At 25.9% G+C, this 65690-nt stretch overlaps 2 protein-coding genes across 3 annotated transcripts; one reads left to right on the top strand and one right to left on the bottom strand.

Moving 5' to 3' along the window:
* Positions 1-5634: 5634 nt before the first annotated feature.
* On the bottom strand, positions 5635-32893 carry LOC114130448 (protein 5NUC-like). 2 transcript variants are annotated; one of them, XM_050205721.1, is made up of 9 exons: positions 32233-32886; positions 24879-25082; positions 22795-22996; positions 15243-15437; positions 14974-15131; positions 13400-13514; positions 12070-12246; positions 9506-9709; positions 5635-5892 (listed from the first exon to the last, which is right to left on the bottom strand). In XM_050205721.1, the coding sequence occupies exons 1-9, from the start codon at positions 32560-32562 to the stop codon at positions 5798-5800; spliced, it is 1680 nt and encodes a 559-aa protein (XP_050061678.1). In that variant the 5' UTR covers positions 32563-32886; the 3' UTR covers positions 5635-5797. The 2 variants fall into 2 exon arrangements, 1 of the variants encoding a protein (XP_050061678.1); XR_007605629.1 differs by lacking the exon at positions 5635-5892 and adding an exon at positions 11877-11988 and having other exon boundaries at positions 9512-9709; positions 32233-32893.
* Positions 32894-40619: 7726 nt separating this feature from the next.
* LOC114130449 (zinc finger protein 239-like) lies at positions 40620-41385 on the top strand. The gene has a single exon (XM_027995421.2). The coding sequence runs from the start codon at positions 40620-40622 to the stop codon at positions 41247-41249; it is 630 nt and encodes a 209-aa protein (XP_027851222.2). The 3' UTR covers positions 41250-41385.
* Positions 41386-65690: the final 24305 nt, after the last annotated feature.

Genomic DNA, 65690 nt, shown 5'->3' with positions numbered 1-65690 from the left:
TGAAAATTGCGAGTGTCTCACGTTTAACGGATCGCTGGTATTCATTATTAAAGAAAATAATGATGACCGCGATATTGAACACAGCAGGTTATTATTGTCATTATTTTTCGATCTATCGTTACTCGTCGAATTATTTTTGTTACTACAATTTTATCAAATAATTATTAGGTATATAGTCAATTGGCGAGGACTACGTATTTCAAATAAAATAAATTAACATGTTTTATATGCCGCCGACATATACATGTTTTATTTCAATGGCGAGCAATTAATAAATGTCTAGACGGTTGATCGGACGAATTTATTTTCACATTTTGCCATTGTTTATCGACTGTAGGTACACAATATTCACACGCATAATGTACACCAGCTAATCTGTTTGGCTCAAACAACGAAAATAACAATAGTAATGAAAAGCGTGTGTGTGTTTATATAATTATACATTCTCTAAAAGTCACTGTATTGAAATTATTTTGAATTTTGTTTACCGAGTATAATACTGTGTATCTGAAATTTTCCGATGTTTACACTGTATTAATTTATAAATTAATGTTTATTTTAAACGTATTTTTTTTCATTCGAGAATTATTCAATTTTTAATAATGGAGGGGTAAACTTATTGTTATAATTATAAAGCATTTATAAATATTGGTTTATTTGCAGTTTATATAAATGTATTTATGATTTATTTTTTATGTCATCTATTTTTTTTTTTAAATATTTAGTTATAAAATATGTCAACAACTCTCAACAGAAGTATTTAATTTTTTATTTTGTATTATTATTTTTCAAAAATGAATCACAATAATATCTTGTATTATTTGTTCAGTCTCACGACAAAAAAACTCACATTTGTGCAGTAAATTTGCACGGAAAACACCGATGTTGGAACGTATAAAATAATAAATATATTTTTATAATGAAATATTATTTTTTTGAATTATGATTTGGTTCCTATTATTATAAACACGTAAAGAAAATGATAATATTTAAGAAAAAAGAATCCAATACGCATAGGATGAACCAATAGGAGTTCAACCGATATCGTTTAATGAGAAACGTGTAGGTATTTATGTAGTAAGTAGTTATAACAGTGTAATGATAATAACTTTAAGCTCTCAAAGTAGAAGTTTTAATATTATGATTAGATGTGCATTGGTTATTGAGAAACCATGCTATACCATATCCTGCAGTAACCGCGCCTTATATCAACCTGATGTAAGTTAAATACAAGCCTGAAGCAGATTAAGTTTCTTAGAAGACTGCGAATTTCTAAACACTGTATGTCTTTCGTACATGGGTATGATATAATATAAATTTATATGTATATAATACAAATCAGCTTATGTACAGTTACTTTCTTCTCGTGGCATAAAAAGTTTAACGAGCTATATTTGAAACGAATATTGGTTTTTGTTTGTTTTTTTTTTTGCTTACCACTATTTTATCAACTGATATATTGTATAATATGGTCTCCTTCAACTTTTTATCTTCGTAAAATAAGTCATAATAATTGCTCTTTGCAGGAATTATCCGTGTATGCAAGTACTAAACTGCAGTTGATAATAACTTGCATTAATTTTCCCTTTCCGTTACGTTTCGATCTAGTAGATGTATATTAATTTTTTTCCCGTTGAATTCTTTGACACGTTTTATTTATTTTATGTCCAATCGTAGGTCATTGTCTAGTCAATAAATAGTAAAATATGGTTATACATAAAATACACAAACGTTAAAACTAATTAATTTATTAGTTTTTTAAAGTTTTTTAACTCAGCTAGCTAATAATTAAATTTCTAACGAACTTAAGAACTTATCTATAATTTAATTTATGGTTGTAATAACTTACCTTTATTCAGTATATCCGTTATATTTTTTGGTTAAATAATATTATATACAGATAGTCACAAAATACTTTTCACGTGATCCATGTTGTTTATGATAATTAAAAATATAGATAATTTTTTTTTTTTGATTGAGACAAGTTATTATTACTTCCATATTAACTTCACAATTGATGAATTAAATTCTTTACTTGTCAACTAATTAATTTCTTAAATTAACTTAACTTGATTTGATTATTTTTATTAACTTGTCTTTGAATTAATAAATAAAAAATGTGTTATCATAGGTATTATTTTACGGTTATAAATGATTCATTTATCATATTATATTTAAATCAATTTTAAATTAGATAAACGTCCACATGCGGTAATTAAAAAAAAAATGTCTCTTTTATTTTAATATAATAATAACCTCAACTCGTTTTTTCTCTCACACAAAAAAATATTTTGCACCCGGTGACAAACATACTAACCTCGCTTACAGGGTGATTTATAATCATAAGCGCTCCTTTTCCCTTTAATATTTTGAATAGTTGGAATTTAGATTTTAAAAGCCAATTTAAAAATCATATTTTATAGTACTCAGGTTTCTGTTTGTATCATTTTAAGAATATCTTATGGCGTTATAAACTAATAATAATTAATAACTGTATATAATTACACCATTTTTTTTTCAAATAACCTTCCTTTTTATTGTAAGCCATTTTCAAGCAGATTATTTTTTGAATACTTTGATTAAATTAAAATTCTAATAAGTAATCCCTGAGTAATCAAACTATAATATAATAATAATTTATAATAATGGTTTTACATCAAATATAATATATAAAATAAAATGTGAAGTATTCAGTTTACTACTTATAACACTCAGAAAAGATTTTCTAAATACAATTTGATAATATATTAATACAATATTGATTATTGTATTTTTTAATTATCATAGCTTTTCACATACTATATTTTCTAGGATTAAATATTGATATAACCCTCGTACTTACTTACAGTTTAACAATAACTTAGAAATTATACTCGTTCAAATTTGGTTTTATATATGAAAACCCTAAAAAAAATAATTTACAACAAAAAAATTAATTAGTACCTATCGTCAAAAGAAACTCCTGACAATTTTATCCTTAAACCAAAGTATTTATAGATGTATGGTGCTCAAGTAAGCACAATAAAAAATGTTGAATTCGAATAGCCTTCGTCTATTCGTCGTCATATGGAAAAATGTGGATGAGCACAATCGTTGAATCACCCTGTACACAATATTGTAGACACGATTGCACCGTCGTCGTCGTCGTTGTCGTCATGCAGTACAATATGTAAACCAAGTCTTTTGTCCATCTACCCGACCGGGATATACTTGTATACACAAAGACACCTGTGCACGAATATCTCAAACCCGAGACACGTCGTCGTCCCTGACGAATGCGATCGCGGCATGATAAAATAATAATATAAATCCAATATACGTGTGCATATAGTAGTAAAAAACCTCTGTACAACAGCGATTATGATGAGATGTACATGTGCGCCATTGTCACAAAAAAGACCGAGTTACCCGATCCTGGCGTTGACGGGTTGACGAAAGATATGAAATAATTATGATAAAAAAAAAACACCTAGACATAACATATGATAAGGAATTTGTATTTCGATACACTTTTCATTGACTTCCAAATCCTGCAGTTACGAAATGCTTATTATATACAATATACGTTTACTGTGTTTTCGTATCAGAATAATTAGTGACAATTAGATATATATTCAGCATTTTTCGACAACATTCAATTTGAAGTTCAATTTTTAGAGCATTTAACACTAAAATTTGTCTATTATAAATTGTATTTTAATATTTTTACTTAAAAAATTAACTTTGAAAGTGCTAAGACAGTATTTACCAACTAGAATTTATTATCAATTATATTTATTTCAAATTTATCCGTACGACGTAAAAAATCAAGATTACGGTTAGTGATGAAAAATTAAATGAGAATAATGTAATTTTCAGATTAAAAGTATTCGTAGAAGACTTAAAATTGTGCAGTACTATAAAACCTTTTTTAAATTTAATAAAATATAGTTTTTGATTAAAATAAAAAATCAAGTTCAATTCATATAATATGCACTATTTCGATTTCTTAGAACGTTTTTGGGATTTTTTCTGATAAGTATTACATTCTCAGTCTTATACTTGTCTTATGCAGTATACGCCTACGCTTTGCGCTTTGTATTTTCCAAAATTCGTCATTGAGCCGTTCAACCAAATATGTGTGCATATTGGGGCTGCTACTAAAGTGGAATCCCTCTGTACAATTTTTAGTGAAAATATTTATTACTATTAGTAAGGGAATATTCTATATACATATCATTCGTGGAAATTTTGCATAATATTTTCAAAGAAATATCACAATATTATTTTAGACTCAGGGTGGAGCATTAAGTGACAATATTATATTATATTGATTTTATATTGAGTGTTTTTTTTTTAAATTATTTTTATACCTGAGAACATTATTCTTGTAGGTAGTATAAAAAATTATCCAATTACATAATACTAAGAAAGTTTCTAAAAGACTATAGGGATCTAGTTGTTACTTTTGGAAAGTCAAAATTTAAAATTGTCAGTCTTTTATATAATCGAGGTTTATAAAAAAAAAATATGCATACATTCGTTAAAATGTTCATATCTTTATATTAATATTAAAAAAGGTAAGTTATCGGTGTACTTTATAGCAGGAATCAAGTGTGCCCGATCGCAGTAAGAGTAGGTAGACAATGAATGTGTTAAATTTAAATTCAGTGATAAATCATATTATCATAGTTTACCTACGTTGAAAAAATGATTTTGAGGGAAAACGTTTTTGTTATCAAATAGATCCAATTTGTAGCCAGAAACTTCCTTTGAAGTTGAAGATTAGAGTATTATTAACGTACAACGAATTAATACGTGTCGTTGTTAAATTAATACATTCTTTGGGTACAAAAAAAAATCCTAAAAATATTTCCACTATCAAAATAATTATTAAATTATGTACCTACGCCAACAATCGTAGATTACGTCTTATCGATTTCTTTTCATATCGATAACGCCATGACCATCTGCAGCGACAAGTGTGTTTTAGAGAAAAAGATTATTCGGGTATTTCGTTTCGAGAAAAAGGACGAGAATAATGTTTTGCATTATAATAATGGGTGTACCTACAGATAAAGATAAAATAGGGATCGCCCATACACGTGATACGGATCGATCCAGCTTGATCTGCGTCGACGAAAATGTATATCATATTATTATTATATATTGTATTATTATAATAAACGTGAACGACAATACGATATTTCATATTGCATTGTACCTATAACGGCGTATGAAGGACTGCCTGCTGCAACCTGTATCAACCTACACATTTTGTACGACGAAGGACTATTGAAATCGAGTTCAGTGAAGTTTCATTCGCAAACTAATAAATATGTGCACAAGTGTCAAAGTAGACAGGTAGGTACGTCTTATTATGTGCTAAACCTAACCTAAAAAATCCTTCAGTACCTACTCCGATTTCCGTTGCCACGCTCTTGCTCGGTACTTTGATTTTCTGTACGCGTGTCCTTTTGCAATAATTGATAAAAAATAAGTCAACAACAAAAAAAAAAAGGTACTAAATTAAAATAACTTTTATGATATGTTTGCGATATTTTTTAAAGCGTTATGTATAGCTATTTTATTAATAGAAAAAAAATCGATTTAGGTAAATATAAAATTTATAAAAATAAATATATATAAATAATATAATATAATATATTATTTAATAATAATAAATTTATTATTATTTTTTTATTTATTTATAAAAATTATAATTGCATTTAGTAAAAAAAAAGAAACTCGACGAAGCATAATAAGTTGAAATGATTAATTGATTATATTATTATGATATTATATACGGCTCTCTTCATTAATGGTTCAATACTTTGATTCTATTATCTACACCTGCGTAAATTGGTTTATTTTCTTTAACATACGATAAAAAGGCGTCTGTTTCTGTAATATCTGAAAAAAAAAATTATAATTATAAGTAATAACAATCATAATATTATATTATCAATAAAACTGCGTAGAATTTTCTCGAAATAAGTAAAAGTTGTATGTTTTATAATATTATTTGCAGCCATATGTCTAATACATTGTTGGATCAAGCTTTTATTATTGTATATATAGTTTGTCAAAAAGTCATATAGATACCTAACAAGTCTTTAATACATTGTTCTTCCCATTTTTATAACCATAAACAATCTGAGATTAGCTGAACATATTATTATTTCCAAACATTTTTTCTTGATTTATAAATAAAATTGTCCATCCATAAAAGTAACATGTTTGTGAAAAAAAAAGTTATACAGTTGTTTTTATGCAATTTTTAATGTATTATGCTGTATATGAAAATTACATTAACTTACACCGTCCATAATAAATGAAAATATGTTCTCTAATTTTGTTTTCTATTACTATTCATATCGGAATAAATAATTTCGTCTTATGAGGTCTCGTAAATAAAGCTGAACACATAATTTTAGCTGGTTTTGAGTTTATAAGTCAATATTTTATTTTTTATTTTTAACACGACGTATCTACTGCAGTTCTTCTTATTTGATTCAATGTTCAAGACTTTGGGTAAATATATATGTATAACAAAGTTAAAGATAAATTTACTTAAAATCAATTAATATCTCCCACTAAATGTGTTTTACTCAGGTACATTTTGGGGGTAGAACACGATTCCGTACGGTCCTTATCAGCGTACGGAATCGTACACATTTTAAGACACACGATTCCGTACGTTTTGTACCCAAGAGTTTAATGCAATGTTACCAGATTTCCATAGGGAATTAGTCTATTTGACTTAGCTCGGGGCTACACATCCCTTTTTCCGCGGCGTTTTTCGTCGAATTGAAAGTTTATATCAGAGTAGCTAATAGTTATACACGACAGACGTAATCCACGGCGGAAAACGCAGTGTATTGCTCCGGCCTTAAATAGAACGTTTTACATACGTTTCGCTTATACTTAACTATAAATAAGGGTCCAAACACACGATTATATTTTTCCGGCCGGTCGCCTTGTTCCTCCAAGTATAGTATATCGGAGCGTCCGGCGTACTGGGTGAACTTATTGATTTCAGTGAAAAACAGAACTGTCAATTGACCACAATCTAACTCTTTTATAAAAAATCGGACTGTAAATCCGGTCGTCTGTATAGTAAAATTTATATACTTGACGTACAACAATGATATATACCTATCAGATAAGTTTTTATTGTATATCATAAGTATATAAGTATTTATCAAGTTTTATATATAATTATTTTTTAATATTTTAAACAAATTGACAATATATATTAAATGGCAGCATTGCACAAACAATCGTACGTAATCGTATTGTTTTTTGGGCGTTTTTGATAATCTATTGTTTGATCAAAATCGTACGGAATCGTGCTCCTAAAAAGGTAAAACGTACGGAATCGTGCTTTACCGCATTTCATTTTGGGCCATTCGTCCAAATTCATAACTCAATTTTATCAAGTATCGTTGTTTTCCCTAAATCTAAGGCCGTACCAGGGGGGTTGGGGGTTAACTACCCCCCCCCCCCCCCGAAATTTAGAAATTAATTTTATTCTATATTAAATCACATATAAAATATTATAATAAAATTAGAATACAATTTTTTTAGCTTAACCCCCGAAATTAATTTCCAGTTACGGCTTTCCCTAAATCGCAAGGGATATTATAGGTATTTATAATCCTATGATCTCATAATATAAAACTGTGGGTTTATTTCTTTTTAAGATAACAGTTGTTCCGAACAATAAGGAATATATTGTTTTATTATGCATATTACGTATACTATCAAACAGTGTCGTATTTAATTACTGTAAACACACTTTAGTCACGTACGCGCCTATATTTATATAAATGCAATTATATATTATGCACGCGTGGCAGGTATGAGAAATTAATGAATACTGTCGGATTAATGTGCATATAAAACTATAGCTTAAACGATCAAACTTCGGAAAAAAATCTCTGAGAAAAAAAATAAATGTACACTAAATAAATAAAAATTACGACATAAAAATCAGATGTTAATCTTATATAGTACCTACTCAGTCTACGTATAGTACAAAAATTACACGTAAATAAAAATACATTGTTACTGATATAATTGTCAATAAATGAATAATAATGTGTATTTACTTTATACATACATCAATCAGAGGAAATGGAAAAGTTATGAAATCTAAATTTAAATACTACGGAAAATAAAACTGATTATTTTAAAGTACTGAAAACTTGTTTTACGTGCTTCAATTTTTTTTCTCCAAATCGTATTGATACACATTAGCAACGTACTTTAGATCTCATTAAAACGTCTGAAACTTCATAAAATCAGTGAATGTACAATAATTATTCATATTAATTTCTAGTTTTTGCATTTATATCATCAAATCGAGTCTCACTATATAAATAAAACATTAGTAAGTTGACAGTTAACTGACTCATTCACCTAAAACGAACAAATCTAGATTTACGTACCTACACTAAAACTAAAGAATGGAGAAAAAATAATTTTTTGCTGCACCACTTAACGCGAACAATAAAAATATACAGATAATTGGATAAATAACAAAATAACAAAAATATAAAAATAGTTCTGATTTGAAGTAATTGTATCATTATTGGTTTTACTCTGATTGTGATGTATATATTATATATATATACGATTTAGGGTACATAGTAAATAACTAAATAATAACGAATAGTATATAACCTGATTCTTCTATTTCAATTGTATAATAATTGTTTTTAATTGTAAATTATAATATAACTATGCGTTAATTAGATACATATTTTTATTTTTATAAGTCATCCACGTTATCTAATAAAATGTTTTGGTCTCAAAGCAAGTTCAATAACCAGAGACTACAATTATACTTTATATATAATATACAAGTATAATATAAGTATACCATATAGAATTATTTTGCAATGAATAAATTATGAAAATATAAAATATTCTAAGTAGCGAAATAATAATCAAATAATATTATTTATTTCAATGTTTATTTACAAAATACCAATGCAACTTTAAATGGTTCCGAAATGTGTATTGTTTATCTCTAATTCTAACTCTTTATTGTCAGAGTAAACATTTTCCGGTTATTCAAATTTATTCATCATCCCACACTCATTCAAACTGAGATTGAAAAAAAGATCAAAATTCATATAAGGTATTTTATTTTTGTTATCTATCAATTAAAAAATGTTAAATTTTATCTTTTAAATAAGTTATTGTAATTGTAACTTAATAAAATAAATTTGGGAACTTTTAAGTTTTAACTTAACTAAATAAAAAAAAATAAATCGTTAACTTGTCCAATTTTGTATATTTGCATGCATAAATAATTATATTTTCGGTTAGTATTGAACAAAACTGAAATTCAAAAACTTTAAACAAAAATAAATAATACTGTTTAAAACAATATTAAAACAATTAAAAGGATTCTCTTTTTATTTGTATTGATGATTTGGGATAATTAGTATTTTTATTAATTATCGTTTAATTGTATTTAGCTTTAATTAACAAAATAGACACATTAGATACTCACTTAAACTTTTAATGCTGATTAGTTCATCCTTGATCATTTTGTACTGATCTCCGCCGAATGCCATGTACTTAGGAATCATTATAGTGTATTTTTTTTCCAGATCGATCGGCTCATAAGATGGTAACTTACATTCTGAACACCGAATTGTCACAGACCGTACCCGTGAACCCACGACATTTTTAATGTCATAAGTGACATGCATTCCTGAAAAAAGAACATGTATAAAATGTATTTTTTGTAGAATTTAATGATATACTGTATTATAGGCCGTAGCCATTTTCCTCCAAAAACGAGATACCGTTTTCTTTTACTGTCCATTTTCCTCTAAAAAAAAAAAAAAAATTGACTATTTTCCTCCACTTTCCATTTTTCTCCAATAAATAAAATAATAAAATTGTCATTTGTTATCAGAATGTTAAATTAAAAATAAAAGAACAAATCAAATATTTAAAGTATAATTATAATATAATAATACATTGTAAGCGTTGAACTTGGCAGGTGGCTAAAAAGAGAGTTAATATAATAAAAAAGTACTCACGTCGATAAAAATGCATCAATCAATGAATAAAATAATAAATTAGTTAATGTGATCATAGCCATACTCTATTTTTATAATACGGAACGTAACACTACAACACTGGTTGGAGGAAAATAGACATAATTTTAGTCAAGAATAATGTGGAGGAAAATGGAAACCAACCTTTTTTTTTTGGGAGGAGAATAGACAGTGGAGGAAAACGGTATTTCGTTTTTGGAGGAAAATGGTCCCGCCCGTATTCTATGATGTGGCTTGACTACATAAATATGATATTATATACAAAGCGATTAATTTCGAAAATTTCTGATTATTTTGAGATTAACTAAATAAAGGTACAATAACAAAAATATTTAAATCGAGTCCGTAAATATTTAGGATTTGGTTTTTTTTTTAATAGTGATTGTTAAACAAACTAATAGTCTAGTGAAAAATACTTTAAAAAATACATTTATAGGTACACAATACACTTATACACATATATAAATACACTCATTCAGAATGTATTTAAAATACATTTTGACGACTTTGAAAAAAAAGGATTTAATTACATATTATACAAAATATACTGCTTAGCATGTATTTAAATACTTTTTTAATTTTGCTTATTTATTTTATAAATGTAAGTAAAAACATGTTTTTTAGTTAGTAAGCACTTATTTATAATTATGATATTACAATTTAAGCGTTTAGAATCTTGAAATCTATTTTTCATGGAACTAATAATGAAATAATTTAATATTAATTAAATAATAAAAATAATAAATAGTAGTTAATGAAATATAAAAAATAAGTATTCAAATAAATGTTGAATAGTTTGATATTAATAATAAGTCAAATAATATAATGGTTATAGGGAAAATAAATAAATAATATAAGAATAATCTTAAGTACATCTCAATGTGTTTTTTTGAATTTTGAAAAGTTTTTACGTAAAAAAATTATAGTTTTACCCATCATATATTAATTTAAAATCCCACAATTATATCAATATTTAACAATAAGTTGGTGCCATAATCTCTTAAAAAGTTGAGTTAAATGATTAATAATTTATATAGGTAGTAAGACTCCATCAATGGATATTCTTCGTTAGTTATTTTTTTTTCTATCAATATAACTCTCTTGAAGAGTATTTTTAATTAAATTTTTTGTCTTTGTATACAATATTAAACTTTTATTAAATTTGCATGGATTGTAGATACTCTTTTTTTCTTAAAAAATAAAATAAAATAAAATATAACTACCTAATTTTTAACTAAGTTGAGTTACTATTTATTTATGATTAACTTGTAAAAGTTATAAAATAAAAAAAAAATAAAGCAATTTATAAAAAGGTAATATAACTATATAAGTAATAAACTAATTTTAAATTATATTTTAGACTTTGATTGAAACGATTAAAGTATTGATTTTATAATGATGTGTGTGTGTTTTTTTTTGTGTGTCTATCATCAACTTTTAGTGCAGTAAAAATGCTTCAATTGTAAACTTTGTGGGGTAGTTTCTGTTAGAGTAGTTGGTACTTTAGGGAGGAAGGTAATTAAGACATTTTTAGTATTTCTCAAAATAATTAAGAAAAATAAAATAATAATCGTAAATGCTTGAAACGTTCACTAAAATGTTAATGTTTGTGATAGAATTGATGGCATATTGAATAATTAATAATTATCTAAATATTTTAAAATACGTTTTTTTAGTTTCTTTCCTGTATATATATCGATGGAAAAGAAATGTTTTTTGTAATATCTAAATTAATCTTCTTTAATATTAATTATAAAATAAATTACATAAGTAGCAATATCAAAAAATATATTATAACATTATAATATACTTTACTTAATAATATGGGCTGACAGACCGTTTTTGCTCGGAACCGTTTTTCGTATGAAATGTTATATCATTGAGTTAAAATTCAACACATCCATTACAGTGGCGCACTCGAGACCTACTGTACAGCAGAGCAATAACTTGCTCACTTTTTTTCTAAATTATCTTAAACTTAATGAGATGAACAATTTTGATTACTTACCTGACATTTGCATGAAACCTCCGTATATATTATTTTCCGGAAGTGAACAGTTTTTATAATCATGCATGGATGCACTATGCTCAAGCGCTTTTAGCAGCGTCTTCCCAGTAATGGTCACTTTATACAGACGAGTTTTGTACGGCAAGACGCGCCGAATGTCAGATTCATATATAATACCTAATAAGAGGTATATACATCAATATAAATATATATACGTTATTCATGCAACAAATCGAAAACATCATTAAAAATAATATAACAGAACACTATTGTATTATAATATATGATTAATTAAGTATATCATACTACACATATTATCTAAATTGACATGCATAATGCATATAAATAGATGGCAAAAAATAATACTAAATTAATAACGATTGCAATATTTTGTCTATTTGTCACTACCTGTATAAATATTGTAAAATAAATTTTTAAAAAAAAAAAACTTCATAAAAATGTGTAGCTAACAAAATAATTGCATTCAATATAGGGAACTACTGGTGATCGATACAATTTTGAATTTTCTAACGTATTCACGGGTATTTTCTATTTTGAGTTTCTATAAATGAAATGCATAAAAATATCAAGTTCAAATATAATAAACCATGTAGTAAATGAATTAAAACTCTCCAAACAGCAAAGATCCCACAATGAGAAAATCCTTAACAAAAGCATTTAATCATCATATTTAATTTAAGTTCTGGAGCAGGGGCCATCAAGTAATTTTTATTGGAATCCGGATGATAAAAATAATAAATAAGGTTCAGATAAAATATATTTTTGTCAAATATTTATAACAAAGTAATTATACAATCTAATTGAGATATTTTGACGGTTCAGATTTCTATCTTTTGTGGTCTGAACTTGGACCGTGGTCCGCCAGTTGGCGATCGTTGTTCTATAGTTTATGTTCCGAAAAACATAATATAATTACGTTTCAATGATTTAAGTTGACTTACTAACGTACGAAAAATTATTGAAAAATTAAAAATAAAAATAAAATACATAATACATATACATAAAAAAATTCATCTGATTAATGATATAAAGATAAAACTTTAATTCTCATTTGGAAAAATTTAAATCGGTTACGATATTTAATGGCGAAATATGTGTTTGAAAAAAAAAAATTGTCCTCAAATAGTAAGATATACCTTAAAATTCTGAGTATCATAATTTGAATATATTTATAAGTCATTGCCTACAACTAAAGGAAAAAACTAGTGTGAAAATTATCACTGAACTACTTTTCTTATATAAAGAAATATAAAAATTTTTATTACTAAAGATTATTTTTATGATATTAAAAATATTAATCTTAAATTACCTTGTGTTTTTGAAGCATCTATTGAACTTTGAATACTACTACTTAAAGTAATCGCTACAGCAGCATCAGTCCATCCACTTAAGGTCACGTTGTCTTTTAATAAATTGTTCAAGTTCTGAAATATTTTAAAAAATAAAATAAAAATGAAATACAAGATAATATGTAAAACATATTGGTTAATTTATATTTTATTTAAATTTGATATATATATTTTACAAAATTAAAAACTTGCTTTAGATATTAAAAGATTAGATACAAAAAATAGTAACAAAGAATGACTATTGGTTTATCAATAATATATTTTTAGTATCAAATAACATTGAGGCCATACATTTTAAACTTGTCAACTTATATAAGAGGCAGATATTCAAACAACATAATTTTAACTTAAAATTAAAATTGTTTAATCTAAAACAATAACACATAAGTTAATAATAATTATTAATAATCTAATATTATTTTTAGTATTAGATGTTCTATGTTTAAATTTTTTTTTAGAATAAATTATCATCTAATACTCACGTTAAAGTTTTATTTATAATGACTAGACTATAATATTTGGTACATATTTTATAACGACAGTTATTCTCATTTTCCCTAAACACATCAAAACTTCTGAGGTTCAATAACATCTTGTTATATTCCAGAAATATTGTTTGTTCATACATTTTTTAAATTTAGATTATAGAAAACTGTGAAGTGAAGTGATATTGAGTAAGTAGCTAATACTCAAACAAAAATCTGTGGTCTTCTACCAGGTATTCGAAACTCGACTACAATACGTCATAAAACTGTTATTATTGTCAAAACTGTTATTTTTTTCACTATTACTCGTCATTTCGAAATCAACATACTTTTTTGTCTTTGAAAACTATAAAACTAAAAAAAAGGAATATCATTTATAATTTTAAAATCAATATCTTAGTGATATTGCCTTTAAATATATTATGATGTATGTCTTAGATTTAAAAAAAGTATATACCTATATACACGATATAAATTATAGTCTTATGAAGAAATTAATCAAATTTTTTGATAAATTCAATTTTTAAAACGTTTTAACATTTTAAAATATAATATTTTTAGGGAATTATTCAAGTTTTTAGAACATTTATATTATATACATTTTTAGAAGTTTAAAAAATATGCAAATCGATACTATATTATTAGGTAATAAGAAATAGAATATACAAGGTGAACGCACCTGTACAAGAAATCAATATGAAAAACAATATTATTTATAGAAAGCAAAATAGATAAATAAAATGATAATAAAATAACAATGAACCATTATGTATGAAATAAATAAACATACTAAAAAAATTAAAAAATTGTATTGAAGATGATTTTTTTACATCAAGCATTTGATTTATTGACGATAACTTTTTTTTTTTTTAATAAATATGTGATTATGATTTATGGCTTAGGTACATCACATTATATTAGTATAATTATAGTATGTGTAACTTCAAAGTGATTATTTGTTTCATGTCCCGGAAGCAATCTACTAAAAAAAGTACGTTTAATTGACTTTTTAGAGCACTAAAATTCCTACTTGAATCGTCATTACTCACTATGCGTATAAAAGAATCGGTAATCAAATCGGCCAAATTGGTCTCCGCACATTTACAGTTGCCGTCCAAAAATACTCGAGTGTTTCCGACGACTTGATCGACATTTTTTTCCGCCACTAATCGTTTGTAATACTCGACTTTTTCTAACATTTTTGGATCTGAAATTGATGAGCGTTATTTTTTTCCACAAACACAAACGCACGAAAGCAAAAACTTAATAAAAGCATTTTGTGACGTACCAATATATAATTTTTATTCATTGTACCTACCCTGAGGAACTGTTTGGTCTAGTAAAATTGGTCCACCGACGGCACTGATCAAACGCTTTTCACTGTCGAAAGTCAAAACCAATTTCCCCAAGTATTTGCAGAACGCATACGCTTGCACCACGGGCACAATTTGGTCACCTCTTTTTTCGATCACGGGGTATGGCCCCACCGGTATTTGGTCGTCTTGCTGTGGTCCTATATAAATAGAATAATGGGGTGTAGTATACCCCGTGGTAATAGTATATATCGTTTGCATTCTTTTCAACATTCAACCAGGTCAAACAACAACTGTTCACTACAAATTGTCAAACACATAACTTTTTTTAAAAAATTTAGCAGTTTTCTAGTTATTTACTTGTAAAAAGTCTTTAGAAACCTTTAAATTAAGGTTTTATAATAAATTAAAAATATTGGTTTTGCTGTTTTGTTTATAATTAAAAAATATATTATTACAAATTAGTAAAAATGTGTATAGTAAAAAGAATGTGCCTAGTATTAAAAATTCGGATTAAGATATTGGTAAAATTTTATAAGACAATTCCCGCACATAGTCTAACCGAGTAATTTTTTTGTTTTTTTGTTCCCTGAATTCTTAATGTGATATACATATCACACGTTAATTAATATAATTACCAACCGACTGGAAATCGGAATATACCTGGGCCGCAAATTACACAGTATATTACTATGACATTTTTTGCGGGACGCAATTTACCGACTCCGAAAATATAGGTCTGTTCTCTTCCACGGGCCACCAATGTTTTGGAATTTTTAAACAAAACAATGATAATCATTTTTTTATGAATGTAAAATGTTTGTTTGTTTTTAAAAAATATAAGTTAATATTATTACAGCTCATAGAAGAAAGTGTTTCCTTAATATTATTGAAAATTAACGGAGATAAGTATTTCTTGTATGATAATACCTGGGTTTTACCATATGGTTAGGTCATACTGCAATTATTACGCTAATTCTCATAATAGTGTATAGTACACGTATTTGTTATTTATAAATTAAAAATTTCAACGAAATTAAATTATTTCTAAAACAGACAGTTGATTAGAGTCGATCAAATTTTTATTTATTACTCATTCTGAACAGAGTGATGAATGTATTGATTTTACAATGATGTGTATTTTTGAACTATTTATAAACCACTAAAATTTTCGATTTTTTTAAGAATTTTTTTTTTTGAAGTGTCGATAAAAAATGTTGAATGACCAAAATAACTTGAAAATTTAATACAAGGTTCCTTATGAATTTTTTTTATTGTAGTTAAAAAAAATAAAAATCGTAAGACACAATTTCTTTTTCTAAACGTTAATAGTTCAAATTTTTACGAAATATGTCAAAATCGTAAACATTTGAGAGTAATTTTAAAGTTGAAAAATCATAAAATGTTTTGTGTTTATATCTAAGGTTAAAAAATTCAACACTAAGTTTTCAATAAGTTTTCTTTCAAGTAGCTGTAGAAAAAACTTGAAGCATCATTGTAGGAAAAATTTTAAGTGTGTTAAAATTTTAAATTTTTACTGAATAGCGTAGGTAACGACAACGATTTATCCTCATACGATTTTTAATATTTGTTTTTATTCAAAAAGTATAAGTTGTAGATACTTGAAAATTTCACCAGTTGTTTAGATTGGCCTTTCCTTTACATGATTTAATTTTCAAAATATTTTGAAGTGTCGATAAATTTTTTTTTATTAACATTTGAAATTCAAATATTGACAAAAATTCGTTAAAATCATGAATATTCGCAAATTATTTTGTAGGTATAATATTCATAAAAAAATTTGTATAAGTAGCTTAGAGTTCAAAATTTAATACAAGATTTTCCATAAGTATGGCTTATTGGTTTACAATAATTATAAAAACTTAAAATTTTTGGGCATTCAGGTGTTTAAAACATAAACCACCTTTTTCACTACTCACTGAAAAATATATTATCCTAGGCTGACAAATCATCTTCGTTTAGAATCGTTTTTCGTATACAATGATACCTATCATTGGATTAAAATTTAATACTCCTATAACATATTATAATAGTGATCCACACGGAACCTAATGTACAGCAGAGTAGTACCCACTTACCCGCTTATTTTATTTTATACTTAAATATTGATACATAATACATCACCATATTTGCTTCAAACACAACCCGCTCGCCCGCCAGAAACTCATCACCTGCCTAATATTTAAAACGTAGATACATAAAGAGTTTGTTTGAATCTTTGAATATACCCAAATGGGCAATGGCAATCAATAATTCGTTGACGTAAAATACACTAATCTAAAATACAAGTATAAGAATTTATTGACTTGTTATCTTTAATTAACCACCTCGAAAAATGCAAAAATGATAATATTGTTAGATTTTTGTTTATCAATTGGGTACAGTATAAGTATTTCATAAAAAAATCTATTTTACAATAATACAACGATCAACAAATATAAATATTTTCAAAAACCATATTTAAAAAAAATCTATTTTTGGATACAAACACCAATGCAACAGGCACGGCACTAGAATTTTTTTCAAGGGGAGGCAGAGTGGGGCAAATATTTTTTTTACGTGGGCTAAAATTTTTCAACAAATACTGAGGTTATTTTAATGAAATATAACTATTTTCGTATCATATAACATAATATAGCTATTATCTATATAGTACATACGTTTTGTATTGTATACTCTAAGAGTCTAAACAGATAATATATACAAACTTTTGAATAGTTAAAAATGTTTTAAGAATAATGTCAAATATTTTTTTTTGTACCTTATGTAATAAAATGTCTAATCACAGACCTTCAACAACTATATTCATAATGATGACATGATACACAAAAATGATAAGTTCTTTATGATTTTAATATTACATACCTTTGTGAATGAATAATTATGTTTCTTTTACTTACCTACATTTCATAAATATAAATTAAAGTAATTGTGTTTAGTAATGAACAATTGTTTCAATCATCTTTAATGCAATGATTTGGGATACGTTTATTTGTTCATTTTCATCTAGTAATTAGTACTCAATAAAGGTAATAAAAAATAAATAAAAGATTTTTTCTTGTTTTACAAATTTCAAAACACATTTTATTGAAATTGTAGTAAATTTTTTCCTTATTAGACAAATAATAAATTTAATTTATTCCTCAATTTGTTTAGTTGTGACAAATATATTATATAAGCTAAATATTGATATTTTACACAATATCTATCGTACATATTTTTTAGTGGGGGGGGGCTGGCGAAGGGGCTGATCTGTTTTCTGGGGGGGCTAGAGCCCCACCTTGCCCCCCCTTGGCGCCGTGCCTGCAATGCAAGTCTTTGGAGGCCGTCGACAACTACTAGACAATATTAGAGGTGTCATTGCTTTTATATGTATAATTACAATTTATAAAATATACGTAATATTTATGGTGAATTAATTATTAATTTTTTAGTGTTTAATAAAAGTGAAAATGGATTTGAAAAGAAATCGTTTGAATTATATACCTCACGGCTCACGAGTTTCTTTAAATTGAGTCACAAATAAATATCATCAACTATATATTTTCTTACAAAACTAAAAACACCCAAGACATCAATCTGAGACCTCTGAAACAATATTACAATTTTGAAGCCCCTGCAGTGCGACTTCTTACATTTATGCTAAATCCACACGACTACACTACATACACTGCGAAACGCACCGGAAATACGTCTTATATAATTGTAATATTAATTAGGCGTTTTATTTGTGGGCTTCTCTGTTTTAAATGATTCATCGATCATAACGAAAGTTCGTCTCTGAAAAGAAATTCTAAACTCGTTGACATTTCAAATCGCACCAATAAAAATATGAACAGAACTATTACTACGCATGTATCCAACATTAATAACATTAATTACCTACGTCCGATTACAAAATATAATGCATGCTGTAGGTAGTTGGGTATATTGTATACTATTAATATTCTACACACGATTATTCATAATCGAATTCAATGTTCCAAACTGATAGCTATAAATTATATCACATCACGCATTTGATGAACGATGATTTTTTTTCGTCTTTTTATTTATTTTTTTTTATATATATAACTCGCGAGAGAGATCTACCATGGGTGATGTTGAGAAACAGCTGTTGTATTATACAATATATATATAAATATATCGTATATACACGCAACAGGTGATCTACCGGAATGCGATTCACTCCTGCACAACGTGCCGGTCGGATAATAATAATAAGGGTTGTTAACCTTTTCTTATGATATTATTTTATTATGCGCCCGAGGTTTGGATAATTTCGTTGTTCTCCAGAGAAACAACTGCAAGGCTCTATATTCTATTATATTATAAAACTATATTATACACATATATGTATACTATATGGCTTACGGTCTTAACAAAATACAGCTTGACGTATCACTATATCCACAATATCGTTTGAAACTATACATTATAGGAAGATAATAGGTATGTAAAAACGTATAATAAATAATAATAATAACAGCAGCGTGTTAACAATCATTTAATAGAGAGGATGATGCTTGTATTATAATATGATGTTAACACTCTTGTATTACAACACTTTTAACACCAATAAAATTATAATATTTCTAAATTGATTATGAATAAAAAAAAAAAAAAATATTTTACTACATTTCAAAACAGCGAGCACACTCGTCACTTCAACTAACTATAAGGTTAGTTTGATATGGCTATCGATAGGACTGCTGTACATTATAATTTATACACGGTTATCCATTTAAGTGTCTACTTAAAGTGCCGTGCACTTATTATTTTTACATCATTTGTTATGTTTTACTTTTTTGTATAATGGCATGTGTTTTTTTAATTTCATATTCCATACAAGAATGTTTTAAAGGGTATATTTGTGTTTTATCACTGCAGTATGCCTAATTCATCTAAACTTGAAATGTTATTATAACTAATTAACTACTTTCTCGAACTTTAATTTATATGTATAACCTTTAGAAAAAATAAGTGGGTACAGCTCTACTGTACATTAGGTGCCGTGTGGATCACTATTATTTATATATTATAGGAATATTAAATTTGAATCCAATGATAGGTATCATTGTATACGAAAAATAATTCTAAATAAAGATGAATTGTTAGTCTAGGATATAATTTCCAGTAGTTAGTGAAAAATTTGGTTTATGTTTTAATGGCTTGAATACACCAAAATTTAAGTTTTTTTTATAATTATTGTAAGCTAAACTTATGAAAAATCTTTTATTCAATATTCAACCCTTAGCTACTTGTGCAACATTTTTCATGAATTTTAGTACCTACAAAATAATTTTCAAATATTCATGATTTTGACGAATTTTTGTCAGTATTTGAACTTCGAATGCTAATAAAAAATGAGCTATGGTATACCTATGTAGCTAGCTTATACCTATGTATTCTTATAATTTTTTAATCACTATAAGAATAACTTTGTATTTAATTTTCAAGTATTTTGATTGGGCAAAAAAAAAATTATCGACATTTCAAAAATTGAATATTTCAGTTGTCTATAAATAACTCAAAAAAAGTTAACATTTTTTAAAAATTTAGCCATGGATTAATGACAATAATATAAAAATGTGGTGAAAATTTCAATTATTTACAGTAATTAGTTTTTGAGTTACCACCATATAAAAAAATCGATTTGGTTAAAATTTCCGTTTTCCGTCATTTTTTTTTGTTTTTCTCGATTTTTTTGAAAACTGATGAAAAATGTTCAATTTTTATCTCTATAATGCACAAAAAATATTCATTTTACCAACGGAAACCACCCCCAAAGTTTGAAATTGAAGCATGATTTCGACTAGTTATGCTGTGCTGTACACAGACACAAAAAACAAAACACACATCATTGTAAAATCAATACATTTATCACTTCGTTCAGAATCTAAAAACGCATATCATTGTTAAATCAATATATTCATCACTTCGTTCAGAATCAAAAAAAATAATTTAGGAATACAAAATTAAAAATGTACTATAATCAATAAGTGATAAACTTTAAAATTGATAACCACAAGAAGTATAAAAAATAATAACTTTTTTCAACAATTTAATTTTGCAATAACATCAAATATGTAGAAACAAAAAAAAAAAAAATTTAAAAGAAAATAACTTCAAAATAATATATGTGGCTTAAATAATTACCTTGCATTAAATATATTATTAATTAAATATAAAATGCACCTAGTTGAACGCATGTAGACAGACAAACGAATTATTAATGATAGTACAATAATATTATAACAATAAATAACGTAGTCGCGGGTATAATTAATTATTGAAGATGATATTTTATAAGCTCGTTTGATTGAATACTATTACATTATTGTGTTTGTATTCGTTCTTATTTTGTGTGATATGTATATGAAATAATAATATACGACATCGGTAGGTACTACACATGCAGGGAGCAGTTTAGCTTATTTATGTATTTGAATTTTTCTAAATAAAATAAGATAAATAATAAATATATTATGGATATGTTAATAATTATACGTGTCTATAATATAATTTTATATTTGGATTGAATATCATTCAACGACCTACAATAATTACACAGAAACAGGTTAGTAATTTCAGATTAGAAATATATCTGTAAGTTCGCGAAACTCTCATAATTCCACTTTTTTCTTTTCTTGCGTTCAATAACAGCATCAGCCAAACTTTCGACACAGAATGAAAGATATTACGTCAACTTTAAAAACATTATGAAAATATGCTGAAGTGCTAATACTGGATGGTTCTTCCATACGTTGACAAGCCATTGTAAAGAAATAAAAACATCTCGTATTCTACTACATGTTTGTATAGAATATATCTGATTGCATTATTATCGAATTGAAAGTTAAACATAAGATTCCATAATAATTTTTAATTCATAAAATTTAAACCATGTAGATGTATTATACATCTAGTATAGTGTATCATATATAATAAGTGTAATATTGCTACATTTTTTTGTTTCAATATTATTTTTACATGAATATTTTATACTTGTTAATATTAGGTATACGTATATTATAGTGATTATACACAAGAAAAAATAAAAATAGTTTTTGAATTCGATTATTGTATTCATAGTATGCTAAAAATGCCTACTCCAAAACTCTCATCTGCCATATACGTGTCTAACCGAAAACAGCAAGTATATACACAGAACATATTAATATAATTATAAAACGTAGCTGACAAATACAAAATAATTTGTTTTGTAAGAACTTCATGGAAGTAATTTCGTAGTACGCTTTGAGGTACAACACGATCAAGTTTTAAATGTACGTAATATTATGTTGTATAGCACGCTCAATGTCTAAAACAAAATTGTAACACTGAAATTCACCAATCTCTCTCCAACCAAAGTAAACGGTATATTATATAACATTATTTTAAGGTCATAAAGTTAAAGGTATTTTTTGAGCATTTTATTACATTATATCCATCCCACTATATACTACCATATTACCAAATAAATGTATAGTAATTACCTATATTCTTCCGCCTCGCTTATTGCGATGAACTTACCACTGTTCAAATATGAATGCGAATGTCCTCCGACGACAGCGTCAACGCCGTCCACCTCTCTTGCCACCCGCTTGTCCATTTCAAGACCTGAATGTCCGAGAGCTATGATGAAATCCACCCCGGCTTTTTTTAACTTGACCACTTCAGTTTTGACACTCTGAAGTTCGTCGATTATCCGAATTCTGCCCGCTTTATTCGTAAACTGTAGAAATACAATTTAAGCACACGTCCAAATCGCTTATCCAACAGTATTTTACAAGCTGATTTACCGAGCATGCTCACACTCATTTTTCCCGTTCATGCGGATTCATTAAAATTGTCGGATGTTATGAAGGATACCGAAAGACCATATTTTCAAATGCTCTACAGATTTTATTATTATATTTATTTAATAGCCAACTTCTTTTTTCCAAATTATGCTACTTTTTTGAAAGTTTTGATAAATCTAAATCGAAATTCAAACGAGTAGTTTTTGTGTTATTCAAACTTTTGTACCAAGCATAATGTTGATGGGTTATGGAGACATACCTGCTCATATGATACGATGATTTAAACATCCTAAATAAGATGTCTAACAATCACGGATTAATTACGTTGAAACGAATTTCTAAAATTTTTACCGGTGAAAAATAAATCAATGAAGATCTTGTAGAACTGAAGGCAACTGATGGCTTGTATAATATGTGTATTTCTTTAAAAGTATGGTTTCTTTGTAGCTGTATGACGCCGTGCTGTTCTACTGATTGACGCTGCAGGGAAACCATACCTTTAGATAGCTTTTGTCAATATACTGAGAATGCTTGTTTTCGACATTCAGAATATTTATGGCAAACAATCATAGATATATTAAGCTTGACAACCTTGCCAAACATTCAAAACTCAATCCAATTGTTTGAGATATACGAGTAATATAAAATATTAATTGTATGAATAAATTTCTTATTATTATTTTTTTTTTTGTCCAGAAAGTTTAGAATAAGAAATAAAGCATGTTTTATTTATAAAATGACCAGTACAGTGATTGAAAATATTTTCAAAGTATTATTTTATTATTTATTCAATTTTCATTTTATTTTTTAGTATAATACAGTGTAAATATAATTTTTCATAATAAATGTTTGTAATAAAATAATAATAATTATTATATAATATATGAAACATTATAATAAAACATAAATTCAATTTTTGGCTCAGTTACATTTTCATTTAAAAAAAAGTCATTTGTTCATCAATTAGCAGTAAACACAACAGTGGTTTTAATTTGAAAAAAAAAACATTTTGTATCAATACAGAGCAGTGAGCATTTCTTAAATGGTATAAAAACTTTAGTTATTGAAAAAAGGTATTGTTCTTTTGGTCCTCAAGTTAAGTATAAGTACTACCTACTTGAAAATTTCAAAATCAAAATGGAGGTGAGCATGCTTAGTAAATTGTTATATATGATATTACTATAATAGCAGACTACTTAAAAATACAAGAAAAGATATCACTTCGCAGTTATTTCATCAATTAATTACCTATAGCCTTGTCTTTTTTTTCGAAAAATTTCAATATACCTAGGTACATATTATTTTTACAACACATTCCGTATTGTCATAATTTTCATAACATTCATTTTATTACTTATAATATATGAAACATATTTATTTTTTTTATTATTATTCTCAGTATGAATCTTTATTGTAAATAATTTTTTATAGTATAATACTAATAATTTTTACTTTACTGAAGCAAAATAAATTTCTTGTAGAATGTCAAGTGTCAATATGTAAAATTTCATTTTAAATAATTAAACATTTTTAATTTTAAAAAAAGATGTTATAATATATTAAGTAGATAAGTAAAATGATATAATATATAAAAAAAATGGAATATTTCAAATAAGATATAAATTTAATGGAAAAAATGTAGTGTATTTTTGCCTTTTTTTAATTGCGAACGACCAACATTATCGTAAAATCAAATACAATACGTGTAGTACCTAAGTATAACGAATATACATTTAAATACCCAATATTACTGAACGAAAACAATATAGTATAAATAAACACTTATTATAAACGAAATAATTGAGTGCTGCTTACTTTCGTGTCCGGTGTCAAGTAACCGACCACCCCTACGGTGTGCCCTCCGACTGTCAGTACCGTTGACGACTGAATGTTTGTTAAACTCGGTTCCTCTTCGGTGTTTATATTCGCTACGACTATCGGTATGGAACTTATGTTTTTGGATTTCAGGAATGGCGCCAGTCCTTCTGGGCCGTTTTCGAACTCGTGATTTCCCAAACACTGTATGAAAAAGTTTAAAATAGCTGTTATAGATCTATAATTTTATGTACTGCGATCATAAAATTTTATTTATAATAATTACATTATACAGTCAAACTGTCGTGATATATTTTATATTTTGATACATTTAATTATTTAAATATCACGCAAGCAATGATGAATGGCAGTTTCTTCTCGTTATTCTTTATAAATTATAAATTATAACATTTTTTAATAAATCGTTTACTCATTTTCAAATACTTACTTTTAAAAATATTTTTTAAAAACAAAAATAAATAGGGATTAACAAAAATTTACGCAAAATCTATTTTTTTTTTTTTTCATTAATTATAATATATTAATGACAAATACTATAATACTCCATATTTTTTATCAAATAACGTATTTTTTATACATGGTAAAAATTTCAAAATATTTTTAATATTTTTAAGATTTATAAAATGTTCAATTGTTATAGGTAAGACTTGAAAATATTAATACAAGTTTACTCATAAGTATTTTATACTGAAACCATAAAATATAAAAATCATCATTTGATCACTTTTTTTTTTGTCGTTTTAAATTCAAATTTAATGAATCTATTAATTAGTTATATGAAAAACAACGAATTTAGTTTTAAATCAAAAATGTTTTTTGTGTGGGCTTGAAACCTTTTGGTTATATTATTATGTTTTATGTACCTATATGATGACATTTTTCAAAACATTATTCATTTTATGCTATTCCCTGTTGCCGTCTATTTATATTGTTTTTGTGCTAATTGGTGAGGTCAGAATCGTTTTTTATTTGTTATTATTTATGATTGAATTCAAATTTAACACTTACATTACAATGACTCAATAATGACAAAATACACTTATTCATTTATAGCAGAACGGTTATCTATAATTTCCCCCTATTTATTTTTTGTTCTTAAAAATACTAAACATTTTAAGACAGCAATTATTATAAAATATGATAAGGAAAGCTCAACTAAGAACCGTGTTTCCGAACTTAATGATTTATCGTCGAGTAAAAATAGAAAACCCCCTGTATAATAATATATTATAAACATGACGTCAAGAGCGAATCGAGATTAAAAGCGAGCATCCGGTTATTACCGTGTTACAATATAACATGAAAATATTATTTCCGGTCCACTTTTTAATATACCTATTTCTTTCCTAGTACAACGTTAAGGGTTTTCAGCTCCTCACCGACCACGCAAAAATAAGATTAACTGACATAATTTTCGTCTATATAATATTTTCGATATAACAACAGTTAATACCTATAGTATTAAATTAAAACGTGTATTTTTATACAATAATTGTATATATTTTTATTTTACGTTTAGTAAATAGTGATACTTTCAAGATAAACACATCATTTTTTTTCTTCGTATTTTATTATTATTAATATTGTATATTTTGACAATAATGATCGATTTTTATTGCATATTATAATGAAGTGAAATTAAATTATAATTATACTGCTTTCAAAGCGTATTTAATTATAAATGTAAACAAATATTTCATCGAATTGAAAATTATAATTATACATTTTTTCGAAAACGTGCCTATCATTTTCTGTAAACTAATATAAATTTTATCGTTCTTTAATTTTTAATAGGTAGTGAACTTTTTTGTACGTAATATTATCAAGCATTATGTATGCAAATTACATTATGTATCTAATTTAAATATTATGTTAATTTAAAATTATTTTTATAACTAGTAAATTAATAATTATCAAATAAACCGATCTATCTACTAGCTGGTATATAATATTATTATTTATATAATTATCTATTTTTTTTTAAATTGTTTCGCACATTTGCAACATATTTTCTTGATTTTTATTATTATTTTTTAAGTATTTTGATATTTTTTAGCTCGTAAAAATCTATGCTCTAATTATATAAAGTAATTCAAGTGTTATTCAATCACTGTGTCTTGGAATAGGTTCAATTGTATCATGGCTCCATGCGGTAGGTACGACAAAAACATCATAACATTTATTAATATTGGATATAATTGCAAATAATTAGAATCTTTAGTTTTTTATGAACATCATTTATTGATGTTAAATTTAAAAAGTTATTCATTTATAGTCTACATTGTAGATAATTTCATTATTTATTTTATTTTATAATTTGGGCAATTATCCGTTTCTGCTAATATTTAATAAGTGCCCTGATAATGCTGACGAGGCTTGTTAACTTGTTAACGGCAATTAAAAATCAGATCAAATGTTAACTCCTACACGAGTAATCTATTTACCTGAAAATAAAATTGGTGTAATTAATTTCCTAGATTGTAATGTTTTCAAAAGATCGGACTTCAGAGAAAAAATATAACTATTATTACCTACATATTATTTTTATCAACAGCACATTTTTATACTTAAACACTAACACACATTAATTTTATTATTGTTATGATACGCTTTGACAAAATAATACCTAGCTAGTACCTACGTAGGATTTTACAAGACAAATAAAACGCTACTTAAAATATAAAAATAACTTATCAACTTTTATAAATAGAAACATAATCCAATCCATCAACCATCAAATCGTGTACCTACTACCTATGTATTAAGTTTAATATAATAAAATATTAATAGGTTATGGTATTTTAATTATTTCACTAGTTCGCTACATGACGTAGGTATATATTATTATCATGTGATAAGGTATTTGTGTATACACCAGTGTTTCTAAACATTTGTATTTAACAAAGGTGATATATTTTGTTCAAATATTTCGTTCTTTAGGAATAACTTAAAATAAATAAGAAATATATTGAGATGCGGATAACTAAAAAACCTAATATATTTATGCATTAATATTTTTCTTTAATTAAAAATGTATACATTTGAATACATATTCTAAACTACTCTTAAAGAATATAATATTTAGGTAAGTAGGTTTTTTTTTCTTTAAAGTAAGTAAAAACATTTTATGATAAACGTATAATACTGATGTGCATTTCATATAGTTCAAAATTTAAATAATAAATGGGAAATATTTTAGGTTTTTTAAATGTAAGTTTACGACGATCGATGTTTTTTTTTTTTGCATCAGTGTGATGTATATGCGTATCATGTAATTTATTCAAAATGCCACTCAATATTTTAATAATAAATAGTAAGAATTCTAAGTTTCAAATATAGTCAGTTAATACCTAACTTAAATTAATTTTTACTGATAGGTAATAATAACTTTCGATGTATTATATCAAAATAAATCGTGCTTTAACCGCAGTTAGATTAGGATACGGTGGTAGGGGAGGGGGTTGATGAGGAGAGCCATACAAGATATATTTCCCTAATTACTTTTCATTTTTTACCATTATTATATATTCTAAAGAAATATAATATATTATGCTCATAAATTTGTATATTTTTATGATATAAAAAATATACGCCATAGCGTTTATTCCCGTACACACATATAGGTTTGAACCACGAGATACCTCAATAACAAAAACAATATAATGCTCATAATATTATGTCCAATGTTGTTTCCTAGAAAATAAACATGGAGTTTTGTAAATATATATTTATAATTTATATACTCGTAGGTAAAGGTTTATTATATACTTATAATATCATAGATACTATATAATCATAAGCATATTTTTCCTGGTATTGATTTAGTATGCATGTACTTGTTTAGAAATTAATATTGCATACTAAAAGATAATGTTTTGTTTGTATTCTTAAATATAAATAAATAATACGAGAAAAGCACAGACGGGAATGAATTTAAAAAACAACTACTTATATAAACTATATCTCTATTTTTTAAAGCTATTCAATTTTATTTTAGAAAAACATTTAATGTCCGATGGAACATGTTATGTAAAAGTTTTATAACGTATTTATATTTTTTATAAGTTAAGATAATGTTACGGGTGAAAAGGCCAGCCCCACATATTTTGGCTTCCGAATTTATTAAGATATTTTAGGTATGCATCTGGTCATGATAAAGTCTATTTCTTCTTAACTCTTTTCTTTAATCTTAGCTTATGTTACACACACACATAGATTACAGTTAATTTCTAATAGTACACCTATATTATACGTAGTGTACCTACCTTCGTTTTATTTTTTGAGATAGGATAATTTTCTTATTTTTATTTATTTCTAATATTTATTTTTAATATAATTAATATATGTAATCGGTCTGAAGTAACAATAGTTATCGACAACATTCAACACCTCGATAAAATATTAATGGTTTTTTTTTAATTTACCCATACAATTTATTAATATATACGAACGTTTTATACGAAACATTTTATAAATATTTGTTTTTTGATAATATATTTAGTATTTACATATGACGTAGACACCTAAATGTATTTCCCATCGTTATTTCGTTTGTTTGTTAGTTTATTGTACCTTTAATTATAGATATTTTTTATGTAAATTGAGTATGTTATTATACTAATATTAATAGTGATTATGTACATTTTCTCTGTAGCTAATAAATTATATATGAAAGTAAACAAATCAAATTAATTATCAAATGGTAACACAAAATCGCCTGTAAGCTATGCTTTTAATTAATACCTACATCGTAAAATTAATTATAAAGTTTAATAAACATGTATATAGCTCACTATAATTTTTAAAATTTATTGATTTCAAAAGATCTATTTTTTATTAATATAAGATAGATACTTGTAACTTACTTAAACATTCAATTTGGTGATGAATTTTAAAATATACAGCGAGCTGCGAATTTTACAGAAATAGTTTCAAAAATTAATGATTTTGATAAAATTTTTAAAATGTTTAGCTTTTGATTGCGTTTATCTTAAGTTTTTAAAAGTCTTCAGTTTGGATTTTGTAAACTGTTTTTCAAATTTATAGTTATTTTTTTTTTTGGAGTATATATTAACACATTCAAAAATAATATTCTTTTAGTAAGAAAATATAAGTGATATTTTACCAGAGAAATAAATATTTTAATTCATAATTAAAATGGGAAGAAATTTATATTAAAAATAAAGTTTTCGTCTTTGCGAATAGTTTATTCCATTTACCCGGTTTCCGTTTAGGTTTCAACACAGCTTTAAAAGGTATTTTTTCTAGTGTTTAATAATAAGAAAAAAGATTATACTTTAACTGGTTTTCAAAAAATTTGGTTTCGAACCTCAGTTTTAAATGTGTGTCAATCACCTTGCCTATAATAATAATAAACTCAATTCGCTTCGTCGAATGTAATGGTTCTTAAAATCGCTTTATTACATATACTGTTGTACGACCCGAAAGTTTGTTTTATGCGTCGCATGGGATAATACACACATTTTAGTATGGCCTTGGGCATTATTTTGACAATTTTTTGAGATACAGACTGTAATTATAAATAAAAAATCGTTGATATAACATACAAGACCCCTTAAATCAAAATCTCGCTGTCCGTCCAAAAACGGCAAAAATCATTAAAATTTGTATGTATATTTGTATGTGGTTAATAATATGTTAAATAGTCAACACAGAGATTTGTAAAGCTCATCTGTAATGCAATACATATTGGATTTCCGTTTTACAAATTCGCATTGCAACACGGGTCTTTTAGCTGTCTCGAGAAAAGGTTAATCGAAAAATAAATGGAATAAAATCGCTAGGATATAACATTGAATCCCCGCAGTGCACCACTCCGCATACATATACCATACATTGCATATGGATCGTATATTGTTTTTGTATAATATATATATATGTATATATGTACAACCCCTTAGGTCCACATACCCGTTTCTACCATCACCGGTCACTGGTTTCGAAATTTTTATTATTATTTTGGGCTTACAGAAACGACGCGAAATCGTTTTGACCAACGTCATCGTGGGTCGTAAATACCCTTGTCACCACACATCGTTGTCGTTGAATGGCGCAATATAAAATAACACAAACACTAGGTTTAATTGAAAATCGTTATGCTAGAATTCTAAAATGCCATTAAAATTATTTATCTAACTTTATGCATTGTGGCAGCCAAAGTTATTAATCTATAAAATATGTATTTTAATTTTAAATTCTTAGAAGAGCGGTGAATGTATTGATGTTACAATGATTGGTTATTATTCATGTGTTGGAAAAAAATGCGTAATAGTTTTAAAAATTACCCAAAGCAAAAAAAAATATATTTTTTTTTGGCAAAACCTATTTTATTTTTTGGTGTAAATCAAAAACGAATGAATAAGAATACATTAAATGTTCACAACATTTTCATATTAGCATTTATTATATTATATTATATTCAAAATATCGAAAGAAACATAATTATTAATACTTTGAGATATAAAATAAAATAGGTTTTTTAAACGGGTGTGAGCTGAAGAATCTTTAAACGATAGACGAGTTAGGAATTAAGTAAAAAATGGTAAGATATATGGAAAGCTTTGTGTATATTATACTTGAAAGTCAAAAAGCTTAACTAACTAAAAAAAGCGTACTTTCACAAGAGTATAGCTATTAATCCGATATTATGTGGTGAGCAGAAAATGGAACCATATTCTAAAATTGAGCATACTAAAGAACAATAAATTTAAATGAAAGTATTTTTATCATTCAAGTCTAAACGGCGTCTGCGCATAAATCCAAGCAGCTTTAAGGCTTTATTTTATATTATGTAAAGAATATGAGCATTATATTATGTTAATTTATGTTTAAAATGCACTTCAAGATCCTTTATAACGTCGGTTATTCTAGGTAGGGCCGTAGGGATACACCATTGTGTACTATACAGTCGAAAAAAATGTTGAAACGTGAACAAGAGAAAGTCTTAACATTTTTGTAAATTAAGAGTAGTATAATTTTTTTGCGCCAGTAATGTAATAAGAAAATTAAAATCAGATTGCATTAATTCAACATGTCTTTATATCGATTGACGACTAGGTTAAGTTAATTATCGTTAGCAATCCATAAGCTTATAAATACTTAGAAAAGAAATGTAATTTGTATATATTATTTGTATGTATCTAAAATATATTTTGAAAATAAGATCGAGATCGGGATTTGGTGTGAACCTCGAGGTACACCCGAGGAACCCGAATTTCGGTTTAGACCAGAATTTTTTTCACAAACATAAATAGGTAAATAAATTTAATTTATGTAAGAGAATCGAGTGCCATGACGACGTATTTACACTTACCATTGCGTCCACTCCAAGATCGCCGATCAGATCGGCGGCCGGCTGCCAGCCCAGCACGTCATAGAATCGCGTGCCCTGAAACGTGTCGCCGGCGTTCAGGTGGATGACGGCGGCGGCCCGGGCGCGTTCGGCGTCCAACGCGCCGCGCAACCGGGCGAAACCACCGTAGCCGCCGGCCGCGCCGCACGGGCCGTTTCCGCCGTCGCGGCAAGTCTCGTCAAAATGCGAATGAAGGTCGTTGGTGTGCAACACGGTCAACCGGAACTCGCCGGAAGCCGCAGCCGCCATCGCCACCGCTTGAAGCAGTCCCAACGCTACGGCCGCGATCATCGTACTGCGCTCCGTCGGCGGCCGTTATCAGCTCCCCAGCCTCGTAGAAACGTAATCGAGTAGCGGTACGTCGCACGTTTCCTACCTAAGTACCTAGATATTATCACAAACTATAATGATGTATTTCCGTTATTGTTGTGTATACGGCTAGAAACGATATAAATGTGTAATAGCAAAAATATTATGAAATTCGCAGATAAAATGAAAAAAAAACTACGCGTTACACACCCGAGTCTAAATAATAGAACGATCGCGGTTCAATGAAGTTTGGTCGCCGTTTGTGTATTCAATCGACTTACAAAAGATAAGCTGAACGGTTCGTAGTCGTCCATAGTCGAATTCGTAAAGCAGTGTTATTATGACGTGTTGTATACATGCATCTGTCACAATTCGAGTCGTTATATTATATTCTCATAAGCGATTAACAATCGTTTATTATGATTATTGTGTAAACCATTCAAGGTCAAAGAGATCAACAATTTAAAAAGTCCCTATTATTTTTATTATTTTACTGTTGGTATGTTGGTAAAACTGTCAGTTAAATTAATAACTGGCTGAAAATGTCAATGTAAAAAAACACACATCATTGTAAAATCAATACATTCATCACTCCGTTCAGAATCTAAAAAATATAGTAATTTATAAATTAGGTACTTTAAAAGTTGTAAAAACCCACGAATAATAACAAAATAACTAAAATATCTAAAAAATATAAATTATAACGATATACTTATGACGTATTAAAATAGACTAAACTCTACACTAACAAATCGTTGAATTCGCTTTATTTATATATTTTACTACATACATTTTCATAGAAAATTTTAAGTTTGTGACTAAACACATAAACTTAAAATCTCATAGTTTTACTCTGTCGCATATCAAACACATTTACTGATTATTTGTCTCCAGTTTATATTTATTCACACTATCTTTAAGTGCCCACAGCTCTCTAATTTTTTATCTGAATCTGAATCTACAAATTTCATTTTTCTGCATATCTTTATCAAATCTTTTTTTATGGTCTTACAAGTATGAGTAAGTATTAGACAGTACTTACAAACTAAATAGACTACCTCCATTTATTTTTATTTAAGTGTTATTATGGTTTTGTTCGTTCAGTGTATACTTTATTTAGTATATCCCTTGGTTATAATATTATTATAATCCGTCATCGTCTATGAAAGTTTAATGTATATTATACATTTGTTTGGTACTGCAAAAAAAAAGAACAAATGGATGCTATATAATATACTATCCTTAGTAAAGAATTTGATTTTGTTTATCGTGATTGTTATTAAACAAATTTAACGCTCATATAGTGTTGATAAATTTCTATCGTGGTTAGTTTCTTTTTTAAACAGTAGAATTATTTAACAAATGAAAATTTAGGACCAAGTGTCATCTTCAGATGTTCGTTGGAGATCTGTTCCCTTATGTTGCTTACTGTAATTTTTGTTTTCCATGAATAACGTTAATTATTTAAAGACGTATTCCGTTTCTGTAAATAATTTCTTTTGTGCTGATGACTTAAAATGTATGGTAGTGAATTCCTTAGAGAATTTTAAGATGATGCAAGAGGATATTTTCTTAATTTTACAATTTTATGTGTAGAGAACAAAAGTTTAAACATAAAAGTTTATGTTGGTTAACGTGCCCTAATATCCTTAAAAACTTAAAAACTTATTTAAATACGTATATATAGTTATTTTACTGATGATGAAATCTTAAAAATCTTTTGTTAGTTTAATTTCATGACATATAATATTATATATTTTGATATTATTCTATTAGTTTTTTTTTTTTTTTTTGTTACTTATTTATTTTATTTATAACAAAATTATGCGCATTTTTGAATTTATCAATGTTAAAACCTTAATGATATTCAATGTTTAAAATGATGTACTCTACTCATTTGTATAGTTAGAATCAAAAATATGGATTCCATCTTAACTTGGTTATTTATAAGGCGTTTGAATAATGTTGATACAATATTATTCCTAAACATAATTTAGTAAGTTTTTGATGAATTGTCCCTTAAAATAAGTTATTTTAATGTTAGGTAAGTTTAACGAAGCATAGTTTATTTTTAAATTTTAATACTCGTATTATAAGTTATTTGTTCTAAAATCTTAAAAAAAAAGGTTAGTTATTGTTTTAATTTTTTTTTTTTACATCAATTCTTACAGCACTTTTTATAATTTTATGAGCCATTCCACTCATAGTATTATTATTTGAATGAATCTAAATGTCATATGCTTATTAGGTTTGCAATAGTTTAGATAATTTTGACTTCAATTTTGAGAGCGAGTCTAAAATTCGGCGTTTTATGTTTAAAAGTTGTAAATAGTCAATGGATCTTATAGATAAGGTTTTAAGATAATACCATCTTCATATTTTAAAAAAATATTATTTATTTTAGTATAATATTACAATATTATTTAGTTGTTATATTGTATTATCATTTATTATTACGTTGAACTCTTTTGTAAACTCTATTGATCTTTATTATGTTAATTAACTAGACAATTTTTTGTTCAAAATGTCATTTAAATGTATGTAAGTTTTTTTAAAAAAATCACCAATTTAATAATTTATTCAAAAAAAAAATAGTGGTTCACTTTGAAAATTCAAAAATTATTGAGTATATCAACAAAATAAATATGGTTTTTATGTATATTAAAAATAATAGTAATAAAAACAAAATAGAATTTAAACTTGAATTATACATACCTAATTCATAGACCAAATGAATCATTTTGTATACTATACTAATCTATTATAGTATTATATTTTTTCCCTGCTAATTTATAAAACTACTATAGATAATATACTCTGAACTGTAATATACAGGTAGTTGCGATACTTACAAGCTTGAACTTCGCATCGAGAAAAAAGCGATTTATTATTAAGTATAACATACTAAACAGAAACATGAATGCGGTACACTTAAAAAAAAAGTATGAAAAATTAGTCGAAGTCGGCTTAAATAAGAAGGTGAAAAGTTGGTTTTCATAACGAATATGACCAGAATTTGCAAAGTACAATATTATAACATAACGCCTCTGTCGAATATGTATCACACATAACTAAGTGTATACTCTAAGATATTTTTTTATAATATAGAGTTTTGAGCATTTTAAATGTTGAGATTTTACTTTTCTGATTGAAACTTAAAAATATTATTGACTCGACAAAAAGTACTATTCGATTGATATTCAAAATTGTTTATTCATCAATATTTTTAGAAAAGTTTCTTCTTTTGATTTTTAAATTTCAAAAATAAATTGTTATCGAATAGCGGTAGTCAAAAATCAGAAACTTTTCGAAATAACAAATGTTGATTATCAAATAAAACATACACTATAAAATATAATATAATATTATTTGTATAGAATATCTTACCAGTAACCATATTGTTTCTCTACAACTATATTCACCAACTAACTATACTTTTAATTGTCATATTACCATTTGAATTCATAACGCAAATTCTACTTATAAACCATTTTTGCACTCGTCATTAGCACTTTAAATTGACCATCATAGAGTTAAAAGAGCTGAGAAAAAGATAATTTATTTTTAGCTTGATTAAATTAAAAAATAATTTATAATTAAAATCGAATCAACTGTGCGATTAATGACTTGACTGTCTATATTGGATAATGATTTTTCAAAATCTCATTAAAAATATTGTTTATAAAAAAAAAAATTGTTGTTATAAACACACATTAATTTAATCGTATACATAAATACCACATAAGGTATTACAATAATGTATTTTTTGTCTATTATCTTAAAAATGTGTTATTTATCAGTTGTGCCTTAACTTTTGAGATCAACTTAGATCATACTTATTTTTTTTGGAAGATTATTGGCAACAAAGAAAATGCATAACGAATTCTATGCTTAAACATAAAAATGCGTTTCACAAATAGCTGTAAATATTAAATATGTACTTAGTATTATGTAATGTACCTAATAAATTTTATATATTTGCCGCTATTTTATTCGATTAGGTAATTTTCAATTTGTTTATAAAGATAAACTTTTTAACTCGATGTAATTATAGAAACTTTTAAGTCATTCTTCCTGATTGTGGTATAGAACAAAATAAAATAATGATTAAAAAAAAAAAAAATCATAATTTATAAAGAAAACAATTTATTATTGTGTCCATATCAATATTATTTTGTACATGCTATCATTATATTATATAATATTGATAATCATCATTTATCGCTTGAAAAATATTGAAAATACAAAATATATGTATTTATATTTTGTACCATTTTATTAAACATGGTTTATTGTTTAATATTACTTTTTTATTACATCAATTCACCATTATTTATTTCTTATAGTCAAAGAATATTGTATCGCAAAAAAAATGTTTAATATTACGTCTGTGGTTAGATAATCGCAAGAACGTTATATTATTACATACATAGGTATTAATATAAAAAAGGCACGTATCCAGTTTTTTTTATACAATTTTTTTTATTTGAAAAATAATCGTATAAAGGCCATTTTATATAAACATTATAATAATATGCTCTGTAAATATGTCTTCAACAAGAAAATAATATTAAAATGATTATCAGACAAAATTTAAAAAGGTCTGATGAAAAAATTAAATTAACACCACAATATTATCATAAAAATAAAAAGCTTACTGTATATTTTGTTTTCTTAATAATCTTTGATGACATTTTATCATTAGGTATATCAAATACTTGTGTTTTATTAAAAATCGTTCAAGAGATTATTTAAGTGATCATACCATATCGTTTAGTTCATTTAGTATATCAAATCGTGCAAAATCACATTTATGTATTTTTTCACATTTTTGGGACCATAGTCATAAATTTCCTGACACTATAAAAAAAAACTTTGGACTCTTTGAATTATTAGCTATTGCATTATACGTGGCATAGTGTGCAACGTGATGATAGTAATTTTGTCGCTTTTTAACATTTTTTTTTTTGTTTTTTGCTGTTTAATAATTTTAATTGTATTACCGCAAAGTTGCAGTCATGCACAGAAACGCTCTTGTTCAAAAAAAATTGTTTGTCATATTATGACTACAAAAAGCACAAAATAATCATAAAATCTTCATCCAATTTCAAAAATTCATATTAATTTTAAAAATAAAAGTACGGGAGCGGTGTGAAATAATTAATATTTTTAAAATAATCTCATGTTTCAGTATAGTTAGTTTAAATATTATTTTAAATATACTACATGACCCTAGTCCCTACTAGCCGCCCTGTATTACACATATATTATGTTGCAATAACTGATGGTATTTCACTAATCATTACGAATACTTACAAAACATGTTTTTGATAGGTAAGTACATGAAAATAAAAAAAAATACCAATCGGAAATAAACTTGACTATTTTATCTTTACAATGCTATTAAATAGGCATTGAATTTTACGATTGCTAAGTTAATTAGTAATTGGATAAAGAATTTTGAAGAATTTCGTACGTTAAAACGATTGTATTTTTTTTTATTATCTTAACTCTTAAGACATATCCCTTCTAATATTTTACCCATAAAAGTTATTATTTTATAAGTCTTATTTTTAAAATTTCAGAATATGATTTATTTAATCATCTATAAATTATTATTTATTTCTTCCTCCTCATGATTTCAAAACATTTTTCCATTTAAATATCACGCTTATTTGTTTCATGTACTTCTATGATATCGTATTGTTAATTTTTGTTTTATACTTTTGGTAATTTTTAGTTTTTTCTTATATAGAACTACAAGAACTCTTTGTTTACATCTACAAATATACTAAAATAAATATATAATATATTTTATGAAATTACACATAACTTGTTGATTTTTTTATTAGAACTGGAATTATATATTGAAAATTTATATAAGAAAGCCTATATAGTACTTATACTGTAATGAATTATTATTTCTTTATTGATAGTTGGTATGTATTCTCTACTTTTATCAATTAACTGATAACAATTAAAAATAAATATATATAATAAGAAAAAAATGGGTACTTATGTAATGTTTTTTCCTATTTGTTTTGCATGTTTTCAATTTTTAATTCTATTCATATAACACATCATATTTTGTTGTTTTTACGTAGATATTAAATAAGTGCTAAAAATAAGCTTTTTCAGTGCTAATAATGTATGTATTCTAATTCCTACTTATAGGCTATAATACATGTCCATATCGGTACCACTAATAGGTACCTTTTTTTAATTATTTTTTTTTAGCGAAACTTAATGGAAATTGATTTCTCATTAATTTCGCCAAGCCAAACATAGTTTGTTTTATATAATGCAAATTTTTAGCTGTTTGGTCTCTCTTCGCAGAATTGACCACATTGATTAAACATTATAGTCATATTTACATACACAGAATACAGATACACACACATATACGCGCAGATATATTTTATTAAATATCACAACAATAACAAATTTAAAAAATGTACACATAAAATACCGTGTATTTGTGTTGGTGATATTTTGGTCTTTACTGGTTTTTGAAATACTTTTTTTTTTATTATTCGCTTGATAACTTTATTTACGTGTGTACACCATCAGAAAATTGAAAATCGCAAATATCCGTGGAATATATTATGTTCTAAGCGATTGTGCATACCAACGTGTATCGCCGTAGATTTAGTGGGTATATTACGTTAAATCTACCCCTCGACCCCTTTCTCATACACCACTGGATATTGTACGATATACATGCTCGCATACATTATTATAATAGAATTATATATACCGTTCGATAGTAACAGTAATAATTTGTAACGATCGAATAACGGTGTAGGTACCCGAGACGATAATACATACATCATTATGGTGTACATAGATACTTATTATACCTAAACGTATGTGTGTCCAAAGTCAATATATTATTACAAGTCTCGTATAGAATAGCCAACCTGTCTAGACGGTTGAGATATCGACTGTTTGATGTATAATACGTGCGTATAGTGCATTGTTATGTCGTTTTTGATAGTGACACTTTCCACACTCGCATATCTGTATAATATTATTATATTATCGTGTCAACACACACACCCACACGCGCACACTGACGGTAACACAAGTGATAGATATGCCATCGAAGATAAGTGCAGCAACCTATCCCGTCCGTATAATATGTATCATTATTATTTTGTCCGTTGACCCAATAAACAATATATTTTGCCACTTTGAGTAATGGGTATTTTGAACATATAATGTCCACCAAAATTGACGAATTGTGACAAATAAACTTTTACCTATCAGATTTATTGTGTGTTATGTACATATTATACGTCATATTATATCATAAAATACTCTATAATATTTTTATTATTATGCGTAGTAATAAATAAATAATATCATATAATAATGATTTTAATATTATTAATAACGGATAAGCCAAAATAACTAGTTCGATTTATTACTGTTAGCAGTGGTTTTTATAATAAGTACCATTGATTATAGTGTGTATCCTTAGATGCATTATAGAGATCAAAAGTAAACATTTTCCAAGATTTTTCAAACAAATTGAGAAAAACAAAAAGAAAGTTACGGAAAAACAGGAATTTTTACATAAAACCAGTTTTTGAACAAATCGATGTTTTTATGTGGTTTAACTCAAAAACTAATCACTGTAAATACTTGACATTTTCACCAATTAATGTTTATATTAATATTATGTGCACACAGTTAAAGTTTCAAAATATTTTAACTTTTTTGTGCTATTTATAGACAACTAAAATTTTCGATTTTTCTGAGAATTTTTTTTGAAGAATTGTAAACAATACTGGCTAAAAAAAATTAGCAATGTAAATACGTTCTAATGCACTATAACAGAATACTAGAAGTATTAGACGTAGTTATTGAAAAAAAAAACATATATTGTTTAAAACATAAAATATGTAAATTAAATGTCGTCAAATTTAATTGGTGTACTTATTATTATATAGCAAAACCTGAATATATATACATGTGTTAGAAATATATTTGGTAGAATTGATGACTATATGTGAAAAATCGAAAAAATAAATATTATGGAACATCAAAAGACATACATAGAAGAAAAGTCATATCAGTGTGATGTGTGTGGTAAATCGTTTACACGAAAATCTCATCTGAAAGTACACCGTCGAACTCACACGGGAGAGAAGCCATACCAGTGTAACGTTTGTGAAAAATCGTTTACTTATCATAATAGTGTGATAATTCATCAACGAACGCACACAGGAGAGAAGCCATATCAGTGTGATGTGTGTGGTAAATCGTTTTCTCAAAATTTTGATCTAAAAGTACACCATCGAACTCACACGGGAGAGAAGCCATACTACAAGTGTAACGTTTGTTGCAAATCGTTTAATTATAGCAATAGTTTGAAATATCATCAGCGAACGCACACGGGAGAGAAGCCATATCAATGTGATGTGTGTGATAAATCGTTTGCTCAAAATTTTGATCTAAAAGTACACTATCGAATTCATACGGGAGAAAAACCATACCAATGTGATATGTGTGGTAAATCGTTTGCACGAAATACTCATCTAAAAGTACACCGTCGAACTCACACAGGAGAAAAGCCATACCAGTGTGATATGTGTGGAAAATCGTTCACTCAGAATATTCATCTAACAGCACATCATCGAACTCACACGGGAGCAGTGGAGTAATTAAAAAAATTGTACTAGGGGGGGGATAGGTTTTGTCTATTTATTGTTTTTTTGGGTGGGGGCTTAGCCCCCTCACTTATTTACACCATGGTATATACAATTTATGAATTATAATAAAAGGGGATACATATTAACATCACTCTTTTGTTATTTTTGTTTTGTTATTTGGATTTGGAATAGATGTATTAAAATAATAATAAAAAAAAAAAAATAGAATATTAGAATATTCATATCTTATACCTACCGGCTACCATTAAATTATTAGATCGATTATTAAAACTAATAATTTATGGAAACATAATACCAATACTAATTTTCTTGGCTTTAAACGGTCCTATAACTAAAAGCTGCATATCAATCAAGTATTTAAATTATTACTAAATATAATAATAATAATAATAATAATAATAGTATGTATTTCTTAACTATAGTTTCAAACTTTTTAATTTTTAAAATATATTGTTCAGGCGTAGTAGTGGACACGGATAACGTAGAAAATATTTTAAAAATAAAATAGATATTAGGATATATATTAGAATCACATTCGATAAGAATTTGTAGTCCAGTTTTAGACAAATTAATTTTATTTGATTTCCGTCTCCATAACTTAAGCTCAAGAAATGATCTATTAAAATTCTCTACTTCTGAAGCAAACAAATCTATCAGTTTTTTAAATGATAATACTTCATTATCAATCATAACAATTAACAGGCATCTGAAAATAAATATTCAAATCCTATAAGAAATTGCATCTATTATTAATAAAAAATGACCACTTATAAATCACATTTATTTATTATTTTTAAAAATTTCTGGATGAGATAAAAATCTTTGTCGAAGTTCTTTTATAAAATGATAAAAATATAGTTATCTTATAATGATTTACAGCATCTAATGTTACATTTTTATCTGTTGATAAATTTATACGATTTGTTTGTCTTGTAATAATTATATTATTAATATGCTTAACTGTATTTATAACTATTTTAGCATAAATCAAATAAACCACTAAATTTAAGTGAATAATATTTATTAATGCACTACAGCATAGACACTATCATAATATTATTAAATAGTATTATAAACATATTTTTAATAAGATCCATGATAGATTATTAAAAAAACTACGACCATTAAAAAAAAATAGCCACAAATTGCTGCTCTGTTCAATAATTTTGTAATTATATCAAATCTATGTCACGAATTTAGCTAATTACTCCATATACGGCAAAGTCTGATTTACAAATACATACATGTAACAGATAGATAGGTTTCTCCTAATTTTATAATAATAAAATATAATAATTAGACATTAAGTACGTATATTATTGCATTGCTTGTTAATAATTAATACGTATGTGTTATGTTAATCGTTAACTATCATCGTTGTTGTTATTTTTGCACAATAAACGATTATTATTAGGTCCTCGATTTATATGCATTTGTATGTTTTTTTTTCAAACAGCTACAAGTTTGAATTATAGTCAATAAATCTGAAGTAAAAAGTTTTATTTTGCTTATTTGTCATTTTTCGACATGTACAGCATATTAAAAATATCGTATTAATAGTTAATAATTAGTCTATTGCACCGCACTAATAGAATAGATAGACATATCCTGTTTACAAAGCCGTTAACAAGGCCGTAACTGGAAATTAATTTCGGAAGGGATTTTAAGCTAAAAAATTGTGTTCTAATTTTATTAGAATACTGTATAGGTAATTTAATATAGCCAAATAATATAACACGAAAAAATTTAAGGGAGGGGACATTTAAACCACCAAAACCTCCCTAGGTACAGACTTACCTGTTTACCAGTTGACTTATTATATATCACCTTGTTGACTTGTATACAAATAAGTATTATGATTTTTTTTTTACTTTTAACAACTTAACACAGCAATTTATAGTGACTATCAAGTCATTCAGTCGATGACTGTTTAAAATTCAATAATTATAATTTTAAAATAGTGCAAGCAAAATACATTGGATATTTAGTAAGTCATTAGCATTAATTAAACTGCAATTTAAATTTATGTAATTTGTATATATTTATATAATTTATATATTATATTTAATATATTTTAATAATTTAATATATTACTATCTGATATCCAAAATTAGCATAGTTTATAATACGTATTATTTATATAATATTGAAATGGCTCAATTTCGTAAATTGATCAACGATATTCAAGTAAGTTGTGTAGTAGTACGTTCAATGTATGAAAATCGAATTTTATACGAGTATAACTTAGAAGCTATAAACATTTAAAATTATGATAGGACAAGTATATCCCGCAAAATATTTTCATACAATATTTCGTTCGACTGAACTTTAAATACGTCTTATAAATAATAAATTACTTCTTCCAAAGTTAAGTTTTATAGATTGAAATACTCCAAGTAATATTATATATTCTGCTTAGAAATATAAAATCAAAAATAAATATAATTCAAAAAAGTAAATGATATCGATCACAATAAAAAGTAGTAAAATTATCATTTTTTCCAAAAATGTTATTTTGTAATTAATTACAATTATGTACGAGAATTATAGCCATAAACATTAATGTTTTTTGAAATAATAACTTTATTAGGTATATTAAATGGATAAAATATTCTCAAATACTAAGGCGAGTATGTGAACAAAAACAATCAACTTGAGTTGTTTTAGTTAAATCAATGTTAAGAACGATATATAACAAAATAGTTGATAAATATTATTTTAAACTTTAGAAGTTAATATTTAATAAAGAGAATTTAAAAAGAATTTAATTAATTATTTTTGTCTATTATCGCCCGAATTACGCATAATGCATAAAGTGATTGTGCAACTTTGTTATTAAATAATAACAATTTATTTATCTTCCTTCTTCCTTCTTATTGTACCTTATTAACTTAATTACTTTCTGTAATATGTAATTATTATATTATATTTGTGTGGACGTAACTACTAACTATATTATGTATATTGGAATATTAGTTAATATTTATGAATGAATATCAATGAATTCACGTTGGCGTTCGAATAACAAAAATATTTATTAGTTTGAACTACAGTGTTATAGATATATATAAATATGTGGTTTAACTTAATAAAATATACACTTATAATATATTATTAAATAGACTATGTCCTATTGTCCCCACACTACAACAAGGTAAGTTCCTGAGATGAATATATAGATATAACTTACCTTTAACTTTTTAATTAATTATGAAGAACAATGCATATAATCTACAGTTTAATTCTATCAGAATTAAAAAAATTACAATGGCAATATAATTATATTGTACATTAACATTGCCTAAAATTATTTTTATTAATGAAAGTTTTCAATTCATTATTTTGATTGTTATTAGATATTTAGATGAACTTACCAGCTTTTAGGATATGAAAGTTTAATTTGCTGCATAATAATATTTATTATTTTTTGACAATGTAAGCATTTATTCGTTGTTTTAAGTATACAATTTTGCCAAAAGTATTTTTATAGAAATTAAATAATTTCTGTAACCTTTAAAATTTTATATGCTTTAATGTATCTAGTTATCAAGGTTCATAATTTATGATAATAGTCATAAACTCATAGTTTTCATATTTCTTTATTTATCATATATATATTTATGCCAAACATTCAATCATTAATTAGTATAATCAGTAATAATTACATACGAAAATTAACAGATTATTAAAGAGCGCCACTGACATACATACGATAACATCATAATACGTACTTATAATCATGTGATAATTATATGTATACTTAAGTAGTTGATGTATAAATTATAGATATAATATTTTGTTTAGATTATATAAATCAATATTATGATGTTTGATATAATTTTTGAAGTGTGGATTTTTCTGAATAGTATTCTAAAATGTGTTTGCATCTAACGTTGGACTATAAATTTTAAAAATGTAAAATTATTTTTATATTCTAAATTTTGAGATACGATTTAAATGTCAGATGTTTTTTGGAATTAAGTTCTTATTAATAATCACAAGTAAATGATATTATTTCTATAATTATATTTCATAACATCTACTTAGTTACTAGGTCTTAGTACCTACTATAAGTTTTCTCATTTATTTCCTGAATCCTATGACGATAAAATTGTTCACTAATATTTACTATCTGTATTGTTTTGTACCGATAACAGGCAATAAACAAAATATTTAAATAGCTAACTTATTTTCAAGTTATAAATCATGCATAGGAAAAAAGGTTGATACAATTTTATGAAAATGTTTATTTTTATAGTTACATTTTGAAATAAATAATAACATCTCGAATATGGATAGGTACATGATTCAGATACTTTTTAGTTGTAGTTTCAATAACGTAGTATAATATATTTACATATTATATACATTTTATTTTATATATTGGACTTTGTCTACATTTTTAGGTAATAGAAATTCAAAAATAATATAAAATGTTTGATACGGTCGAATGGATTTTTTTAAGTATACGTTTATTATTATGATAAAAAATAAAATAGTTGATGAAACTAATAATAAGTTAAATTATTACCTATATGAATAAGTAATTGGTATGATAAGTATTTTTTGTTTAACAACAATTTAGAATGGGCTACCAAACTTATCAATATTGTCGTAAATTGTAAAGTTGCAATGGTTAGTTTTGAAACTAATCATACAGTTCAAATAATAACCTATTTCATATTCAATTTGTTATATTATTGTTCAAAATAAAAACTTTCCAATCGATAGATATTGTATTGTTCTATACGCAAAAACGTACAACAAGGATGAAAAGCAGCACCGGATTTAACGAGAGTGTAGGAGTGGTGTGCTCAACCTGTGAAAGTATTCCAGTCGGTAGCCGCCCAGCTGATGAAAATGTAAAATCATAGATTAAAAATTCATTCTTTTTAAATAATAATACTTTAGATTCTTAAAAAGAAGGGTTATTGTAATTATATATGGCCCACAGCATAAATATAAATATAAAATTCGACCTGAACTTAGAAAAACGTTAATACCTATGATGCCTGGTGTAAAGAGACTAATGTACAAGGCTGAGTTTGTTTTAGAGGCCTTAGGTTGATGTCCTAGAATTTCCAACTTCGTTAAAATGTGATTAATTAATAAGAATACTGAATAATGGTCAAGAAAAAAAAGGATTTTAAGAAATAACTCGTAAATAACACGTTTATTTTAAACTATTATAATTTGAACTTGGTTTTTTCCTTTTTCGTTAGTTATGACTCCATTTAAAGGAATACGTGACATGAAATACCAACCTAGTTGAAATTTTTTCTTTTTTAAATTTATCATCACTTTTATCAAATACCTATTAAAGAATATAATTAATGCATCTAACAACTTTTAAATGGTTATTTTTTTAATAACATTCAATATTAGTTATTACACCCCAGAAAGTCTTCAAAACTTTGATCTGGCAATGGTCGCATGTAACTTTTAAAACACTTATCTTAATAGAAATAAAATAATTGAAACAAGCAAACCTAAATGCAAAAAAAATAACACACACTAATTAAAAACCATGTACTATGCCAATACATTTTTTTGTATAAAAACGATTAATTTATTAAGGATCACTAATTTATAAATTATGTGGTGTGTCTAGAAACTTTCAAAACTATTAATTTTTAGCGAGAATCGCTCGCTTGCAAATGGTGTTATTAAAAAAAACTTATTCAACGAATACTGTTAAACTTATACATCGGTTATGTTATTACGGTGAATGTTTTTGAAAGTTATAATGATCATAATATACACTATGTTATATCATGCACATTTTGTATACAAAGTCATTTTAAATATTTGATTTGTAAACTTCCTAGACACTACATGGTTCAGCAATACAAACTGATGTTTACATATTTTAACTAAAATCGAACAATGTATTTCTTTTTTAGTTTACGATCAAATTCCGAGAAAATGTATATAATTTATTGAAAATAAATTGATAGAATGGTTCACTAGTCCGAGTCAAATGACCTTAAAAAATAACCAAAAATTATTTATTTTTTCATTATGATTAACATTTCATCACATAAACATTACCTATTACAAAACACAAACGATAGAAAAATTACGGTTTAATATTTGTCATTATTAACACTTTTAACTATAATAAAAATAATACAAAGCAAAACTTAGGTACACACAATAAATAAACCTAGAGGCACTAAAAACAAATGCGATAATAATAAATTTCCAACTGTTATTTGTTTGAGTCTCGGACTATATCCGATAATCACTAGACAGTAGACAGTAAATACTAGACACAAACAAAGGTATTATCAAATGTATAAATTAAAATTATAAATATGGATTAAAAACATTTCAAACTTCTATACTAAAGCAAATATTATTAAAATACTATTTTATTTCTTTAAAAATATTTCCTTATTTATACTAAAAATGTATATAATATATTAATTAAATCCCTAAAAACTATTAAAATGACTTTAACGTGTAAAAGAACTTTGAAAAATATTTTTACAACATAAATAAGGCTTCATGAGTTAAAAAGTTTGAGAACCGCTGATTCCTATGGCAATAATCACTTGGAATATTTTTATGAACTGACATAACCCGCATATATTATGCATTAATACGATTGGACGATAATTTTTTTTTAAAAAACAACCACTGACGAGAAGGGTTGGCTGAGAATGCAGGTATAAATAACTTCCACAAAAAGTAATACATTTACATATTCACTTTTTTTTTTTTAATTCCAAAAACATAGAATATTTGTGCTTACGCTGGATTTGAAGTATGATTATGGTATCATTTTACACCGCGAGGTTGTATATATGCTTCTGCAGATCGATCGCAGTAATAATTTAGGTATTTAGCAATTTGACGGTTATGCTGGCCGAGATCCATTTTAATTATTTAAAATTTCTTACCTAAACTACTACCTAACTTAAATATTTAGTAGTACAAAATTATTAACATTGTCAACATTAAGGCAATTTCATATTTATCGTTGTAAATGTACTCGTATTAACAACATATTTGATTTTTACAACATTGCTTATATTGTTAGTTAATGTCTAAAAGCATTGATAATATTATTATCTACTAACGTTGGGAAATTTAATTTGGATACCATTTGCGTTATTGCCAAAATTACACCAATGGGGTAACATTTTATAGTATATATATATATACTCGTATAATAATATGCATATACGCGTTACAATCTGATGCCGTAAGGGACTTCGCAATAATGTATTATATAACTTATAGTGCAAGTACTGACAGAGTACCTCTATATTATAGCGTAGAATCTGTATAAGGGTTCAGTGAACTCTAACAAAAATATAAAAAGGTCTATACCGTACGCAGAGATAAAAATAAGAACCGTATCCGGGTGTTCCGCGGCGGGGGCTCTAAACGCGATTCAAGAAAACGTCTCGACAAGAAAAAAAACTCCGTTTTCAAAAATGAGGGTTGAAGCCAGGTGTTAGTAGCTGCAGGTCGACGATTATGATAGTATTGTAATGTTTTTTGACGTATCTCGACTTCGTTCGTTTAGGAGCGTTGAGATATTTGTACGTCGTAACATAATATTGCAGTATTTTCAAAATACGTTCAATGGATTCGGAGTTGATATACTTAAAAAGTAGAAAAAACAAAAAACTTCACATGAAAATGTACATGCTTAAAGCTCTAAATGGATAGTATAAACGGCCGAGGTAATTTAGGCAGCAGTTATGGTGCAGTCAGAGGCGCAGGACGACCGCGGAAGAATTTATTAATACACATTAAGATTATTATTATACAGGTCCCTACCGCGATTAAAATTATAATATTACACACCGTAGTGGCTGTTATCTAACGAGTGCTGGTGCTGCTGATGATGATAATACTACTACTACTACTAATAATAATAATAATAAACGCACCTCTCGGTTCGTGTCACGGAATACCGTCGTGTCCTGTATGTGTCACACTAATCCTGAGCCGGCGGATACGAGGGGGTGAAGGTGTATGGACGAAGAGCAGTACTATACACTGCACATATCACAGATCCATTCCGAATCTACTTAGCCATGATCTCCGACCGATAAAGGCTAGTGCACGGCAACCGCGTGTCATCGCCCCAAACATGCGCATAATGAACGAGTATATTATTATTTATTATATTACGTACATATTATATTATCATAAACGCAAACGCGCACCGTACAGAGGCAGACGATTGAAACCATTACGACGGACTCCTCGAAACGCTAATGTGTATAATGGCGCATTCCGTTAAGACCGGTAAGTCCCGTCGTAGAGGAGACACGTGAAGACGATAATATTATATATACGCTATACGGTAGGTACCTATAATGCATTAAAAGAATATGCCGACCGTATTATTATTATTATCGTCGTCGTCGTCGTCGTCCGTCGTACACATGTGCTGCGACGTGTCGGAAGAGGACTGAGAAAAAAATGCGCTCTCATATTATAATAATAATGATAATATTTTAACACCACTGAAGATGACGATCGCGTTCGTATAATCTCAGACCGGTCCCTAAACTCGCGTTTCGAACATTCAGTCTCAGTCAATGACACGGACTCCTTGACCACCGCCGTCGAAGCGAATAGTAATATTATATAGTAATTGCAGTTTCTGATCGCCTTGTGAGCTCCTTCAGCCTCCACATTTATCTGAACGTATTTACTGCAAATATAAGTAGTGCAGCGGTGCATTGACATATGGCAGAGATTAAATTGTTACATATTATTATTATTATTTTCATCATCATCATACGCATAATATGTATGATAATATTATTATATCCAAAGGTGAGGGTCATAGTAACTTCAACCATGACCAACATATGTTCACTTAACTTGTCCATCTTTGCATCATGAGATAATTCCAAGAACAAGATAATAATTTTTATATCGATTTTATGCAAGTACCATCACGGCACCTGACATTAGTTGTAATATATTCAGAATATATTTTATAATATGGCATTAAATAAAAAAAGTAGTTTAGCATTCTTTGTAAAATTATTTCAAATTCAAAACTAAGTCTCATTCGTATTCACACGATGTCTGATAATTGCAAGCAACAGTACGAAATGGTTTAAATAAATTGTCCATTGATCGAAGATGGCATACGCTAAAACAAAATATTATAAAAATACAGCTATAATATTGTCGCTGGTATATCGGTATATTATATTATGTACTTTTAACTAAATCAATTGATACCAGTGGTCTTGGTTAAAATGTCAAGTCCAATACAACACTGCAGCTGTGTCACTTATGTATGAAATGCAGATGCCGAATTATAATTAGATAAACCGTTATCAGTTTCAAAGTTATTTCCTAGTCATAATTTAGAGCTTATACTAATGTACGGCACACCACTGACACATTATACAAAATGTCAAGTACCGTATTACATAATATAATTATTATATAGAATGAAATTTTCAACGCATAATTATTTTTGTCATGTTTTAGTAATTATATATTATATATAAGTATATTATAGTAACTATGAAATAAATTATTTATAAAATTATTATTACAATTATTCAGATTTATCATACGAGAAGTTTTTAATATATAATCTGAAATAATAAAGATAATGCAAGAACAGAGCTATCGTTAATTTATAAAAAACTAATGGTCGGCTTAAACTTTTATAAGCCAAAATAAAGAGATAAAATTAAATATTAAGAAAAACTAGATGTCTGTAAATGTCAGTAATATATTTTACTCAATCTCTTTATTATGACTGATTATGCATAGTTAATTTTGTTCTAATGATATGACATTATAATAATTATATGACCGATGTATTATAGATGGTGACTGAATAATAATAATAATGCCACACGCAGTGAAAGTTCAATACCATATAATATTATTGTTTGTGATGTTATTTTCAGTGACCGGTAATGAATATAATATTATATTTTATCGATGATGCGGTTTTCAATTAAACTAGAAATATAAAAACTACTATCCCCCACTGGTTATTGTGAATTTTAACGTGCCTATCTCAGCTATCATTGTATATTATACTACTTCCACGTATGAAACTGTGGGTGTCATCTGACTGAGACCCTAAGATGACCAGCGTGACCTTTTTTCTTTTAAAAATCTCCTGATTGTGGCCTATTCAAAATAAGTAAGAAATACTGTTTTTAGTGGTTACTAAAACTAAATAAATATCTCGAATTCGTCTAACGTATTTTGATGTAAATATAATACAGAGCATTCACATGATGAGCTAACAATATTCCTCAAGAATGGTGTTTTCTATAGACTAATGAAGAAAAAAAACAACAAAGAGCTTCAAGATTGTAAAAAAAAAAATATGTAATATAATTTCGAGTTTATAAAAATAATAAGTTATAAAAATCAACTCTATTATATTAAAATCTTTTTTTATTGTATGTCTTTTAGAATTCCTTAGTATATGTATAAATGTATGTAGGTACTGAGAATACATTTACTAATTATTATTCAACAACGTATAATATATTGTATACCATTAAGGCATTTAAATTAACTATATTGTTTTGCTCCATAAAAAATACATTTTTAAATAAAACAATTATACTAATAATATAAGTCAATTGGAACCAATGTGTGTTTGGTTGCAATCGGTATATTTATAATATTAATAATATATTAAATTTATATGAGAACACCTAAATTTAGAGTGCAAGTAGGCATCACTGGTGATTATTTGATAAATAAAGTCAAATGTTTTCGAATCACTGTAATGATCAATAATTGGTATGCGATTGACATGGACGTAAATTCAGAAGTAATAAAAATCAATATTACCTTTACGAGATGATTTCCATGTATGATACATAGGAATAATGTGCGTGTTAAACTAAATATAATATTAATCTCAAGGCTCAGGATCTCAGTGATGCTCATTTATTTAAAAAGTAAATTAGAGTTATACACATTTATTTCATGAATTAATAAAATTTAAAAACTGAGTATCTAAGCTTTTCGTATGTATTTCAGAACTTTGTTAGTTTCTTAAATTGTTTTTTGTTTCTTCATCAATATTTTTGTTTACTATGTATTCAGAAACTATACTAGAAGTATTCAATAAGTTATATTTTCAATCCTTTTGTAGTTGGTTCACACATGAATTTAGTTTTGTCAAAGAAAAATAGAATACTTTTTGTTTATTTAAACGGTTGCCATTGGTTACAAATTATATATTTATATATATTAGTGCATACAACCCATTGAAACCTTTTATATTCTTCTTCCAACATTTTCCAAATATTTAGGTCCATTTCATTGTCAATTTATATTGACTCGATTCATCAATTTACAATATATTTTCCCCTCACCCTGTTTAACCATAATTTTCTAATTTTTAATAAGGTTAGTATAAAACATATGATATGTAAAAATTAAAAAAAAAAATAGAGAAGAAATTACGTTGCGCAAAAAATATTTACAACAATAAGATTTAGCACATAACATTATTTTAGAAATAAGCTATGTATTTAAGAATAAAGTAAAAATAATGTATAAATTACGAACTAAATGTATATGAAGTAATTAAAAAAATGTAGGCGAACGAAATTGGGTAATTTAGATACTATCCAATTTATAAGAAGAATTACTTTTTTGAAATTTTTGAACAAACAAATGCTTTTATTCAAGAACAATATAAGAGAAAACATTTTAAGGAATCTCCTATTATACTCGTACACTCGTATGCCACCCACTGTTCGATAATAATCAATGATTTTATTGTTAAAATATCACGTATTTGTTACACCAAGATTTAGAAATTTTTTCGGAAATGGTACTTGTTCAACTTGGTTAGTATTGCTATACCTATTCAATATAATATTGTCTCTACCTTAGTGCATTGGTGCAGTATGTACCGTTTCCGTCATTGCCTGTTGCCACCAATTTCAAAAAGGTTTGATTCCCGTTTCCACTATTGTATCTTCAGATCATCTATAGTAAAATAATGATACTAATATATTTTTAAAGAATATTTTACATTTTACTTTAGGTACATGAATGTATTATAGATAATCATTATTATTATTTTGAATAAAAAAAAATAAATGTATTATTTCTAAGGCGTATTTACATTTTAAAATTATAAAGTTAGAAATTGAAAAGATGTTAGTTTAATCAACATCATTAAGTATAGTTTTTATAAAAATAATAATAATTAGTTATAGGTAACTAATGTTATTTCTGAAAAGTCAGTATACATATACATAATATATAATATATTTATATATGTATAATGTATATACATATTATAATACATAATATTTTTCTATAGTTTCTAAGAACTTAATAATAACAATATTTAATAAGTAATAATATTATTTTGTTTATTTATCTTAAGTCAAATACACGAAATATGCTTAATATTATATGAGCTTAACATTACATAGCTTTACTAGTAAATGTTAATAAAATTAATTTTTTTTTTTTTTAGTCTGAATATACAAATTGGCGTTATTTATTTTAATATAAACATCTATCTAGCATTTTTAGTTAAAAGTTTTATGAATAAACTTATATTTAAATAAGATTTATTAAACTATTGATTAAAACGTGAATGGTAATGGTTCAAAATTATCAATAGTTTGATATAAACTTTTCATCATACATGCCTATATACTTTTGGATGAAATTTTAAATTTACATAAATATAATCAGTTTATTAAGACTTTACTACTCAAAGTTGTCTGGAATATCTCACATCAAATTAAATACAAAATAATCTGATAGATCTTCTAGATTTTAATATATCAGTCCAAATGAACGCTTTAGATAATAATTTCATAATATTATGTTAGTTACGATGTTAGTTTGTTTACAATTTTTAGATTTTATTAGAAAATTGTAAATTAAAAAATTAAATTACAAACAGATAATTTTATCATTAGTACTAATCTAGTCAGATTGTTACGTTTATTTTGTAATTCGAATGTTTAAAAATTTTATAATTGTATGGCAAGTTTATAATCATTAAATCGAGCAAGATTGACTTAATTACTTATATTTAACACTTAGTAAGAGTAGTTATTATAAAAACCTTTGTTTCCACAATAAATTAAGCAAATCAGAATAAATATTTATATGAATTTACATGTATGTATGCCATTCGATTTTTTAAACGAAAATAAATAAATTAATAATAAAAAAAAAATTATATTAAATTTTAACCACATATATAATATATATTATTTGCTATAGTTATTATTCTTAATACTTTGAAATATGTTTCTTGTTGTATTTGGGTATTGGGCAAAAAACAAAATACTAATGGAACATAGTGATTATTCATTAATTTGTACTCTATCGTGTAAGGTAAATTGTAAAAAAAAAAAATGTGGTTAGTGTAAAAATGTCCCATCATCAACATATATTATTTCTGTCTTACACAGAAAGCTAAAACAAGATTTCACAAGACAAAATAATTATATTTTTGAATTTATTTAATTAATCATTAAATAGTTCTCATTTTTAGAAATTACGGGTTTTAAAAAATTAATAACGTATTGTACCTACTTTACTTATAAAAGTTGAATTTATCGGTTAAGTTTGATGTCTGGTTCGATAAATGCATTTTTGAAGAGCTGAAACATCTCTTATGTTTTTTTTTGACATTGGAATTAAATTTTTTAATTTTTTAGACAAGAAATATTTATTTTTTTTAATGTTGAATAATATTTTGAATTGCTTTCCTTTGACATAGCATTGCAATTTTTTTAATGAATTGTACTGCATGGCCCATACTTGATGCTTTATAATATAGGGCCTTTATATAAATTATTTATTATTAATAGGTAATATACTAATATAATATAGATATCATATACACAATGAATATAAAATTTACCGAAAAATAAACAGAATAAAATAATATCTTTAATTTTAATGATTTAATTTGTTTATTGTTGTAAACACTTGTAGAACAATATTTTTTTGTAACATCTCCATCTATAAATATGTTTTGGTATAATAATATTTAAGACTAACATTTTTCAACCCCATTTTTATTTTATATGAACTCCACAGTGTTAATTGTATGCCATATGGTTATTAAATGACAAAAACGTTTATGCCGGATGTTGTACTACAATTATTATAGAATAAAACGATAAATTAACATTTTTATCTCAACTGTCCATATTAAATGAATAATAATATAATCTATATGAGTATTAATAGTACCTATTATAATACCTATTTAGGGTGGTCTATTTAACGTTATTATCTTATAACGAGTGTCTTACATAGGTAGTTGCATTATACTCGAATCACTCAGTTATAATAAATTGTGATCGATAAGAGTTTTATGGCATAGAAATGTTCTCGTTTATACTTCAATTTCTATCTTAATAATTTCTTTATAATTTATATTTAATATATGAACAAACGAAAATAAATATGATCATAATTCATAACATAATATAGTAAATTGGTGGAAACGGGTGATGTCGAGAGCAACAAGTAATCTCCACAAAATCATCCTTTACAACGTTTACAATCGATAAGAGCACAATGAACAAGATATCGGGAATTGGACAATTAGTATTGTAGCTATCTAAATGTTTAATGTTTAGCTAATAAACTACCAAACGTCTATTTTTAAAATAACAACTACAGCTGAACTAAGTGAGTTTCTTAAACAGTCAATTTTGTTTTTAATAATTTGATGAAAAATAATATGTTTAAATTGTATCGTTTTGTAGCTAAGTTTAATCGATTTCAAATGTACACACGATAATAATCAAAGATGGGCAGTAACCAGTTATAAAACTTTCATTTTAACTAATTCTTTTGAATTTAAGTTAACGTGATTAATAATCTCAAATCTTTTTTTTTTTTAATAACGTGAAATCATCAAACTAAATTTTCATTTTAAAAAGTACCCAAATAAAATTTATTCATTTTATTTTTAATTTCGTTTAATTTCTATACATTTTAATCAATGTTGGTCTCATTTCAACAAATATTTCTGGTAATTTTCGATTTTTTTGGTCAAGAAAAACTTTAATGGGTTTCTGTAAAAAAATCTGTATATAGGTATACGCTATTATAATATTTATAAGAGTTGATAAAAAAAAAAAAAATCAACTGGTATTATACACAAAAAATAATCTTTAATTTCAATAAAAAGTTTTAAAAAATTTTGTATTGACTTTAAAGTTTAAACTAAACTAAGTTAACCAAAAATTAAATTAAATTATAACTTTCAAATTTTTGAATAAAACTAGTAAACATGACGTGACAAAAAAAAATTGTTCAACATTAAAAAAAAAACTTTATATAATAATGAATATATTATACTTAATAAAAAACATATAATAAGTTTCTTTAAATTAAATATGGTTTTTGATTTTTTCGTCAGTTTAATTGAGAAAAAATCATTTTTAACTTGATGTATTATTACATATTTCGCTGCATTTTAATGATACACATTTAATTATTATGAAATTTATCATTTTTTAGTTTTTAAAATATTTCTTTTAATTCCTGAGTCCTATATAATATTTTCTACATAGTAGAACTTAAATGACTTATATTATTTTAGAACATGATAAATAATAACATTATCAACTTGTCATTATAACTATAAAACCGCTAATGGGCTCTCGGTGTGGTATTGCCATAATATACTTTACATGATTCGTATACTATCATTTAAAATGCATTATTATTCTTGATTTTATGCCAATATACAGTATATTATAGTGTGTAAGTGCATTATATCATGTTTGTCATTAAATGCGCACCAACTACGCGTGATGCGATTGAAAGTCACATTTCTGGTTTTATTAAAGTCTATTTTCCAATGGCTATATTATTACGTGGTGCATTTATATATGTCAAATACGGTATATTCTCCTTTGTAGTTTGTTAAACGTAACAAGTCGTGATGATAAATACAGATTGTAGTACCAATTTCCTCAAATTGTCAATCGTGTTTTCAAACTTGAAATTATTATTATTATTATTATTATTATCGTATGGTGAACTTAAAATTTATTAAATATTAGTGCACTTAATCAGTAAAATATGTTATAATATAATTTATTGAGTTGTAGAATGATTAAAATATATTTAGCAGACAACAATTATTAATTTAAACATAATAAAGTCTAGATCAAATTAAGTTTAACCAGAAAAGTAGTACGATATTTAAAAATATTGAAATTAAAAACAAAAAGTTCATTGAAAATCCATTTAACTAAAGCAGTATTTGTAAACTAAATTTAAGTATCATAATATATATTATTTGCAAAAAAACACATGTTATTGTTATAATAGTTATTTAGAATAATAATTGAAAATGATGAGTTATTCCTCGTCAATTATCAATGATCGATTTATTAAGAATCAACCGTATAACAATTCTTCTTCGATAATGCTATTTGTATCGCAAAGTAGGTCCATCTCTTAAGTATAGCAAAAAATCTCAAGAATTTACGAAAAATAGATCAAATAAATATTTAGTTATTTTAGTCTTGATATACTTAGAAATTTTGAAAATTCAAATTTGAATAAAAATTCATTATTAAATGAAAGAATAGCGATAAGCATGCTTGGTAAATCACTTTTTATACTATATTACTCAATAATGACCATGCCGATATTGTCTGGTACATATAAACTAAGCTTACAGGTAAGTTTTGAATTTGTAGTCCAATTATTGTAAAATTGTCAATTTATTTATTTATTTATTTTTTTGTAGACAAGTAGCTTTAATAAATTGGCTTTTATTAGCTTCAATACATTCAGAAAAATAAAAAACTGTCCTTTTAATATTATTTCAGATAATAAATAATAATTTATTGTATATCTATATTGTTGATTTTTAGAAGTCGAAAATTATGCTCTAGATTTTAAATAAATTGTATTGTTTGAATTTTTGAAACATACGTTTATATACAAGTGTCTTCGTTTTTATCTGCTTGTTAGGCGTAGACTGGTGGTGAAATGTTTGAATATTATTGGTACTATATGAATTATGAATGTTATAAACTTAACAAAATAAAAATGGAGCACCATAGAAAATGTATTATCAAAAAACCAATTGGCGCATCATGATATCATAAATTGAATAAAAAAATGTTGTCAATATAAGTACCACTGTTATATTGTAAAAAAATAATTAAACAGACACAGAAAAATATTTTTATGTTTTGACAAACATAGATAGACTTTTATGTCCAAAATGTTTTTAAAATATGAAAATTATTAACAATTTTTTAAATACCTTTTCTTTCAAACCGATAAAATTGTCTGTCATACCGTCTTCTCGTGTTATAAGTCCTTATTACTACAAATTTTACATATTTGGTTTTATTATAATATTGATTAATGATAGTAATATAGCATGGGTATAACTTCATTACGGTGGATTAGGTTTGAATTATTTTTTTTCCAAGTCTAACCGTTTTACATTGGCATAGTTTTTGGTCAGTGGAAACACATTCCCTGCAACATTAATGATGAGAAAGCCACCGAATCAATATCATTGGTTGGACAGCAAGTATGTGTAATATTATACATTAAACTTTTGTTTTTTTTTTTTCGTGCAGCACTTAAATATTAAATAGACTAGCTGCCGGGACAAGACGTAATAGGTACCTATAAGGTAAACATGACCTCGCCGAATCAATAAATCTATTATCTATAGAGTATAACGGTGCGGTATACCTACACGACTGGCACGCTTCAAAAATGCACCGAGCCGTCGCGTTGTCGGGTTACCATGATGGTACTTGGGTATTATGGGTACAATATTTCTTTGCTCGTGAAAAATCGTGTCTCTGTAGTCGCATACGAATAATAATATACTACTTTCCTAAAATTCCGATATTTTGCTACAAGTAACACACGTAAAGTGTTTTTTTTCATTTATTTCAAAAATATCTAATTGTATTGGGTGTAAATTTCTCAGGTAATTTTAAATTTCCAGAAACTGATCAATATACCTACATATTAATATACCATAGTGTGTTACGCAACGTATGTTTCTATAAAATGACTATTAATATAATAGTATTATTCTTTTATTCTTTTTGTGTTTATCAAACCACGAATGTAATCTGCTGTTATACTATGCATACATGATAAATAAATCGAAATTGTTCACTGTGATTCAAATTAACTAAACAAACGTAAAATAGAGTAATTTGCAAGGCTGGCCCAATACAGTAGCAAAATAGGTAGCCGCACTAGTTTAGGGGTGGCAAATTTCGAATGAACAAAATATATTTAATTAGTATATAATAGGTACTATATATTATTTAGTATGCACTATGCAGAAATTTAATATTTGCTAGGGTGGCAGGCCCTAGTGTGCATATACTAATTCATTTAAAAATAGAGAAATAACTACGAGCTAAAAATTCCTAAATATTTGATATTGTTTAAAATATATTTTATGATATACTTATATGGACATATGGCACTTACATGATACTTTCAAAGTTTTAAAGTATAAATATTATTCGAAAAATATTACAACTGGAGTATAAAAGCAAATTATTAATTAATAATTTAAAAAAAAATAAATAAAAAATTACCGATTTTCAAAACTTAAACTTAAATTAACAAAGTACTTACTGTGATTAAAATCACGAAAAAAATCATTTTTATGCACTTAAACTAAAACTTCACAAATTACATATTTATTTATGTATGTCGTATTCGCTCAAAACTTGAGGATAAATATTTACATGACTTATAAAATTGATATTAATATTGATAAAATAAAAATTACAAGGTAACTCTTTTAAATTATAATTTGCGCCACATAAAATACGTTATTTTTTAAATGTAAGCTAATTGTATATTACTATAACAGATATATATACTTAGTGTTGTTATAAATTAATGATATTATAGTTAATAATAAAATGTATAAAAGTCAGGTACGTTATAATTATTAATTGTCGAATTGTTCATGTTATTAATATTCCATGTTAGATATTTATTCAAAATATATAACTGATATAAGCTTAGTAAATTTATCAAGTAAGTTCCAACAATTAATAATGAAAATGAACCAAAATTAATATTTAGACGTGATGCAAATTATATGTTGTTGGCTTATTGCATTTTTATTATGGAAATTCAATGTACTTATTGGTGGTGTAAATTACAATTAATAAAATTGATGCAAAAACACCATCTTCTAAGTAACGATATTACTCCCTTGCTACTGCTTTTACAATAAGTAAACTAAGTACATTTGCATAATGTGTCATACATTTTTATTTTTCACAGTAAGTTGAGTATAAATAACATAATATTGTGATGATATTATATTATTATTATGTTATTATATGTCTGTTACTATATAAGAAGCTTTAAAAAATGTTCGTTGGGGGATTACTACGTTATTATTGTAATTTTTATTTGTGTCGTGTGTGTAACTAATCATCTTATCAAAACATTTAAATTGATTTTTAGGATAATCAATTCAGTGTACACGTTTGTATACAAGAAAAATGGAATTTGTCCAAGTGACATGGAATTGAAACCTTTAAATTGTTTCTCTTTTATCTGTGGATAACAATAATATCGTTACTGTATTGTATCAAATCAACCAAACAAAATTCCGTTAACGGCCCGACATCAAAATATATTAATAAAAAATATTCTTATTGTATGGACAAAAATACCAGTCAATGCTTCACCTGTCTGTTTTATTTTGAACAATATATATTTTATCGTCACCAAATCGTGTGGCGAACGGTACATGTTTTACCCTCTCACCCATACTGTACGTGAACAATACAGTAGATATATGCACCTATAGGTATAGATACCAAATCATGTTTTTCAGAAATACTTAAGGTATTGGACAAAACGCATAAGCATTGCTTGTAGAGGAGTTATAGAAGAGAGTCCGGATACTGTGGTATGAAGGGACGCCTTACTTGTAAATCATTTTTTTTCTGATGATATTTTTAAGTACCTATAAGTATTAATAATTGTTATAATATCAATGTAAATGCAAAAAAATACAACATTTCAAAATTCCACAAAATTTAAATGTTTCAATTTAAAAAAAAAGTTATTTTGGTTTTCCATAAAGATTATGTTTTTCGATCTCGCTCTATTTAGTTGTAGAATAATCGGGATTAGTAGAGTTAGATGGATCACATAAATTAGTTCTTAAAAAATATTTTAACTTTATAATGTATAATTCAGTGGAGATTATATAATCTATTATATTATTTTATCAATCATATAATATATACTTCAGGTAAGATGGACTACAAAGTGAGTTTCCTATTTTAACTCTATTTTTATTAGTTTATTCAATTAATAATTATATTAAAATACATTAATAGTTACATAATAACTATTTTACTATTGAATATGTAGTCAACAGTTTACGAAAAATTCGTAATGTAGACCTTACAACATATTTTACTATAAGAATAACATATATTTAATTATTAAAACAATTATCACATAGTACATTTTGAAACTTAGACTTCTGTTTTATTAAATAAAGGTGCTATAAAGAAGTTAAAAAATGAAAAAAAAATATTCATAAATATTACATTAAAATTACGTAAAGTTGTAATGAAGTATTTTTGTGATATTATTATGTATTTTCATTAATACTAAACAAAATCAAAAAAGAGACCAATTATTTAACATGATTGTGCATAGAAAAAGTTAAATTATCAGCAACTTTTTACATCTTTTTTCAATTATTAACATCTAACCTCACTACATCAAATTACCCCAGTTATCTAATTATTGTGGAAGAAACTGATATTTTGAATCTTAAAACAAATTTAGTATTATCCACTACCTATTTTATGTATATTTATTGGACAATGTATTGTATGGAGTACATAAAATCAATTAAGTCTTATCGTCATTAAATTATTTCAAACAATTCTTTAGAAAAATTTATTTAAATTTTTTACTATAGTAAAAAAAAAATTATGAAATGAAAATTTCAAAGTTGTTTTATTTTATTCCATATTTGTGTTTTTTAGTACATTTTAGTTCATAAGCCAAATTCTTATATTTTTAATAATATAAATTACAGTAAAATTAATAATAATAATAATATATTTAAATTAATAATTGGAGTCAGCTTTCGGTAGCTTAAACTCCAAACGAAATGAAAACATTTTAAACTACTGAAAATTGTTTTTATTTCGAAAAATTAATAACTGAGTTTACTTTTGTAATTTAAATATTTTTTTACTATTGAATAACGTATATAATATTATATTATGTACTAATCGTATACAATATATTTATTAGTTTATGTAAGTATATCGTATACATTAATAGTTTCAAAAAGTTTTAAATTATTACATTTTAAGAAGAATATAATATTATAATGCGCCAATACTTTTTATATTTAGTATAAAAGGCAAATATTGGACCAAATATGTCGTATTATTAAAAAAATGAATTATATTTTACACTTTAAAAATCAAATAGGATTACAATACAAGAACCTTTGGTCGTTTTTTCATTGTTATTAAATCTTATTTTCAGTGGCATAATTTTAAGAATTGAGAATAAAAACAGGCCCAAAATCAATAAGTTAATAAACTTTAAAAATATTCGATTACTTCAGTTTAATTCGTATAAATATTACTCATCATTATGTACTTAAAGATGAATGTAATAATAGGTATAACTTTTCACCTTTTACATTAATTCAGTATTGCATTCCATTTATAATATCATACCACGTCGATGAATACAAATTTAATTACGTTTACCTTTGATATGGTAAAAACATCAACATTCATTTTTATTATACACTAATACACTATCAAGAGAATAAAATAATAACTAATTTGAATATTTTAGCATCAAGTGTAAATATAAATACAAAGACTACTACTTTGTATAATAAAATTAAATTAGGGAAACGCCTAAAATATTATCTATTTGTATAATAATATTGATGTGATATAAAAGATTCAACGATATTTTCAATCAGTGAACTCTGCGAGCTACTGCGAGAAAAATTGGGGTAGATTCCTTATAGCATAATATACATGTTAGGTAGAAGCTTAACAGTGATGTTTTAGTGCAACGAGTAAAATTTGTATTATTTTATGTGTAAAAAAAATACATAATCCTGAAGCTTTTATTTGTAGCTACGCCAATGCTTCTAAAATACCTACAATGAAATTATACTTCATCTATTTTAAAAATCAAAGGTGGACGTTATCTACATCTAATTAAAATATTCATTTTTTTTTTTAAATTTTTTTTATCTAACTAGTCAAATAATTTTCTGAATAACTTAAGAACTTAACTGGTTTAAAATAATAGGTTTTTCAGTTTATTAAAAAATAATTCATTAAGTTAAAGTTAATAATATTTTTGATATTTTTGCTTTTAATGATTTTATACATTCATTAATAATTACTGTACACTTAGTAATTACATAAGGTTTTAAATTAAAAATAATCTAATGCCATAAAAATAGTAATAATACTAATTTTTGTTAGGTATGCGTTTTGATAAAATAACATTATGTAGTCACAAAGTTCTTTTAATGTGATTTATATTATAATAGGTAATAAAAAAGTAGTACAACTTTTTTTACATCAATTAAAATAATTTATGTTATTTATTTACTTATTTGTTAAATAATTTATGCGGTGGGACAAAAGTAAAATATAAACAGTTATAAAAAATATACCTATATGGCACACATAATATTTGATACATAAGAACATATAAGACAAATAATTAAATTCCTACTAAGCTATATTTAGGGTAAATTGTTTTAATTTAAAGAAACTATCGGTAAAAAAATAAAATGTTTTTAAATTGCTACAGGAGTTCAAGATACGATAAATTGGGGCAATTAAGAGCAAAATTATTTAGCAAAACAATATTATAATAACTTATTACTTAACTTTAATGATATTATTTTCACTTAACTAAATTTAACTTAGTTTAAGTTACCTTATTTGTCATTATCTTTATATTTTTTTTTTAAGGATTAAAAATAACCAAAAAAGTCAACTGCGGTTATCTATAGTTATTCTTTGAAAAATACGACGTGTTAGCTAAACAATGTATCTTTGTATAAAATGGTGAATTCTTGAGTGCCTACCTTGTAGATCGTACTTGTCGATCGTAAATAATGGATGGTTTTGCTAATATTATTAAATTTAATATTGTTTATACCTACTTTGGTGTAACAAAGACGTGACGTTTGAATTATACTGTCATTAATCACTGATCTACAGGGGGCATATGTATATTCATATGAAAGGTGGTTCTTTAAAAGGATTTCTTGAATATTATTCCAAAAAAAAAAAAAAATTGGTTGCTTGTATTATGTTCAACAAATGTCATCTTTCTTATAAGTCATTTAATATATTTAAAAAATGTATATACGTAACAACACAAACTAATAAATCTCTGCAGTAATATGCATTTTTAGACAGATTTACCAAAACATTGTGAAAAAGCGTTAGATAAATAAGGTTTCATAAAAATGTTTTTAATTTTTTAGTTCAGACGTTACGGATAATTTTTTGCTGAATAACATTTCTAATATTTGCCAAATACACGAATTAAGAGCCTCCTGGACTATAATAATATAATATTTACAATGAAATTCGACGTTTTTCACTATAGTATATAGCTATAATATTAAACAAGGCTATTAGTCATAAGGTTTGTCTTTATATTAAATTAATTACTCCTGAATTTGTTGTCAAACGCATATATTATCTGCAGTTATTGGTTGTCACAGTAAATGTTTTATTTTAACATTTGATACATCAACTAACTTACAATCGTAATACCTTGTAATAGTAACGAATAGTGATAAGTTACACATACGTTTAAGTTGGCTGAATTCACTGGGATTGTCTTTTTATTGCTGCACACGAACTATACATTCAGAAATCCTAATTCTACATGATATGCTTCTCAACGATAGCATCATTTTTCTTCCCATTTTATACAGATAATATTGTTTTTTCGTTAAATAATAATAAAAAATGTTCATATTATCATGGCTAGCTTATATATTTTATTTCAACAAAGTATCACGTAAATCGGGTTAACTGTCTGATACTCTGACAGTCTTAGAATTGTAGATGTCCTGTTATGAAATATAATATTATGAATTAAAATTGAATCATAAGAAGTCGTCATTGATGGGATACCTTTGTATCATACCTTTATGGATAAGTTTTAAAAGAAATCGACGTTTATGTCAACAACATGATTCAATAGAGTATATTCTGTTTTAAAGTTATTTCAATGAAATGGAACTACAAGTAAATGATACAACCAAAGTAAAAAAGTTCATTGAGGGGGGGGGCAGTGTAAATTACATATTTACAAAAACATAATTTACAATACAGATGCAATTCGTCTAGTATGCATATAGATCTATATTATTGGATTGAAATCTAC

The sequence above is a fragment of the Aphis gossypii genome, chromosome X (assembly GCF_020184175.1).
Source record: "Aphis gossypii isolate Hap1 chromosome X, ASM2018417v2, whole genome shotgun sequence".
Taxonomy (NCBI): domain Eukaryota; kingdom Metazoa; phylum Arthropoda; class Insecta; order Hemiptera; family Aphididae; genus Aphis; species Aphis gossypii.
This window is presented reverse-complemented; position numbering and strand designations above follow the sequence as displayed.

Excerpts from the sequence above, each read along its gene's own strand:
- LOC114130448 (XM_050205721.1), bottom strand. The coding sequence starts at position 32,562 with ATGATCGCGGCCGTAGCGTTGGGACTGCTTCAAGCGGTGGCGATGGCG. Across the intron at positions 15,132-15,242 it reads AGACCAAACAGTTCCTCAGG|ATCCAAAAATGTTAGAAAAA; the intron begins GTAGGTACAATG and ends CATCAATTTCAG. Across the intron at positions 9,710-12,069 it reads AGGTTTCATGCAAATGTCAG|GAATGCATGTCACTTATGAC; the intron begins GTAAGTAATCAA and ends TTCTTTTTTCAG.
- LOC114130449 (XM_027995421.2), top strand. The coding sequence starts at position 40,620 with ATGGAACATCAAAAGACATACATAGAAGAAAAGTCATATCAGTGTGAT.